The sequence below is a fragment of the Anastrepha ludens genome, chromosome 5, assembly GCF_028408465.1.
Source record: "Anastrepha ludens isolate Willacy chromosome 5, idAnaLude1.1, whole genome shotgun sequence".
In the NCBI taxonomy this organism is placed as follows: Eukaryota; Metazoa; Arthropoda; class Insecta; order Diptera; family Tephritidae; genus Anastrepha; species Anastrepha ludens.
Genome location: NC_071501.1, coordinates 54,508,591 through 54,574,536, shown reverse-complemented (window position 1 = coordinate 54,574,536; position 65,946 = coordinate 54,508,591). Strand labels below are relative to the sequence as shown.

Here is a 65,946-nt window from a genome sequence, read left to right as displayed (position 1 = left end):
AAAATTTTTAACTTTTTTTTTTATTTTTGTTTGAATAGATTACTTTAAATATTTTGTAATCAATATTTAAAATTATCATCGACCCAACTCAAAATTTTTAACTTTTTTTTTTATTTTTGTTTGAATAGATTACTTTAAATATTTTGTAATCAATATTTAAAATTATCATCGACCCAACTCAAAATTTTTAACTTTTTTTTTTATTTTTGTTTGAATAGATTACTTTAAATATTTTGTAATCAATATTTAAAATTATCATCGACCCAACTCAAAATTTTTAACTTTTTTTTTTATTTTTGTTTGAATAGATTACTTTAAATATTTTGTAATCAATATTTAAAATTATCATCGACCCAACTCAAAATTTTTAACTTTTTTTTTTATTTTTGTTTGAATAGATTACTTTAAATATTTTGTAATCAATATTTAAAATTATCATCGACCCAACTCAAAATTTTTAACTTTTTTTTTTATTTTTGTTTGAATAGATTACTTTAAATATTTTGTAATCAATATTTAAAATTATCATCGACCCAACTCAAAATTTTTAACTTTTTTTTTTATTTTTGTTTGAATAGATTACTTTAAATATTTTGTAATCAATATTTAAAATTATCATCGACCCAACTCAAAATTTTTAACTTTTTTTTTTATTTTTGTTTGAATAGATTACTTTAAATATTTTGTAATCAATATTTAAAATTATCATCGACCCAACTCAAAATTTTTAACTTTTTTTTTTATTTTTGTTTGAATAGATTACTTTAAATATTTTGTAATCAATATTTAAAATTATCATCGACCCAACTCAAAATTTTTAACTTTTTTTTTTATTTTTGTTTGAATAGATTACTTTAAATATTTTGTAATCAATATTTAAAATTATCATCGACCCAACTCAAAATTTTTAACTTTTTTTTTTATTTTTGTTTGAATAGATTACTTTAAATATTTTGTAATCAATATTTAAAATTATCATCGACCCAACTCAAAATTTTTAACTTTTTTTTTTATTTTTGTTTGAATAGATTACTTTAAATATTTTGTAATAAATATTTTAACATTTTTTCACTTAATAGACATCGACCCAACACAAAATTTTAACTGTACCAACCTAAATATTGATTACGAGTACTTCAAAAATAGATATCTTTAATATCTTAAAAATATTAACTACGAGTAACTATAATTTAGGGGTGGACTAAATCGACCCAATTCAAAATTTTTAACTTTTTTTTTGAGATAATATAAGCTAAAAAAATGAGTTAAATGTTAAAAAATGTTAAAATTTTGAGTAACTGTAAGTTAAAAAAATGAGTTAAATGGTAAAAATGTTAAATTTTTGAGTTAAAATGATAAAAATATTAAAATTTTAATATTTTTGATATTGTCCTGTAGCCCGGAATATACATACTACTCCTATTTAGAATTTGAGGCTACACTTTCTAACCTAACCAGGAAAACTCCCGGGTCAGACAGCATTTCTTATGCAATGTTAAAAAACTTATATAGTGAGCTAAAACAAAGATTAATCAATCTCTTTAACCAAATATTTTTCACTGGAGTTTCCCTCAAAACTGGAAGGACAAAGTAGTCGTTCCGATTCCAAACTCCAACAATCCATCAGCAGAGGCCACAGAATTTAGACCTATTTCGCTTATATGCTGCATGAGCAAGTTATTAAAAAAAAAAAAAAACATTTCAAAACGTATAATGTGGTACATTTCGAAAAATCATTTTATAAGTCCACATCAAGTGGCATATAAAGAAAGTCAAGGAACTTCAGATGCACTTTTATTTTTTGAAAACTTTGCCTCATGTGGTTTATCTAACCGCAATCATATCTCCTGTCTAAGCTTGGATTTTGAGAAAGCGTTCGATCGAGTCAGCGTGCATATTGTTTTGCGCCAACTAGAGAAATGGAGCTTTGGCAACAGGATATATTATTTTGTCAAGGCATTTCTTTCGAATAGGAAATTTAAAACGGAAGTAAATAACGTTTTTTCTAATTTGCACGTTCTCCAGAATGGGATACCGCAAGATTCTCCACTTTCGGTTACTTTGTTTACAATTACCTTTGATGAAATTAGCCATATCATTTCCAAATACAAAAACATTTTGCACATTATTTATGCCGATGATGTATTATTAGTTTCTAAAATAAGCAACTTAAACTTAGTCAATAAGAAATTTTCACATATTCTGACCGACATCTCAAGATAGTCCATATGCTCAGGCGCGAACCTCTCCCTTAATAAATGTAAATCTTTTCATATATGTAGAAAGCATAAATGTAATAACTTAAATGTTACTTATTTACTTAGGTGGCCATAACAATCCGTTACCGAGGTCCGGCCGACCTCACTAGCTCTCTCCAGGCGCCTCTGCTCCGCCAATTCTGTACACCAAGCCAGCATAGGGTTTCCTCCACCTGGTCTTTGCACCGGAACAATGGTCTCCCTCTGCGTCGGCTCCCTTGGACTTCGCTCTCGAACACCTTCTTTGCTGGAGCTTCTTCATCCATACGCACGACATGCCCTAGCCAACGCAGGCGTTGGATGGCGATGCGTTAAACTACGTCAACGTCGACGTAGAGCTCATACAGCTCGTGGTTCATTCTTGAACGGTAGTCTTCGCCAACACGCACAGGACCGCTTTGTGCCCGACCAGTGTGTTGGCAAACGGCTTAAGTCTTCCACATAGGACACTAGACAGGACCTTGTAAGCGATGGTTAGAAGACTGATGTCCCGGTAGTTGGTGCAGATCGTCGGGTCACCCTTCCTCAGTACAGGACAAAGAACACTGAGATTTCAATCGTCGGACATGCTTTCTGCTAGCCATATTTTGCAGATGAGCTGATGCATGATCAATTCAGCGGGTAAGCCGTCAGCGCCAGCCGCTTTGTTATTCTTGAGCCGCTGAATGGCAACTCTGACTTCGGCATGACTAGGTAGTGTAACGTTCAAATTATCGTCGATTGGCGGTATCGGGTCGTCTTCTACTGAGGCGGAATTGTGTGCGTCATCGCCAGCAAGTAAATTGCAGAAGTGTTCCCTCCATATGCCCAGTGTGGACTGTGTATCCATAACCAGATTTCCGTTTTTATCTCTGCAGTCTGATGCTCCGGTCTTGAAACCTTGTGTCAGACGCTTGACTTGTTGATAGAATTTTCGAGCATCATTCCTGCCCCTGTACTCCTCTAGCAGCTCACGCTCACGCTTCTGCTGTTCTGGTCTCTTGCGTCTGAAGACTTAAATGTAGTCTATAATAATATAAATGTTGTAAATGCTCACAGTATACGATTTATTGGAATTATCTTTGAAAAGCGTCTTACTTTTAAGGAACAGTGTTTAGATTTAAAAAAGAACTTAGGTGCCTGGTTGAATATTATAAAGTATCTGTCATCTAAACATAGTCTTATACATACCACAAATCTGATAAATATTACTAGGGCTCTCATCTTGTCGAAAATCGACTAAGGTTTGCCACTATACGAACACTGCGCCAAAAGTAATCTAAAGCTAATTTTCCCAACATACCACGCGGCCGTACGCAGAAGCAATCGAGCCTTTCCAAAATCTCCGATGCAGTACATATTGGTGGAAGCAGGGCTACCCAACATTCCGGAGAGAACAGAATACACCACAATGAGTCTCATCCCAAAACTTCTCTATTGCAACAATAGAATTCTACATGAGGCCATCTCATCACTATTTGCTGCAAGTAAAGTGCAAAATCGCAAGTCAACTATACTAAGAGCACTAGAATATGCTAACAAACTGGGAATAACCTCACGGCCAAAATTAAGGTCACCAGTTAGCTCACCGCCTTGGTATTTTAGAAAGTCTTCAGTCCTTTTTGGTATAGCAACATTCCCTAAATCCAACACCAGTTCATTAGAATACCAGCGTAGGTTTGAAGAATACAACGCACCATTTAGACCTGAATGGAAAATGATCTTCGCTGATGGTTCAAAAACCCTGGACCACACCACGTTTGCAGTAGTGAATGCTGATGGTGAAACAATAATGAAGGATCAACTACCTTACTACTGTTCTGTGTACACAAGAGCTATAGCAATATATAATCCCCTAATTGTTGCATATAAAACTAATGAAAACACCATCATTTGTTCGGATAGCAAGTCTACAATATCAGGTATCATGAACATAAGAAACAAATCACCCTTATATCAAGCATACGGAGCACATTCATTGAGCATCAAAATAAAGTCAACATAATGTGGGTTCCTGGTCATGTTGCTATTAAAGGGAACGAGCTTGCTGACCAAAGAGCTAAGGCTGCAGCAATGGAACCGTTGCACACATTTGATTGTATGCTGAAGAAGGATATCTACGGACTAATTATTATTATAAATATTTTGAAGCAAAAAGAACTGAGGCATGGAGAACAGTGCAACACCATTATGCAAGCTTAAATACAATTGGCACTAAACCCAACTATCAAGCCATATGCTGCACCAAGGACATCACTGCCTTCATCCGACTTCGCATTGGATACACAATCGGTACACACTCCCACATTTTAAATGGTGAGAGGCCACCTCCCTGCCCCTACTGCACCCTGTCAACAATAAGAGTTAAACTCCTTTTGGACGACTGCACGCATTTTATGAATCTCAGAAACACAAGTTTCAACAACCCTCTTCCATCGGAAATACTAAAGACTCCTTCTCAGGAAAACCTTGAAAAAATGACAGATTACTTAATTAGAGCGGATCTGAGAAAATTGATCTAAACCATAAGCCTCTTTACTTAAATATCTATGTAAATATTCTTCCGTATATCCTATGAATTTACCTCCCACATAACTTAATTTCTTTATTTCTTTTTCCTTTTATTAGAGCAGTGAGCCGTAAGCCCCGGCAGCCAGTTCTCCTTTTTTGGAAAATAATAATTTATTGTTGTTCTCCATATATTAAATGAAATAAATAAATAAATATTTTGTTCGTTTAGTCATGGGCTCTAACGTCACAGTAAATTTGAAAGACTCAACCTAGTATTCTATCATCCTTAATATCTTAGTATTTGCCATTTGCCCTGTATGACGACGATTGCAGAATACGTTTAGTGTAATGAGAAGTTTCATGGGAATTGTGAATTGTCAAACATAAATTCGAACGACGAAACAACGGATCGAATCATTACATCAGCGAACGTACCACTCGTCACAAACTGCATATGTACTATCACATGTGTGAACGAGTGGTGAATGTACTCGCCGAATTGAATTGCCATTCGAACACCAACAGCCGCCTGTAAACGATCGAATTTAACCAAAGATGTCAGTAAATTGTAAAAATATATAATTATGGTACATATGGTGTTTGTAATAAATTTATTATAGGACGAATTTTAATAAACTCAACTCCATCTAAAAAGATGTCATGGTGGAGTATAAGGCCAACAAAGATTGCAATCAGATGCCGTACGCGAGAGCTTAGGGAAATAAGTATAGGGTTTTTCAGTAAGAGCGCTTCAACTTTTGAACGTTTTTGAATAAAACACAAACGGTTTGACTTTTTTAACTAATTTTTTTTTTATTATCGAGTTTGAACATATACATTTAAGTATGAAATTCGATTTCTTTTGCATGACCACCGCGTGCACGTTTTACGAAGTCCAATCGTTGAACCCAATTTTCGACCACTCTTTTGCATAAATCGGCCGAAATTTCAGCAATTTCGCGTTCAATATTGGCTCTGAGCTCACAAATCGTCGCCGACTTGTTACTGTAGACCAATGACTTCACATAACCCCAAAACGGGACGGCTTGTTAAATGGACCGTAAAATGGCCGTAATGCTCTTAAAGTAGCAGCAACAGAACGATTATTTTCATAAAAAATTTGCACGATTTGCAATCGTTGCTCAAGTGTGTAGCGTTCCATGATGAAATGTACACTAATGAAGTTTACAAATGACAAGCGAAAAATAAAAAATATTGCGTCGTTCGCCCTCCCTATCGGAAAAAAGTTGAAGCGCACCTATTGAACAACCCTATACCTGCAATTTTGAAATTTAGTTTTAAGTATTCAGTGGAGAATTTTTGATTTCGTAATTGTTTTGGATTTTTTTATTAACTTTTGTGTTCTTTTATTTAAGTGTATTTATAACTGATGGAACATATTTATGTGATAAATGGAACAAGTGACCATTACTGAACTATGTAATAGAAATAAATAAAAAATTAATTTGCATGAGTATTATCTTCTTATTCACTTTAAGTATGGTACAAAGGCTTACCATTTGATTTAAAAACTATTTACAAGATTACATGTGTACATATGTTTTCAATGTCCTTTGGTATTTTATTATTTTGACGTGTCAGGAATCTGCAAAAGAAGGTTTGTAAATGAGCTAGAGTAACTCTTGCTCTTTTCTGCTACCTAAGCCAAATTTTTCCACCTTTATGCCTTTCATTACAACTCATATATAAAAACGAAGGCCCATGGTTATATTTTAGTTGTAATTATTAAATTGGGCAACAGTTTTGACAGTTCCACTTCATTGTGACCTAAAAATACGATCCAAAACATTGTGGAACTTGAAAACTATTGTGAATTGAAAATAAATTACGATCCGTTTGAACTCGTGGCGTGATTGCGATTCAGCTTATACGATTGACGTATTTCGTAATTTTCTTTTGTATGGTCGTTGATCGTTGCAGGGATGTGATGATTTGATCCCAGGCCACTACTCGCAGGGCGAAATTGAGAGCCGTTAGTTAACAGAATTGAGTGCAATTAATTCTTAATAAACATTTTTTTTGGCTTCTAAATATAACCCCCTCGGGGGAGACTGCAACCCCTAGAGGGCGCGTCCCCAGGTGGCGGATAGGGGAATACTTCCCAGATGTGGGTGGAAGGAGGGAAATGAAATACCTCTCGCGGACCAACTGTCAACAGCGTCTGACCCATATTGGGCGGCTGTCTGATCTCCAGGAGGAGCGGTTGAATAAATAAGAAGGAGAACGACGTACTGCATGCCGTTGCCGAAATAATGTAGGAACTTCGATTCAGCGAACAGGCAAGGCGAAGATGCGAACAGAAAGAAAACGTCTAAGTCAACAAACACGAAAGTGTAGGCAGCTGACGATACCAGACCCAGAAACTTACCTTTCTATGGTATGGACAGGGACATGACGGGTGGGGAGTACTGATACGAAAGGTGTGGTAATAGTGGACAGTAACGGACGTTGAGTCTAGTGCTCCCACTAGACACACTGACAGGTGTCAGGTTTTCGATGTTTTCCTCCAGTGATCGAGTTCAGAGAGTTTTTGTAAGAGATTTAATGAATTTTATCGTAAAAGAATTCGTAACGTATGTACTACTAGTTAGACAGTAATACCATGGTATGTTCTAGTTAGCTGACCATCCTTGCACATCGGACCTTTTAACTTCTAGGCAAAAATATTTGTTTTTAATTGAAACACTGATGCAACCGTATAATAAATATTAGTTGCATTTTATTCATAACCTTTTTTTAAGTAGTTTAATTCACATTTATCCTTTTTATCTATGGTTATTTCTGAGTTACGAGTCCGGTTTCCAGTCTCTGAAGAATTAAACACGCGTATCCATAGATTTCCTAAAATAGAACATAAAGAGTTAAGTACACTTTATTAGTTTGCATACATTAGGCATAGGAATAAGTTGGTTGAATTTGGCAGTTTTATAATTTGTAATTACAAGACCTTTACTTTGTAATGCGATGCGAATAAAATATTGATCGCTGTCGTAAAAAAGGCAAACTCTTTAATTAAACGGACAAAAACGAAATTTTCCCTTTTTCATTCGTAGCACTCTGTTATTTGAATGTACATATGTATGTAGCTGTCAAACGGCTGCGACATTTGCATTTTCCTGGCTACGATTGAAAAGTAAACGCAACAAATAAAAATGTAACTAAAATAAATAATATTAATTACAAATGCTTATTAATCCCTTTTTATTTAAAAAATTATAGGTAAAGTACTACAAGTAATGGGGATGAGGATGGTTCCATTTCTAGAAGTCCACGCAAGTGGTGAAAGTCTCTGATTACCAAGTATCCTCTGGAGAGCTTTCGAACATCCGTTTGAGAGTGAGCGTTAAAGTGATCAACATAACCCTTATCTGTGCCCATGCCCCAGAGGAAGAGAAGGATGGCGCGGTTTAGAACGACTTCTAGGCGCTCCTCGAACAAACATATAAGCTTCTACGATGTAAAAATTGTACTAGGTGATTTCAATTCTAAGGTGAATCGACTGCGATCATTATCTTGTCGCAGCGTACCTTAGCTGCGGTTGTGTGCGACAAAAAGCTTGCGGAACACAGTACCGAGAAAGCCTGAAGTCGAAAAGTTGCAATCAAAACGGATAGCCGAAACCTTCACCACTCGATTCTCACTTCTCATAAATCCCGGACTCCGATTTTCATTGTAAGTGTGAACGGACGTGTTTTTTAAATCGCTGTGCGAAATGATATCTAAACTTAATAACTAGTGCGCACACTTGATCTGAGGTGGTGACTCGAAACATCAAAAGCGCCAACTGACTCGTTAAGCTTTGCTTTACGATTGTGTAGTTTTAATATATAAAAATCAAAACAATAATAAACATAAGCATAAAAAAGCATTATTGCTTGAACTCAGCATATGAGTGTCCTTCACTTACCCCCGTGCGAGCGTAGAAGCTCGCACAGTGAACCCGATATAATATCAACAATACCAACAATTAATAGTTCTCTCTCAAACCAATCCTCGCGCGCGAACAAAGGGACAAAAGCAAAAAAAATAAACAGTATAATTCTTATGCTCTGACTGCAGTTTTCAACAGTCACAACAAACACCAGCACCACAATGGCAGCATTAAGTTTAACAACAACAACAACATCAACAGTATCAAACTCAATTTGCACAGTGTCAACGACACTAAACATACGCACTAATGCAATAGACAGCAACGCGCAAAAAGAAATGCAAACTACGCCCAAACGCACTCGCAGCTCACCTGAAAAACCCCTAAAAATTCAAATTAAAGAGCGAAACAACATCCCACCAAACAGCAACAACTAAGTTACTGGTTGAGCCGCCCACCAACTGAGAATAGATTCGACATACTTGCTCAAGAAAGCGATTTGGAAGAATCTACCAACAAAAGCCGCTACCATCGAAGGTGGTCGACCAAAAGAAAATACCAAAACCACCACCAATATATGTACAAAATGTGCAATACTTAAGCACATTAATCAATGCTTTGAATGATAGCATTCAAAATAACTATGAGCTTAAGGTACTTAACAACAACGAAATAAAAATACAGACAAAAGAATCAACACACTACACAACAACCATAAAACTAATATATTAAAAGAATGAAACACAAAACATTATACATTTCGTCCAAAGGAAGAAAAAGGATTTAAGGTTATACTACGAAATATGTAGAGTGATACAGATAAGGATGACATTATATCTGAGCTCGCTGAATACGGACATATAGTTACTAACATACACAATATTTTTAAAAATAGTACAAAACAACCTCTTTCTATCTTCTCTGTGGAGCTTAAACCTAATGAAAATAACAAAGATATATGTATACTATATAACTTGACGTGCTTACTTCACTATAAAATAAAATTTGAACCTCCGCATCAGAAAAGGACTTTGCCTCAGTGCTTCAATTGCCAGAAATATGGGCATACAAAAAATTATTGCACAAGAAGTCCAGTCTATGTTAAATGTGCAGGCCCACACAAAACTGCGAATTGTACTCTTAATATAAATGATGATAACATTAAATGTGTCCTATGTAAGGAGAAGCACACCGCAAACTACAAAGGGTGCATGGTCTACAAATCTTTAAGAGTACAACGTTTTCCAGCTCTGCGGAAAAAGGAAATGCCTGCTCCACAGACAAGCCCAAACCATCAAAACAACACAAGCGAACCCACGAGAAAAATCTCAGGGACTTATGCACAAGTAGTAACACAGACTACAAATAACAAAGTAGCAAATAAAATAAATACTATGCCCCAAAACGATGATATACAAGAATTGAGAACAATGATAAGTTAGCTAATCAATCAAATGTCGAACATGTCACAACACTTCTCGTCACCAAAATGGATGATCAAAGAAAATAACTTGACAATAGCCTTATGGAATGCAAACGGACTAAGCCAACATATACTGGAAACTCAAAACTTCATCAGACAAAATAGCATTGACATACTAATGGTATCGGAAACAAATTTTAGTGATAAATCCTTTGTAAGAATTCCAGGATATAAACGCCATCAGAGAATTAAACTGTGACTTTATAAGTGGGTTACTTACTGGCCAACTTGTGTTAGCAAGATACCCGACTTGCTGGACTTCTTCATAACAAAATCTATAAATTTAAAAATGCTGACAATTACATCCTGCCTTGAACTTTAGTCTGACCATTCATTAATAATCCTGACAATTCAAAAACGCCTACAACTAACACTTAGTCGGATACCTTAAAACCATCGAACAGACCATTAAAACTACCCGCGATATTGAAACTGCAATAGCTTTTTTTAATGACACGACTATTATGTCACTAAGCCGGTCCACACCAACTATTCAACCTTAAACTACAAAATATAACATTCCTGACCCAATAAAAAAGAAACCAAAAGAGAAAACTAAGAAAAAATGGCAGACTACAAGATATCCGGATGACAAAAAACAACTTAACAAATTAGCTAAAGAAATTAAAGAACTATTGAAACAAGAAGAAGGCAAAAAACTAAACAATTACCTTAAGGGGTTATACGCATTTATGACTTTCAAAAAAATCGATTTTTTTATTGCATTTTTGTAATGTACATATATTCAAAAGTATACGCACGAAATTTGAAGTAGATCTAAGCAATACTTTCGGAGTTATACCTAAATATGTAGAGATGCATCGGCACGTTTTAAGGTAGGTATTGAAACTTTAAACGTGTTTTTTTCAAAACGGCATTTTTCAAGTCGGTGTACACGATATCTCGAAAACGGCTTGTTTGATCGGTCAACCGTTTTAAATCAATCTTTAAAGATACATTTTCTAGTAATTAATCGTTCCTTTTGTAAATCTGATACTTATTTTCCATTTTATAATCAATTTACGGCCAAATTTTAACGTAAAAATCGAAATCATTTCTTTTAAAAGCTGCCATTTTGTGAATATTCACTATTTTGATTAGCCGAACGATTAATTACTAGATAATCTAATATATTAACAAAATTTGTTTGGTTTTTGATTTCAGATAATCCAATCCTGAGTTACGATGTACACCGTAAATCGTCTTTTTTTTAAAGGAGGTTCCAGAAATCGCCTGCAGCGCGCTCTATAATCAACAGTTTCATAAATAAAAAATTTTGTTACGTTCTTGAAGGATGCTTTTATAACCGCCAAAAATTTTCAAATTAAAATATTCTGAAGTTTCTTCAGGATAAATCCTTGACAACCCGTCTTTTATTTGCTTCATAACTGCGTATAACCCCTTAAAAATATTGACGCAACAAAATCTACAAACTATTCATTGTGGAAGGCGACAAAAAAGATGGTCGGAGCTACAATACACCTCCCACCAATAAGAACCACAAATGGACAATGGGCACGAACATCATCAGAAAAAGTGACTATTTTAGCTCAACATTTTAAAAATATATTTAAAAATGAAAATAACGACTTCGATTTGACTCATACAACGAACAATAAAGACGAGCAAATCATCAAAAAACTTCACTAAAAGAGATAAAACAATTAATTCCGACTTTAAAAAACAACAAATCTCCTGGATATGACCTCATCTCAGGGAAAATTGTAAAGCATATACCCGACAGTGCAATAATTTACCTTAGGAACGTTTTCAACGCTGCTATAAAACTCAAATACTTCCCAAAGACATGGAAAATTGCCGAAATCATTGCGATCCCAAAGCCCAATAAAGACGTCACTTTTGCATTGTCGTACCGACCAATAAGTCTGCTGCCGACAATATCAAAAATATTTGAGAAGCTACTCTTTGATCGCATAGAGCCCATTATAACAAAAATAAATATAATTCCCCAACATCAGTTCGGATTTAGGCGAAAACATTCGACAATCCAGCAAGTGCACAGAGTCACTCACAAAATTAATAAAGACTTCAACAATAAACAAGTATGCGTGGCTGTATATCTCGACGTAGCTAAAGCCTTTGACAAAGTATGGCACCCTGCATTACTGCACAAACTCCAATCTTGGTTGCCATATGACTACTTTCTAATGCTAAAAATTTACATCCAAGATAGAAAATTTTATATTAAATATAACGACGCTTGTTCATACATTGAACCTATGAACGCAGGAATTTCCCCAAGGCAGTGTATTAGGACTTACTCTGTATCTTATCTACACCGCAGATTTACCGGAACCTTATTCCGGAAATAGCATGATTGGGACTTTTACAGATGATACCGGAATCTCAAAGAGACCCGAAAATAGCACAAAAAATTACAAAATGACCTCAACAAAACACTGGACTGGTTCAAAAAATGGAATATAGAAATTAATGGCGACAAAACAATTCAAGCCAATTACACGAACAGAAAGGTAACCCTAGACTCATTAAAGACTGAAAACTCTGATGCGAAAACTGATACGAAAGCTAAATACTTAGGCATTACAATTGACTCAAAATTAAACTGGAAGAACCATATAATAAAAAAAGAAATGAAATTAAAAATAATTTTCACAACTGTACTGGCTGCTAGGACCTCAGTCAAAGCTCTCGCTGCAAAACAACTTTAATTTACAAAACAACAAATGCACCAATTTGGAAGTATGGTATAGAAGTTTGGTGGACAGCTTCTAAATCCAATTTGACAATACTGCAACGTGCCAAGTCAACGATACTTAGGACAATAACAAATGCACCACGGTATATACCAAATGCTGATAATCACCGCGACTTAAACATCGACACAGTTGACGAAGCCATACAAACTGCAAGCAGAAGGCACATAAGCAGACTTCTGACGCACACACAAATTCGACGATGCGGAAGCTTCCTGCTGAAGAAAAATTCAAAAAGAAGAGACTTAAACGAAAAATACCAACTGATTTTTTGTAATATAATAATAACAATTACATTTATGTATATACTTATCTAAATTATCATAGTAAATATTTTACAAACGAATTATATATTCCTAAATGATCCTGAAGAGCAATGGCTTTACAGTATCACGTATATATCCAAATATCTTTAAAACAAATTACTTATTGTTAATATAGACAGGTGTAATATTTTTTGGAAGCAATGTAAAAAAAAAAAAAAAAAAAAAAACAAAGAGGGGGACCTATGTTACATGCACGCAGGGGAACCACACATCTCTCGCTCTATACGGACGGCTGCCAAAGAAGTGCTTGGCTGCCTGCGCCATCGAAGAAACCAGTGGAACAACCAGGAGTGTCGCGACGATATATATAATTCGCGCGTACACACTTTTTGGGTGTTTGGCCGAGTTCCTCCTCATATTTGTGGTGTGCGTCTTGATGTTGTTCCACAAATGGAGGGACCTACAGTTTTAAGCCAAACGACACATATTTTTCTGAGGAGCTTTTTCATTGCCTGCCGAGGGGCGACCGTTATTAGAAAAAATCTTTTCTTTCTTTTGGTGTTTCACGTAGATTCGAACGTACATTCTCTCCGAATTGCGAAGGGTAGTCACGCACCAACCAACTGGACGCGACGATACTGGAGCGAAAAACGCTGCATGGAGAGCTACCCTAGAGTCAGTTGCTACGCGAGCTGCTAAGGAGTGGTATAAAGGGACGGCTTCTCAAACGCAAGAAGCGCGAAAATTCTTCGAAAGAATAAGACGCCTCACGAAGAGTTCCACTTCTCAAAACTACTAAATGGTAATGACGCGAACACCCCCACCAAGAAGTTGATCCAAGTAGTGCAGTTTCTGATCACGGTGTCGACATTCCACCGCCCGTCTATGACGAGGTCTTGAGAGCTATTGGCCGGCTTAAGAACAACAAAGCTGCGAAGCTTATCAAGCGTTCTTTGTGAAAGGCTGAAACGCCTCGTCAGCAAACTGATTGGTGTGGTTTTGGGCTTAGTAAATCTACTATCGACCAGATTTTCACATTACACCATCTCTTGCGAAGCTTCACGACCTTTTCGTTGATTACAAAGCCGCATTCGACAGTACGATAGGAGATCACCTGTATGTCGGCATGCCTGAATTTGGTTTCCTGCAAAGCTGGATGACCACCAGAGCACTGAGAATTGGCAAAGATCTTTCGGAGCCATTTGAAACGAAGCAGGGTTTCCAACAAGGCTATCCCTTACCATGAGATTTTTTCAATTCTATGATGGAGAAAATTATTTCTATAAAAGTGTCATGTTACGCTGATGATATCGATATTGTTGGCATTAGTCAGCGGACAGTTAGTGCAACTTTCTCCAGTCTTAAAAAAGAATCCCGTCGAGTGAGTCTCGCGGTAAACAAGCGCAAGACAAAGTACCTGGTGTTTTGATTTTGATTTGCGTGAATGATGCATATCGAGTACGATGGAATCGCGAGCTGTACGCCAACATCGCCGTAGTAAAGAGCATTAAAATTTAGCGGCTGCGCTGGCTAAGTAACGTGAGCGAATGGACATTAACGCTCCAACAAAGAAGGTGATTTTTTCGAAATGCCCTGGTGGAACACTCAAAAAAGGACGTCCTCTTCTACGTTGGAAAAACCAAGTCGACGACGACCTGACCGCCCTTGGTGTTTCTAACTGGCGTCAACGCCCGCAATGCAGGCGCGTTTGGAGCAACATTTTGGTAGCGGCTAAGACCGACCATCGGTTATAGTTGCCAGCTAAGTAAGTAAGTACAAGTAAACAAACCAGAAAGTTTCGAAATTTAGTGGATTTCATGACAATGCACCCGGAGTTATTTTATCAAATAAAAAAATAAATAAATAAATTTGGCCTACCAATGCGTGAAGTTATCGGTAGGAAGAATGCAAGTATCAGGTCAGTCCATAAGTTCGGGCGTATTTTACTTTTGTACGATTTTTACAAAAAATTATTCGCGGAATATAACGGAACTATATTTATTTTCTTTGATATATTGTGCATTCAACAAGTGATTTTAATCGCGGATAGAAGCACGTGTTGTTAAAAAATAAAATGGAATCTTCGAACGCGTATAAGAGACCTATTTTGTATTTTTTTTATAAAAGTGGTAAAAATGCCACAACTGCTGCTGCAAAAATAAAGACTGTTCACGGAGAGGATACCGTGAGTGTAAGGACTGTGCAAAGGTGGTTTTCAAAATTCCGAAGTGGTAACTGCGACGTGGAGGATGCCCCGCGCGCTGGTCGTCCTGAAGTCTTTAACTCCGACGCCTTGCTCGAACCTGATTCAGTTTGGAAAGGTTTCAAAGCTGGGAAAATTGGTTCCGCATAGACTTTCCGTCGCCAACCTTCAGCAGAGAGTGAATGTATGTTCTCAGCTGCTGCAACCTTGAAAATTAAAGTTTTTTAACCGTATCGTTATTGGTGATGAAAAATGGGTCTTTTTAATCCTGTTTGCAAACGCCAATGGTTAGATAAAGATGAAACACCAGAACCGACCCCAAGAGATGGCCTTCACCCCAAGAAGATTCTCCTGTCTATTTGGTGGGATATGGCCGGTATTGTTTATTATGAACTTCTGGAACCAAACCAGACTATAAGTTGTCCTCATCAGCTATCAAACCGGAATGAGGCACTTAAAAAAATCGACCATCTTTGGTGAATAGACGCAAAGTTTTGTTTCGTCACGACAACGCAAGACCTCATACCGCAAGGCAAAATTAGGCAAGCTGAACGAGCTTGGATGGGAGCTAATGCCGCATCCACCATACTCTCCGGATATTGCACCTTGTGATTATCACCTTTTCATTGGACTCAAATCCCATATGAGGAACAAGAACTACTCCTCAAAAGAAGCTATAAAAAGGGATATCGAAGCGTACTTTGGCTGCAAGGACAAACAATTTTTTGAGCAAGGAATTAAAAATTTGCCTAAACGTTGGGAAGACATTGTAAATAATGAAGGAAAATATATAAATACTTCAAACATCTTTTTTATTAATTTTAAAACCACCTTTAAAAAACGTACGAACTTATGGACTGACCTGATATTTGCCTTAGATTTTTCTGACAATCTATTAAGCCCTCTGGTATATTTGACGTCTGAGACACGTCATGTACTTGTTTGCCCTAGGAGCGGATAAGGTGATTGGTTTTTATTAATTTATGTTTGTTTTGCAATTCTCATTACTTGAAGTCATTTTAATACTAAAGGGTTTTGCAATAACAGGTGTTATAGGTGAATGGATTGCGCTATCGAGAGATTTTTTTTTATGGCCGTAATTGGATGGTATTGATCTGGACAATGTTTATTTTCAACAAAACGGCGCTACGTGCCACACAAGCAACGAAATCATTGATCTTTTACGGGAAAAGTTTCCGGATCGTGTTATCTCTCGAAGAGGTGAGATCTTGTGATTGAACACCTTATAACTTTTTTCTTTGGGGCCAAGTGAAAGAGAAGGTCTACGCCAACAGCCCAGGATCCATTCAAGACCTCAAAGATGGAATTCGAGAGGCTATCGAGGACATAGGGCAGCCACTTTACATTTCGGTTATGGAAAATTTAATGAACAGGATATTGTCCTGTAAGGGTGGTCGTGGTGGTTCTTATTTTCCACTATTAACGGCATACCTTCCTCTTTATAATTAAATAAACATCCGATCATTTATATTAAAAAATATCATTTTTCTTTGAATATCTAAATAACACCTCTTATTGGAAAACCCTTGACATATGTCACTAATATTTTAGAAATATATGAATTCTTGCGTATTATACATAAAATATACTGCTTTTACACACTATTCCAACAACAAAAATTAAATCCGTTCCACATGTAAGTTTTTTCTCAAATCTGTACCCAAGGGGTTAGCTTTATTTTAGCTTTGTGCTGATAACAAGACGAACTTAAATGCAGAAGTGTATCACACCAAACACCACCAACTAATGGTCCTTCAAGTTACTGCTGCCTTTCATAACTAGAACAGAGCGTCAGTTGTTGTTGTTGTACCAGCATAAACATCCCCTATATATGTATGGGGAACGCTGATCATGGCCGGATATAAATCTGGGTCGTTCCGCTTAAGTAGAACCGAGTGTCATGTCAGTTCCTGCCCTTTTTTCTTGCTCTTCATCTTCTATATCTCGAAGCTTACTCAACGCAGAGAGAGTTTTATTGATCTCCTACACTGATAAAGATAATTCTGGATGTCTATAACATCATTAACTTATTGTTTAACTCGTTAAAAAAGCGATATCCGAAACAAACTTTAGAAGCTACCGAAAATGTGCTCAAAATAACCAATTGCCAATCGACTCACTCCTGGGGAAAAATATGCGGTCAATGTGCAGGTTAATCAGTGGTTGGAGCAGGGAATAGTTAGTCAAACCATATCTGCTTTGGTGAACAGCATAGTTAGAGCAAAAATAATGATGGTTCCTACCGTGTTTGAATTGGTTTTAGAAAATTAAACCAGATGATACTTTTTTCCGTTGCCCATAATAGGCCAAAACCTGGAAAAACTGCAAAAAGCTTAATATTTTCGTGTGATTGACATAGAGAATGGTTTCGTCCCATGTGTCGATCAGAGAAAAGTATAGTATAACTAAAGGCGCTTATGAATTTAATTACGCTCCTTTCGGGTTTGCAATTCATTCCAGCTTTCATACGGTATGTAAATCAAATTTTTCAAAAACTTGTTAATGGTTGCGTAGTGGAACTATGAACTATATAGTACTATTTGGTGTTACGGTTCCAAATTATGTGTTTACACAAATAAAAATTAATTTCTTACAAAAAACTTCAAAATTAAAGGAGACTTTTTGTACGAAACCTTGGACGTTAACGACTTGTTTGGTGTCCCATCATGAGAGGCAGGCATTTTACAGAGTATAAACTCTATATGCAATAGAACAAAATTATTTTATACCATATTTGAAAAATAAACTTAGCCGCTGTTTAGTCGGCAAAAAAGTATGTTTGAATTGCATTAATCAATCTCTCCATGAAGCCGGATTAATATAATATAAACAATATAAAAGCAACTACGATACCGACAAGGGGCACACTTACACAGTCAACGATATTGTGGCCATCAATCGAACGCAGTTTCTTGCGTGAAAAATGGCGAGGGATTTTCTTAGCCCTTATATGGAAGTTAAACTTAACGACCGATAGGATGTAAAAAAAAAAGGGGGAAAAAATTGATGGTATGGTATTTTGTTCGTAATTCTGAAGAATTGTTGTTATCACCTGGGTCAGATAACGAGGAGCAGGATGACCGAATATAAACAGCTGTCACTAATTAATCGCAGTAGTCGGGCATTGATAACTTTTAACCTATGTTCTTAAATTGTGTATTATATTCGTTTTGGTCGTCCTAATTGTCGAATTTTCTCATATGTTTTCAGCTCATCGACGCTGTCAGTTAAACTGGCCTTCAGTAGTTGTTCGAGCGTGGCAGTTAGCTGCAGTTCGTTAGAAAATCAAGTTGCCGGTCGTGTCAATCATATTTTTGTACACTATTGCTGTATACCGATATTTACTTTCATATACCGATATAAAAAAATTAAAAAAAAAAAAATTAAATAAATATTAACTTTCCATAATTGTAATTGATTTAATTATGAGTTCAATAAAATATAAACTTTCATCCGACATACATAATCAGCATTATTTGGGGTTCAATAACATTCGAGTTGGCACTATCAGCCAATCAATCACTGGATGGGGTTTGAAATCACTTATAAATTTCTAAGTGAATAGAGACACCCAATGTATTTAAACAACGTAAAAACCGAAGGCCGCCGTAGCCGAATGGGAATTCCAGAGAGAACGTTGGTTCGAATCTCGGTGAAACGCCAAAATTAAGAAAAACATTTTTGTAATAGCGGTCGCACCTCGGCAGGCAATGGCAAACCTCCGAGTGTATTTCTGCCATGAAAAAAATAAAAATATCTGCCGTTCGGAGTCGGCTTGAAACTGTAGGTCCCTCCATTTGTGGAACACCATAAAGACGCACACCACAAATAGGAGCTCGGCCAAACACCCAAAACGGGTGTACGCGCCAATTATATATATATATAATATATATAACAGGTGATTTTTTAGCTATTATCTTTTAAAACAGTTGGTTTAAACAGCTGATGCACGTTTCGCGTGTTGTTTCACTGTCAAATATCTTCAGTTTGGTCTATAATTTAAGCATGAATCGTCTTACAAACGAACAACGCTTGCTAATCATTGAATTTTATTATAAAAATGCGTGTTCTGTTAAGAAAGTTTATCGCGCGCTTCTTCCATTTTATGGTCAGTTTAATCGACCCAATGAAGAGGCTATTCGAGCGATTGTGACTAAATTTAGAACCAAATTTACATTATTGGACATCCAACCACCAACACGCTTACGTACGGCCAGTGTTAATGATGACCATCAATTATCGGTTCGTCGCCGTTCGCAGCAATTGGGCCTCTGTTACTCAACAACGTGGAAAATTTTGCGAAAGGATTTAGGTGTGAAGCCTTTCAAAATACAGCTGGTGCAAGAATTGAAGCCGAACGACCTACCGCAACGCAGAATTTTTGGTGAATGGGCTCTTGGAAAGTTGGCCGAAGATCCACTTTTTTATCGAAAAGTTGTATTCAATTCAGCGATGAAAATCATTTTTGGATCGATGGGTACGTAAATAAGCAGAATTGTCGATTTTGGAGTGAAGATCAGGCAGAAGAATTGGAAGAGCTACCAATGTATCCAGAAAAGGTCACAGTCTGGTGCGCTTTATGGGGTGGAGGTATCATTGGACTGTACTTCTTCAAAGATGCTGCGAATCGTAACGTAACTGTGAATGGGGAGCGCTACCGTGAAATGACAGCCAACTTTTGTTTGCCCAAAATGCAAGAGCTTGACTTCATGTGGTTTCAGCAAGACGGTGAACATTTTATGTCACGTTCGGGACCTGTCAATTGGCCACCCAGATCGTGCGATATAACGCCTTTAGATTATTTTTTGTAGGGCTATGTTAAAGCTCATGTCTATTCAGACAAGCTTGCTTCAATTAACGCATTTGAAGACAACATTAAAGCATTTATATATAAGACTAGCTTATACCCGTGGGTTTCACCCCACATTTCTATCAAAAAGTATGCAATGTAAATAAAACAACTTTAACTTTTTTAAGTCAATTTAGGTATTATTTAAAACGATCGGATATATAATATGACATTTTTTGTTATATTATTTTGAGTATAAATAAAAAGGTTTTTCGGTGCGCCAACTCTGGAGCAGGCTTCATATAATTGGCCATGGGTAAAACATGAGTTGGTTAGATTGACTCCTGCTACAGCTAATGATTGTTCCTGAGCTTCATTTATGGCATTGCGAAAGCCAGTCTAATAGGAAATTGGAGGCGTTTAAAATTGAAAGGTATATCCGTCGGTATCATTGGAATTCTTGGTATGAAAACTTTGTGGTTTTCAAAATTTCCTGATAAACCATAGCTTCTATAACATTCGGTAAAAGTTTCGAGATGATTAGCCTTGTGCCATTGCATAAACGTGGAGGATCCAAATTACGCAGCATAATTATCATGGCCCCCTTTTTAAGCATCAGTCGATGAGGAGGAATTCCTGATGGGTCCAAGGAGTTAAGAAACTCAATGAACTGCCTGGAATTCTTCGACGACTGTGTCAATGGAATGATAAGTTGTGACAGTTCCTGGTGGTATTTCTTGAATTTTAGAATTAATGACATTTACATCGTCATTCTTAGGTGCGAAAATGGCCCTTTCTCGAAGCCATCTATAGTTTGTGTGATTGGCTGAAATATTTGGAAATACCCTTTCTATCAAAGCATCGACTGATAACATAAGTTGACAAAAACCTGGAGGAAAAGAAATTAAATTTGGTGGTAAAGAAATTGGTATTTTTCCATTGCCTATTCTAAGTAATTGTTCAGAAAAAACTTCTTCTGAAGCATCTCCTCCCAAATGTGCTCTCATATTTGTAGAAAGAGTCAATTTTTCAAGATTACGTTCAGTCCCATAGGTATGACGATTTTAAGCAGGCATTCACTTCATCTGCGGCGGTTCCTTTCCGAATAACTGGAAGAATTTGTCGAAAATCCCCTGCCAGTAAGAGTAAGGCACCACCCATGGATTGATCATTACCTCTCAAGTCTCTCAGAGATCGGTCTAAAGCTTCTAGCGACTTTTTATGGGCACTCATCCCACACGATTAGCTTACATGTCTTTAGAACCCTACCTTGACCTGAGTTTTTGCTTATATTGCACATCGGTGTGTCAGATATTTGCATAGACAGTGGTAACTTAAAAGCTGAGTGAGCTATTCGTCTGCCACACAAAAGGGTAGCCGCTATTCCTGAAGAAGCAACTGCCACAGCGACTTCTTTCTTTTCTCTTACATTAGCCAATATCAAATTAAGCAGAAATGTTTTGCCGGTTCCTCCAGGCGCATCCAAAAAAATCAATCCTCCCTTATTTTCAATAATCATTCCTTGAATAGTTTCGTATGCGACTTTTTGATCCGTAACCAATAGAGGCTTGCTTTTGCTTATAAAAGTATGAAGAGCCTCGATATCGTAATTCATTTTCCGGGAGATATCTTTGTAGGCCAAATCGATCCTGTCTCGAATGGGAGAAGGTAATCCCAAATGCTCCAAGGATTTGCTATTAATTGAAATACATATATTTTCTATGTCGATTAGCGCTTGGTTGTAAATTTGCAAAGAGCAGTTCAGGTTTGTATTATCGTTTGCAGCTCGTGCTGCTCTCATGTAGTCTTCACTAAGGTTATCTTTGTGATTTTCCCATAGTGCTTTTGGATCTGATGGCGAGCAGGTTGTCAATATTATTGCCAATAAGCTGTGAAGCTGCCAAGGAAGGCATGACAGTCCAGCTTCAGATAATGTAATTTCCCAGTGATTATCGTTTTCCAGTAGACCTAAATGTTGGCAAGCAATTTTTGGTATTCTACCATAAATGCGTCCAGTGATATGCAGTATGAAAAATCCCATTTGTATAGGAGGTGTCACGCCCCATTTCTAGCTATCACCAGTTTTCATGCAGGTGTTAGGTATTAACCTTATATAATCTCTTACCAAATTTCAGTTGTCTAGCCCAAATAGTTCCGGAGATATGGACAATGAAAAATTGCATTTATAAGGGAGGTGCCAAGACCCTATTTTCGTTTCTCTCAGTTTTCTTGGAGGTGTTAGGGATTAACCTCATATAACCCCTTCCTAAATTTCATTGGTCTAGCCTAAATACTTCCAGAGATATGGACTATAAAAAATTCCATTTGTATGGGAGGAGAAACGCCCCCTTTTTCGTTATACACAGTTTTTCTGGATGTGGTAAGGATTAATGTCATGTAACCCCTTACCAAATTTCAGTAGTCTAACGTAAATACTTCCAGAAATACGGACTGTTAAAAATTCCATTTGTATGGGAGGTGCCACGCCCCTTCTTAGTTATACGTAGTTTTTGTGGATGTGGTAAGGATTAATGTCATATAACCCCTTACCAAATTTCAGTAGTCTAACGTAAATACTTCCAGAAATACGGACTGTTAAAAATTCCAGTTGTATGGGAGGAGCCACGCCCCCTTTTTCGTTATACGCAGTTTTTCTGGATGTGGTAAAGATTAATGTCATATAACCTCTTACCAAATTTCAGTAGTCTAACGTAAATACTTCCAGAAATACGGACTGTTAAAAATTCCATTTGTATGGGAGGTGACACGCCCCCTTTTTCGTTATACGCAGATTTTCTGTATGTGGTAAGGATTAATGTCATATAACCCCTTACCAAATTTCAGTAGTCTAACGTAAATACTTCCAGAAATACGGACTGTTAAAAATTCCATTTGTATGGGAGGTGCCACGCCCCCGATATATATCAAAATATTTTTTAGACTATGACCATCCCGGTAAGGTATCCAGTTCGTGTTTCAAATTTGGTTACAATCGGTTTATGCGTTTAGGACGCAAGTCGATCTATAGATAGATACATAATTTGAATTTTATATATGTATGTATATAGATACCGGCCGAAGCGCAGTCGCGGTCAACATTTGCATGAAATAATCTTCAAACATTATTTCTGTTGTACTATCGATTGAAAAACTTTCCTATAGCTCTTAAAAAACCACCCTTTATAAACCGAAGGTGCAAGGTGTTTGAGAAGTCTGCGAGACCTTAAAAAATAAGGGATTGAATAGAAATAAAGAAGAAATACCTAATATAGTCTCCTGTGATCACATTAAGGAGGATGGTTCCATGTGTAGAAGTCCACGCAAGTGGGGAAAGTTACTGATCGCCATTCACTTGGGAATGGCCAGGACGATTCTTCTGCATATGGTTCAAGCAGCTCACAACGGCCGGGATTAGCCCACGTATCCTCTGGGTAGCTTCCGAACACCCGTTCGGGAGTGAGCTAACGTGAGAAGGCGAAACATTCCAGGATAGCTGGTTGTGCGTTGGGTTTGGGACCCGCCACTTAAAAATCCCCCCCCAATGAAAAGTTTGAAAAAGCCTCGGATGAGACCTCCCTATGCTGATGACGACCCCTGCAAACGAAATAAGGAATATGATTTGAGGGCATGCACCTGGAATGTCCGGTCCCTTAATGGGGAAGGTGCCTCTGCCCGGCTGGTTGATGTCCTCGTGAGAGTAAAGGCTGACATCACTGCCATCCAAGAGATGCGATGGACGGGGCAAGGTAAGAAAACCATAGGACCTTGCGACGTCTACTACAGCTGCCATGTAAAGGAGCGCAAATTCGGTGTCGGATTTGTTGTGGGAGAGAGACTTCGTCGCCAAGTACTGTCGTTCACTCCGGTGGACGAGCGTCTCGCAACAATCCGCATCAAAGCCCGTTTTTTTAACATATCGCTAATTTGCGCCCACGCCCCGACGGAAGAGAAGGACGATGCGACCAAAGATTCTTTCTATGAGCGCCTGGAACGCTCCTATGAGCGCTGCCCCCGCCACGACATAAAAATCGTGCTTGGCGACTTCAACGCCAGGGTGGGCAAGGAGGGAATTTTTGGTCCCACAGTCGGAAAATTCAGCCTGCACAACGAAACATCCGGTAACGGACAGAGGCTGATCGACTTCGCCGGGGCCCGAAACATGGTAGTCTGCAGCACCAGATTCCAGCATAAGAAGATTCACCAAGCCACCTGGCTGTCTCCTGATCGAAAAACACGAAACCAGATCGATCATGTTGTGATAGATGGAAGACACGCTTCTAGTGTATTAGATGTACGTACGATCCGAGGACCCAACATCGACTCGGATCACTACCTTGTTGCAGCCAAACTGCGCACACACCTCTGTGCAGCAAAAAACGTGCATCTACCTACGCAAAGAATGTTCGACATCGAAAAGCTGCAATCACAACAGACAGCCAGAAGATTCGCCACTCGACTCTCACTCCTGCTCTCAGAGAGTACTGCCCAACAAACCGGCATCCACGAACAATGGAGCAACATTTCTCGTTCTCTACGTACCGCCGCCGAAGAAGAAATCGGATTCCGGCGAGCCCGAAAAAACAATTGGTACGACGAGGAATGTCATGCTGCCGCAGAAAGAAAGGATGCCGCCTATAGAGCCACGCTGCGATCGGGCGCAACGCGAGCCATGTGGGATCGCTACAGAGAGCTGAAAAAGGAAGAGAGACGTATTATCCGAAAGAAGAAACGAGAGGCCGAAATACGTGAGTGCGAAGAGCTTGAGATGCTGGCCAACAGGAACAACGCCCGAAAATTCTACCAGAAAGTTCGGCGGCTTACAGAAGGTTTTAAGACCGGGGCGTTTTCCTGTAAGAACAAAGACGGCGAACTGGTGACTGACGTACAGAGCAATCTTAAATTATGGAGGGAACACTTCTCGAACTTATTAAACAGTGACAGCTGCGCATGTCACCGAGAAAGTGAAGATCCCGATACCCCAATCGTTGACGACGGAATTGTCGTTCCGCTGCCCGATCATGACGAGGTGAGAATAGCGATAACGCGGCTAAAGAACAACAAAGCCGCGGGCGCCGACGGACTGCCGGGTGAGCTATTCAAACATGGCGGCGAGGAGCTGGTAAGGTGCATGCATCAGCTTCTATGCAAAATATGGTCGGATGAAAGCATGCCTGCCGATTGGAATTTAAGTGTGCTCTGCCCAATCCATAAGAAGGGCGATCCTGCAATTTGTGCCAATTACCGCGGGATTAGTCTTCTAAATATCGCCTATAAGGTTCTAGCGAGCGTATTGTGTGAAAGGCTGAAGCCCACCGTCAACCAACTGATTGGGCCTTATCAGTGTGGCTTTAGACCTGGAAGGTCTACCATCGACCAAATATTCTCAATACGCCAAATCTTGGAAAAGACCCATGAAAGGAGAATCGACACACACCATCTTTTCGTCGACTTCAAAGCTGCATTCGACAGTACGGAAAGGAGTTACCTGTATGCCGCGATGTCTGAATTTGGTATCCCCGCAAAACTAATACGGCTATGTAAGATGACGTTGCTCAACACCAGCAGCGCCGTCAGAATTGGGAAGGACCTCTCCGAGCCGTTTGATACCAAACGAGGTTTCAGACAGGGTGACTCGCTGTCGTGTGACTTCTTTAACCTGATGTTGGAGAGCATCGTACGAGCCGCAGAACTTAATCGCTCAGGCACAATTTTTTATAAGAGCGTACAATTGTTGGCGTATGCCGATGATATTGACATCATCGGCCTTAACAACCGCGCTGTTAGTTCTGCCTTCTCCAAACTGGACAAAGAGGCAAAGCGAATGGGTCTGGTGGTGAACGAGGACAAAACGAAGTACCTCCTGTCTTCAAACAAACAGTCGGCGCACTCGCGTATCGGCACCCACGTCACTGTAGACAGTTATAATTTCGAGGTTGTAAAAGACTTCGTCTATTTTGGAACCAGCATTAACACCGATAACAATGTCAGCCTTGAAATTCAACGTAGAATCTCTCTTGCCAACAAGTGCTACTTTGGACTAAGTAGGCAACTGAGCAGTAAAGTCCTCTCTCGACGAACAAAACTAACACTCTACAAGACTCTCATCATGCCCGTCCTAACGTATGGCGCAGAAGCGTGGACGATGACAACATCCGATGAAGCGACGCTTGGAGTGTTCGAGAGAAAGATTCTGCGTAAGATTTTTGGACCTTTGCACGTTGGCAATGGCGAATATCGCAGACGATGGAACGATGAGCTGTATGAGCTTTACGACGACATAGACATAGCGCAGCGAATAAAGATCCAGCGGCTACGTTGGCTGGGTCATGTCGTTCGAATGGATACAAACGCTCCGGCTTTGAAAGTATTCGATGCGGTACCAGCTGGTGGTAGCAGAGGAAGGGGGCGGCCTCCTCTGCGTTGGAAAGATCAGGTGGAGAAGGACTTGGCTTCACTTGGTGTGTCCAACTGGCGCCGGTTAGCACGAGAAAGAAACGACTGGCGCGCTTTGCTAAACTCGGCCAAAATCGCGTAAGCGGTTATAGCGCCAATTAAGAAGAGAAGATCACATTAAAGTTTCATAAATGCATGCAAAATCTGAGCGTCGAAGGAGAGGATGAAACCGATAAGGCAGAAGGCTGTCTAAATGAAACTGTAGCGAGGATACTGGTTTTTATTTTCATTGAAATTGAATTGCGCTTTATCGAACTAGCAAGGAGGAGCTTTGACAGAACTAAAACAACAAGTCTGCAGTGACAAGCCGAAGTAAAGGGGTTTCTCTATAAGCAAGCCTGTCATAATTTTCACCTGGATGATAGTGATGAAATCTTCCTTACGGATGTTCAAAGAAGGCTTACTGCACCTCAGCTCATTCGTCACAGTAGAAGACTTGAGTAAATTTTTAAAGTCAGCAAGGAGTTAATTTGTTCATACCTCGTATTCTGGTTCAATTGTGTTGTTTTTGACAATGCCGCTAGCCAAGTTTTCCAATTTTTCTGCTTGAACTTTGTCAACAATCCACTTACTACTCTTTGAAAGCTCAGAGAGTGCATAAAAAGCTGTTTCCAGATTAGTATCATATTTAACAAATCGCATAGGTAAACATTGCACCAATTTCATAATCGCTTGCTTTTCGACGAGTTCATCTGAGAAATAGAAGAAATTTTAATTACAACGTGAGACGGAATATGTAATTATTGTAACATATTATTGTTTTTCATAAAAAATATTGGTAATGCTAGTGAACAAATTCAAACCGAATTGTTAGGTTTTCTTCAATGGGTTTCAGTATTCAACAACTGCAAACAATTGATTACGATTAAAAGACCAATGTAAATAATTAAAAAAAATATGCGGAAGCCATATCACACAAAACTATTACTAACTCTACTATATGCTCAGTGATACCACGTCGTGAATTTAAAAAATTCAACATTCAAAAAGACGATTCAAACATTTCACGCAAATTCTCAGACATTTCCAAACTTATTAGTTTAGCGAATAAATATTTTCTAAGATGTTTGGCGGAGCTCGTTCTCCTAATTTTTGGTGCGCGTCTTGATGTTGCTCTATTTATAGTTTTATTCCGACTCCGAACGGCAGGTTTGCAGGATAAGGATCACCCCTCATTTATATATCATTCGATATTTTATGCTCACAATAGGTTTCGAACCCGGACGCTACCAGATGATGGTAGTCACGCAGAAACTCATTCGAATGATACATATGTATTAGTTGCAAAGGGAAAAACTACCTATTTTTAAATTTCCCAAACAAAACCTTAAAACTTTTACAGTTACCATGAAGTTATACGATATAAAAATCGTGCTTGGCGACTTAAATGCCAGGGTGGGCCAGGAGGGAATTTTTTGGTCCAACAGTGGGTAAATTCAGCCTGCACAATGAAACATCCGGTAACAGACAGAGGCTGATCGACTTCTCCGGGGATCGATTCCAGATTCCAGCACAAAACAATACACCAAGCTACGTGACTGTCGCCTAATCGAAAAACGCGAAACTAAATCGATAGATGGAAGACAAACTTCTAGTGTTTTAGATGTCGAGGACCCAACATCGACTCGAATCATTACTTTGTAGCAGCCAAAATACGCACAAGCCTACTTCTAACTACGCAAATAATGTTCGATATTAGAAAGCTACAATCGCAACAGACAGCCAGAAGATTCGCAACGATGATAGAATATATGGCTGCGCCATTCTAATTCGCTGTGTTGACAGAGCCCATGAATAAACGAACAAAACAAAGGCGCATAAAAACGCGAAAAACTGCGTTTGGAGGCGTTATATTAAATTTTTACAATTTAACACGCGACACTTCGTTTTAATTGGTTTGATTAGTTTAAATCTCACAAATCACAATATTGCCAATCCATTCACTGAATTTTCAAAAACATGTAATTTCTCCTCTTTTTTTTTGTTTTGTTCATTTTTTTTGTATTGGGAAGGGACCTGACATCAGACTTAATCGCGAAAAATAAAATAACTGTTTTGGGAAAACGCCCCCATCTGTACTCAATTCGTCTTGAAAGATTCGCTACTTGATTCTCATTCCTGGAGCAAGATTTCTCGTTCTTTGCGTACCGTCGCCGAAGAAGAAATCGGATTTTGGCGAGCCCGAAAAAACAATTGCAAGAAATGAGGTATCGCTACCGGGAGCTAAAAAAGGAAGAGAGGCGTATCATCAGAAGAAAGAAACGAGAGTGATGCTGCCCAATAAGAAAAACGCTCGAAAGTTCGGTGGCTTACAGAAAATTTTAAGACCGGGGCATTTGACTAACATCCAGAGCATGCTTAAATTATGGAGGGAACACTTCTCGAACTTGAAAAATAGCTGCGCATGTCATAGATAATGTGATATCTCAATCTTTGGCGACGGGACCGTCCACTCAAGGTGATTAAAAGATTGAATAACGTGGTGTATCGTATACTTATACAGCAATGCCAAACTGGACTGGGAAAAGTCAAAGTAGTGCATCTGGAAAGATTGACTCCATTTGGATCGAAGGATTTGGTTTCTAATCGAAACGAACAGACTTCAGCGGAGGGCAGTGTTGTAAACGATGAAGTTTCGCGAACGGACTGGCAACAAAATTCCTCTTTATTTTGACCTTCACTCGTTCCACTACTTGTCTTTTTGTATACTGCAGCTGTCTATTTCACAAATGCCATTTACGAAAATTAAAAATCTTCCGATATGGTGATTAATTTTGCGCAACTTTGAGTACGCATATGTATGAAAAAGTAAACAATTAAACAGCATTTAATATGTAAGCGTATAAGTTAACATATTTATTTTTATTTTTTATTTATATAAGCTTATACAATGTAAATTTACATATGTACAACCTAAAAACATGCAGCGCTAGCATCAGAGGTTATCAGCTGACCGATGAATGAATGATTTGTGTTAAATTCTTCTCAATACGTCGCAATCTTTTAGAAAGTGATATATGGTTTTTATGTTTTCCTCAGTTGGGCTGGAAAGGAGGGAAATAGGATCCGTATTAGAGTAACATTCTCTTTTATCTCGAATCATTGGGCAAAATTCTAATAGATGGAGGACAGTTGCTGTGTCGTTGCAAAATGGACAGTTATTGGTTCTTATGCCACCAAGGAGGTGAGCATGCGTAGCTATTGTGTGTCCTATCCGGAGACGTATGTATGGAGTGAGAAAGTTAGCTGGAATTGTTGCAGGATATACTGGTTTGATCCTTGCTGAGTTGACTATTGTATAATGATGATTATAAGAAATCCAATCGATGAAGAGTTTCGAGTGCCTCTTTTCATTGATGAGACGATATATATCAGATTTTGTAAAGAAGTTGAGTGTTAATGTGGGCGCGTTAGATGCATCTTTTGCTAATTCGTCTGCGTAAAAATTTCCTGTTATACCAGTATGGCTAGGAACCCACATTAGCTTAATTTTCTTTTGATATAAAATAAGATATTCTCTAATTGAATTGATGACAGTAGTTTGGTTATAGCAATTTTTTATAGCTTGAAAACATGATAAGCTGTCGGTACATATTACATACTTTCCAGAGTTTTTAGAAGCATGTAGAACAGCGTGGAAAATTGCGGTGGCCTCAGCAATAAATATAGAACAGAAAGGGAAAAGCAGCCCATAGGATATCGGCTTACCTTTCTCGCTAACGACAGCAAAATACGCATTTGAGTTTTTAGAGCCGTCCGTGTAAAGAAATCTCCAACTATTATGTTTCAATTCGCTCGCGACTACTCGAAATTCAGCGATATAAATCGCATTAGGAGTGATGTTCTTAGGTAGGCGGACTAGATTGTCTAAAAAAGATTCTTTAGGAATCAACCATGGTGGATGACAAAGTTTACGTAATTTAGGTGGTTTTAATGGCAAGTTATTTGTTTTAGCGAAAATCGCGCAAATGTATATAGCTGATTCAATTTTTGGCAATCGGATCCGTGATGACGATGAAAACAAAACTTTTCGTAGCATGTTGTTGGAAATGCACGAAGCGATCTTCTTATAGCTGAATGATAGGGTGCAGCAAGCATTTTGAGATGGTTATTTGAGTGATGTCCATAAATTTCAATAGCGTAGTTTATTACTGAGAGTATTAAAGCGTTGACGACTTGAATTAATAGAGCTGGGCCAATGAGCGAGCGCTTACATGATAGGTACTTAACAATATTTGAGTTTTTAATAATTCTATTTCTTATATACTGACAGTGATCTTTAAATACATACTTACTATCTAGAACTAATCCAAGAAACTTAAGTGTAGGAGAACATGTAATATTAACATTATTAAATGAAATGGTTGGAAAATTACAATTTTGTTTTCTACAAATGTGGAATGATTTAGATTTAGAGTACGATATTGAAGCGCCTGACGAAAGGGAGCAAGATGATAGCTGGGAAAGGGAATCTACAAAGGAAGATGATATGGAATTCAGGTCGGAAGATTTGGAAAATAGGAGAAGGTCATCAGCATATAGCTGGTGACATATATTAGGAAAATTTGATAGAATAGAACTAATTTCGTCAAATGCTATGGAGAACAAAATAACTGATAACGGAGATCCCTGAGGAGTTCCGTTATCTAAGGGAAGTGTGGAAGAAGATGTATCAGAAATAAGAACTTTGATTTTACGTTTATAAAGGAAAGATTTTACGAAATTAAAAACACGGGGTCCTACCTTCCATTTAATTAATTGTCTTAGAACTACGTGTATGCCAACACGGTCAAAAGCCTTTTCAAAATCAAGCGAGAGAAGGGAAACGTGGTTTTTGTTAGATAGAGCATCACAAATGAAGTGGTCAAGGTACAAAAGAGCATCGATTGTGCTTTGGCCTTTTTTAAAAGCAACCTGATTAGAGTGAATAAGCTTATTAAATTGGAGGAACCAGGAAAGCCTTGTAGCAACAATTTTTTCTAAGAGTTTACCTAGGCAAGGAAGAAGAGAAATAGGACGATAGCTGGTAACTTCGCAGGGAGATTTGCCCGGTTTTAAAATTGGAATGATGGCGCTGGTTTTCCAGACTTGAGGGATGATGGAGGTTTGAAAAATATTGTTGTAATGTTTAAGGAGTCTATTGAGGAGAAGAGGGGGTAGGTGTTTGATGATGGGATAGGAAATTTTATCTAAGCCAGAAGTTTTACCTTTCACAGAAGACAGGGCAAGATGGAGTTCAATTGAAGACAAATCAGAGTCGAGATATTTGGCTGAGTGTGATAAGGGAGGAGGTAAGTAACTATGGGAGAGAATAGATTTCTTGTTAGAAGAGTATACAGGTGAGAAATTAGAGTCAGAGGAGATGTTAGAAAAATAAGTGGCGAACTCTAAGGCTATATCCTGAGGATATAGTAGAGTGCCTTGGGAGGAGTTGAGGGAGGGGATAGGAGAGGAAGTCAGGTTACCAGATAGTCTTTTTATGTTTCTCCAGATCATTTTGGGATCAGAAGAGGAGTTTATGCTGGAGGTGAGAGTCTGAAAAGATTTAATTTTTGCCAACTTAGCTTTTCTTCTAAAAATTGCATTCGCTTTTTTATATGCTACAAGATTTGTTGGCGAGCGATTATATTTGAAATGATGCCAAGTTTGTTGTTTGTGAAGTCTAAGCGAGGAAAGTTCGTTATCCCACCAAGGAGGGTTTTTATTGCGGGGCTTAGGAGAGGTTTGTGGAATGGATTGGTTGGCTGCAGATCTTATAATTTTTTGAATCCTGGAAGTTTCTTGATTAATATTATTAGACGGAAGTAGTTTATCTGAGTATTTCAAACAAAATCCTTCAAACTTAGGCCAGTCAGCTGAAGAGGTTTTGAAGAATATTCTAGGTTTAGTAAAAGTTGAATTATGGTGGGAAATGTTAGCTTTGATAGGAAAATGATCGCTTCCATGAAGATGATCAATACGATGCCAATCAACTTTGGGGGAGAGTGAAGTAGAACAGAATGTAAGGTCGATATGAGTAAAAGTGGAATGAGTGGAAAAATGGGTAGGGGAACCATCGTTAAGTACAAAACAGTCGGAGCTAAGTAGAGCGTCTTCAATTGCGCGGCCTTTGGTATTAATTAAGGGAGAACCCCAAAGCGGACCCCAGGCATTGAAATCACCAGCAAGTAAGAAAGGAGAGGAGGAGGGGGGGAGAAGGTTAAGGAAATCGGCTGAAGTAAATGTTTGCAGAGGCGGGGAATAGGCACAAATTAGAATAATTTTAAAAGGGGAGGAAATTTCAAGGGAAATGGACGAGATGTTAGAATGAGGTGTAGGGAGAATGTTATAAGGGATGTTTCTTCTAATCAGGTTTGCGATACCTTGCTTGCTTGATGGGTTAGACGGAAGGTTATAGAAGTGACCAATGTACGGTTTTGGAGTATAAGCTGTTAAATTGTTTGCTATATGTGTTTCATTTAGTAATATAACAGAGGGGTTGTGTTCTTTAATTAATATTTCAAGTTCAAAGTAGTTATTTATGTAACCGTTAATGTTCCATTGAAGGACAGTTAACATCATGAAGAGAAAAGAAAAATAGTGCAAGGATTTATGTTTCCATGAGCGAGGGGATCTGTGAGGAGGGAACGGTAGATGGAGAAGGCGCAGAGGCGGGAGGCAAATTAATGTCAGGAGATGAAGATAGGGAGAGAGGAGAGAAGGGAGGGGAAGGAGAGTTATTTAAGGAAGATACTGAGGGAGATGGAGTATAAGAGCAGTCTGCAGAGATTGTACGGATGTTGGTATTAGATAAGGTGTTATGGCTTGAAGTTTTAACTATAATATTGAGGTTGGAGTCATTTGAGGTTAGCTTGTTTTGATTTTTGGTGAAATTTGTATTTAAAGAATCGATGTTGCTGGTAGCAGTTACGTTTGCGTAAGAAAATGGTGAAGGAGTAGTAGGAGTTTGAGACTTATATAGACTGATGGCTTCTCTCATGGAGCATTTGTGAATAGTTTTAATTTTTAGTAATTCTTTAGATTGGACAAATTTTGGACAGTCATTAGAAGAAGAAGGATGTTCACCACCGCAATTAGCACATTTAACTCTAGTACAATCAGAGGGGGAGGAATGGTTAGAGGGAAGATTGCAGATCACGCAAGATGGGTTGTTGTTGCAGCGTTTGGTCGTGTGACCTAGCAACTGGCAATTTCTGCAGCGCATGGGATTAGGATAATAAGGACGGATATCTAGTGTTCGCCAGGCCACTTCAATACGACTAGGCAAAGTGTATTTATCGAATGTCAGTAATAAAGCGCCAGTAGGTGCCCGCGAGCCATTGTTTAATTTGGTGAATTTGTGAACTGCAGTAACGCTTTGATCTTTAAGACCATCAATTATTTCCTCATCGGCAAGTTGGCAAATGAATGGAGCATATATCGTCCCCTTTACTGAGTTAAGAGAGTCATGGAGTGAAAATACAACAGCACCAGCGCCAGGAAGATATGTAGTTGACAAAAATTTTTCGGCAATTTTGTGGCTTTTTACAAGTATTAGTAGACTACCATCTCGAAGAGCTGTGATTTTGTTAACGTCTTTACTAATAGTTTGTATACCTTTGTAGACAGCAAAACAAGATGTGGATGAGATCGGCTTAGTGTCGTCCTGAGACTTTAAAACGAGATACTTAGGATCATCCTTCTTGGTTATAGGTAATTCCGGGAACACATCCAGAGTTGAGGTTATCGGTTTTTTCCTTTTGCTTTTGGGAGATGAGGATAAAGGTGCAAACCTATTATCCCCCAGTTTGTTGGCCCGGGGGGCATTTTGATGGAATATTACGTTTTTTTCAAAATAATTTGTAAGTTTAAAGCTTTAAATGAAATACAAAAAAAGCACGTGAAAAAAATTTTAAAAAGCAAACTTAGGTTAAGTAGCGCAGAACAGAAAGAAGCAAGTATAGAGCACAAACGAATTAAATGCGACCGTACGGTTTGACAGCTCGGTAGCGAAATGAAAGTTAACATATATTTAATTTTGTCTAAACACCTAAAGCGTACTTTGTAAATTTATTGTAGTAGAATTTTCGTTTGAACAAGCATTTTATGTGTGCCCCCTTGATTCAATTATTAAATGTTTGCTCACTTTTGGCATTCGAATTCTGACACTCACTTACAAAAGGTCGCATTTAAGAAGGGCGAAGAAAATGGATAAATTAAATACCTTTTTGGTAAAAACGGTAGCAAAAAATGTTTTGTTTTTACTTAAATTATAAATGATACAAACGAAATTTGCTTGGAATGATATTAAAAAAATGGGAATTAATTTTTAAATTCAAAACTAATCACGAAGTTGGGAAGTTTCGCCAATATGACGCTATTATGTTACCTAAACATTACGACCCTAATGAATTCTTTCATAGAAGCAGATTCCTCATAAATTTAGTTGACTAAAAACATTTCATGAACATACCCACGCCTTACTTTACTATGCTTTGCCCACGTAAGTTTAGAGTTTTGGCCCAAGTCCTTCCGCAACCTATATTTGAAAGGCATTGGGCTCAAATTGTCAAAATTTCCATCTTCCACACGCATTTCAACAACAAGATTGTCTGTAATACCCTGGTTTAAGCCGCATATCAGGATGCACTCCATATTGTTTTGTTCCTGGACATACCGGACATACTGGAAACTCCACAAAAACTAGCAGCTCTCGCAGCCGCTATCAGGTCGCAAAAACCAACTATCTCCATAGCGTGGTGCCAATTTAAGATCCAAATAATAAAGGCTCACGTCATTTTTTTTATTTTTATTATACATTGTGTAAAATAAGTACCCGGAATTTAAAAAAAAACCCATTTTTTCATATTATTCATCATTATTTGTTGGATCGCCTTCAAAATAGGCTCCTTTTGAGCCGATACAAATATTCCAACGAACAACCCAGTCATCCATGGCCCGCTGGTAGGCCGGCGCCGCGATGGCCTTCAGCTCCTTTAGCGAATTTTTTTTAATGTCTTCAATCGACTCAAAACGCCTTCCCCGAAGTGGCAATTTTAGTTTTGGGAAGAGAAAAAAGTCACAGGGTGCGAGATCTGGCGAATACGGTGGCTGTTCGATAGTATTTATTAAGTTTTTGGTCTTGTACTCGCGTACAATCAAGGCTCGGTGCGATGGCGCGTTGTCGTCGTGCAGAATCCACGAATTGTCCTTCCACAATTCGGGCCGTTTACGGCGAATGGCTTCACGTAAACGCCTTAAAACGGATAAATAATATTCCTTATTAACCGTTTGGCCCTCTGGAAGGAACTCAGAGTGCACCACGCCTTGGTAATCAAAGAAAACCGTGAGCATAACCTTCACTTTTGACCGGCTTTGGCGTGGTTTTTTTGGATACGGCTCGTTCTCGAAGCGCCATTCAGACGATTGCTGACTGGTTTGCATATCGTACTCGTAGACCCATGTCTCATCACCAGTTATTATGCGTTTCATGAACGTAGGGTCCGTATTAGCTCGGGAAACCATGTCTTCAGAGACCTCCTTCCGATGCTCTTTTTGCAAAAAATTGAGTAAAATTCGCCAAGTAAACAAAAGATCAACTCACTTTGACTGCAGAATAAAACACACTAAGTAATAGATCCCGTTCTAATAAGGCTTATGCATTCAAGGACATGTGTACCAACATGAAAAAACCAAATTTGAAGTGTCAGGTATTCCCGGGAGAGTTTAAATTATAAATTCCGGGTACTTATTTTACACAATGTATACAAAACAACTCAAAAGCTAAAGGAAAAGAGAATTTCACAAACAAATCTAACACTACAGCTGTTTTACGTTGCTTAAAAGCAGCTGACAATCGAAAACAGTGTTGTAAAACGTAAATTTACTTTACACATTACTCTCTGTGTGGAGGAGACAGACTGATTGAGGCACTGAAAAGGATCTTCATAGCCTGTCTTGCACTTGGTTATATACCATCCCAATACCGACGCGCAAGAATAGTATTTATTCCGAAACCAGGAAAAGACGACTTTTCCCTAGCAAAAAGTTTTAGATCAATCAGTTTGACATCGTTTGTGTTGAAATGTCTAGAACGAGTGGTGGAGAGACATATTCGACTGGGGGTATTGCTGGGAAGTCCACTTAGTAGAAATCAACACGCTTACCAGAGTGGAAAATCAAGTGAATCAGCCTTACACGATCTTGTTAGCAAGATTGAAGCCGGGCTGGAAGCTGACGAATACACATTGGGAGTGCTCGTGGACATTGAGAGGCTTTTGATAATGCCACTTTCGGCTCAATATGTTCTTCTGCCGAACGACACGGAGTTAATCAAACCATTGTAAAATGGACTCTGAGAGGCTGTTAACCGCTGGTGAGAACAGCAACCCAAGCAAGGATGTTCCCAAGGGGGTGTTCTTTCTCCGCTGCTGTAGTGCTTGGTCGTAGACTCTCTACTAGCGGAGATGCAGAAACTCGGTTTTCATGTCCAAGCATATGCGGACGATGTTTGTGCGCTAACATCGGATAAATCCCTAAGGAGGCTTTGCACGAAAGTGCAGAGGATTCTGGACAAAATCGATGGCTGGTGCATGAGAAAAGGTCTTTCCGTTAATCCGTCTTTCCGATGAAGTTGAATATCTAGGAGTATTGAGGATGTTTCAGCAATGCCGCAGAGCCTATACAGGCTGCAAAGAAGTGTATGTTTATGCATCACGGGTGCATCACTGGCACGAAGATGGAACTGCGGGACACAGAGAAATTTTTAAGATGCTATCTGAGCAGTATCCACTGTTTTTGGCACCTAAAGACGACCTGATACCCACAGTTTCATTTGGAAGGAAATTCGATGTCAGATTGCGTGAGCAATGGAGCAATCCAGAATGCATTCAGAGAGGTTTGACGAATATTTTCTTTACCGATGGGTCCAAGAATGAAATAGAGTCTGGAGCCGGATGGTACTTAAACGATAGTAATAAATAGCACTATGCTATGGGGGAAATGACAACTGTTTTCCAAACAGAAGTTTTTGCCATCCTGAAAGTAGCCGAATGGATAATCGAGAGGAGATGGAGCGAGAAACAGATTGGAGTTTTCAGTGACAGTCAGGCTACCCTGAAGGCCCTGGAGAACGCGAAGCAAACCTCAAAGATTGTTCAAGAATGTAAGAAGAAGCTTAATTCTGTCGCAAAACAAAACAGGCTTGTACTTATATGGGTTCCATTACACTCCGGTGTTCAAAGAAACGAAATTGCCGATGAATTGGCCAACCGTGGATCAGCGGTTCCCCCACAAAGGCCAGAGGCAAAAATCGGAATCAGTTCAGTAGGAATCATGAATTGGATCAGCGATTATGTATGCAATCTACATAAAGAGCGATGGTCCGGTCTAGAACGCTGCAGAACTGCAAAGTGTTTTGTGACAAGTCCGAACAGAAAACTGTCAAACTTTTTTCTAAAACTTGGAAGGAAAGACGTTCGGTTGATGGTCGGTATCATTGCAGGACACAACCCATGGGGTCAGCATATGACCACCATTGGAATCATTGAGGACCCAATGTGCCTGTCATGCTTGGAGGAGGCGGATAGCACTGAGCACTTTCTATGTGAGTGTCCTGCCTTCGCTAGCTACAGCACGGCTACGAGTTTTGCGTTCCGATGTCATGAGAATGAGTAATATTCGCTCTCTAAAACTGAAGGGTATTTATAGATTTGCCAAAGAATCTGGAAAATTCTCACAGGACTAACTATCTCTATCTCTGTCTCTATTCTTTCCTATCTCTTTCTCTAATACTTTTTCCCTTCCCTGATACACTATCTACCCTCTTTTCAGAGCTTTAAATACTAATGTTACTAATGTTAAGCACAAATAACTCTTTTATTTTTTGACAAATTTATTTTTCTCTTTTTGTAGGTTATAATTGAATTGTTGGAAATTTATTATGGAACCCTACAGTAGAACACAACCCATTAAAATAGTTAACGATAAATTGTTTTACCGCAGCGTAAATAATGTTTTGATGTCGGATGAAGCACATTTCCATTTAAATGGTTATGTCAACAAATAAAACTGTAGATTGTGGGGCTCTGAAAATCCAAGGGCAATACACCAACATCAGTTGCACCCATCTAAATGTACTATTTGGTGCGGTGTTATGGCCACTAGAGTTATCGGTCGAAATGAGGATGAAACGCCGAAATCGAAAAGTTATTTGTGTTCAACATTAGTAGGTCTTATTTGGCCCACCCTGTACCATTTGCGTTTTAGCCTGAGTGTTTTAGGAGCCACCAAATCTCCTGGTGCTCCTAGGCTCGACCTTTTCAAATTTCAATTTTAAATTTCCATGCATACAAATTAAAAAAGAATGTAACTTCAATATAGTCCTGAAAGGTATTCATTCTTCAACACCCACAGACGACATTCGTGATGCAATTGAAAACCTCGGCCACCAGGTGGTAAATATTTTCAATATGCGACAATGGCAAACAAAAAACCTATGTTCTACATTAGCCTCAAAGCAGGCAGCAAAAATAAAGAGTTATATGCTTTACACAAAAATTAAACTTGAAGCTCCAAGAAAACGGCGAAATTCCACAATGCACAAGATGTCAACGTTACGGACATACTATACAGTCTGTGTCAGAAGAAAATAACCGGTTTTTTTCTTGTAATTTCAAGATATATTTCGCTCTGCTTTTTGCTGCGTAATAGTCCTACTAAATGGCTACGACTCCAGTGCTAGCTCAAGTTAGTGTCGTTCGAAACTTTCCCGTAAACGCAACCAAACAGAAATGAGTGAGAAGTACACGAAGCGTTTCGAAGCGGTATTTTTATGCACGCATTCGAAATTAAAGAATCAAAAAAGTGTGTTGTGATGTGGAATCAGCGGTATAAAGTGTACAAAAATGTTGATGACTTTTTCGAGTGCGGCTTGAAGCGAGTGACGACAAAAAAGAAGGATAAAGTGATCGTCCGACTTTTTAAGTGGGACCCTTCTTTGGGACTACGCCAAGCACGCACAATTCTTGCTAAAAGGGGAATAGATGTGAGTATCAACACCATCGAACGACGACTGAAGGAGGCGAACATATCCTACCGTCCCACATCGTCAAATCCAACCCCATTGTAAATGGGTGGGGAATTATGAAAACGTATCTTGTCGAAAAGATAGCCCACGATTTAAAGCAACTCGTGCGTCAATTTCGCAAAATCTGGTTCTCTTTGTCGACGAGCTACGCAGAAAAGCTTCAAAGCATGAAGAAGATGCCAGGCTATACTCGACAACGGCTTATTGAGTAATTGCGACTCGAAGTTTTGTACATACTTTTATGTAAACATTTTTTTAAATATTTATCTTTTATGCTTCATGAATACTCGCGGGTCGTGTTTTCTGGCACAGACTGCACAAAGCACTTTTGCAATCGTAGTCCAAGATGCATTAAATGCGTAGGTAATCACTTAACCGTTGACTGTCCAAAAAAGGATATTTCAAAGGAAGTGCGTGCTATGTGATGGTAGCCATCCTGCCAATTACAAGGGTTGTACTATTTACAAAGGCCTGCAACGAAAAGCCTACCCAACGCTGCGAAAAAAAGAACTGCCAAATGTTGCGCCTAACTCCAAAATCTCACATCCATCAATAACAAAAAACCCGCTGTCCCGCGGAAGCTCTAAAAATTAATAATCGAGTACAAGAAAAACCACAACACCACAACCAACTATTGAAAAAGGTACTGTATATAAAGAAAACAATAATGAAATAGAAGAACTGAAAAGAATGGTCCGCACTCTAGTTGAACAGACGGGTACTGTACTTAATCTTCTTACAGCCATGCTCCCGAATGTTTCAAAATGAATAGGCCGCTGCTGCTTGCAATTTGGAATGGCAATGGGCTCACCTGGCATAGTTATAAAGTGGAAGTATTTCTAGCAGATAAAAATGTTGACGTAATTTTAGTATCGGAAACACATTTGACAGATAAATGTTACATAAAAATATGATTTTATACCACACAAATCATACTGCTGCTACAGCACGAGGAGGCGTGGCCATCTTAATCAAAAATAATATTGCGCATAGGGTTCATGGAAACACTAAAGATTACAATCTACAATCTACTGCTATGACAGTTACAGATGGAAAGAGCTTTCTTTTGATTGCTCTTGTGTACTGTACTCCAAATCAACTAATAAAAAGTGGCGAATACAAAATGTATTTCAAATCGTTGGGACCTAGATTTATAGCAGCTGGCGACTACAATGAGAAATATCCGCAATGGGGCTCATGCTTAATAACTCCAAGGGGGCGCGAACTTCTCAGAGCAATGCAGGCCAATAAATTGTTCCACGTCTCGACAGGACACCATACTTACTGGCCTAAAACACCGAATCTTATAAATTTTACACAATAAAATGACAAAATGAGGACTACTTTAAAGAACTGGTGAAGGATTTCCTGTTCCTAAATATTCCACTAAAATCCAACTGCATTTCAACAACTGCATTCAAAGGGCTGCATGGACCGCTACGCCGGAAACTACTACACTCACGCTGACGCACACATTAATGTTCGCGTAAAAATATTAATATTAGAGAAACGCAAGCTTCCGCGAATTTGGCAAAGCACCAGAAACAAGAACGACAAAAAAAGCTAAATAAGCTCACAAAACAATTAAGAAATACTATACGTGACGCAAAAAACTCTGAACTGCATGAATATTCATCTAAATTGTCACCTACGGAAGCTACTGACTACTCACTGTGGAAGGCAACGAAAAAGATGTCACAACCAACGCGTTACAACGCAACGATAAAAACGTGTAATGGAGATTGGGCAAAAAGCAATAGAGTTTGCAGTAGAGTGCGGAGGTAGACTCAGAAGTTAACGAAGTTCTCTCAGCTCCGTTTAAAATGGATTTTCCGACTGTACGATTTACCTGGAAAGAAGTAAAATACGCAACACGATGATCAGATAAGAGTATTTCCCAACTAAGTGGAAAGTTGCTGAAATTATCCTTATAAAAAAGCCAGGGAAGACCTCGAGCGCGGTCTTCAATTACAGGACAAGAAGGCCTGTTACCTCTAAACTTTTCGAAAAGTTGATTTTCAAAAGGATCAATGCAATAATTGCGCAAAGGAATCTCATTCCAGAACATCAATTTGGATTTCGTAACTATCACTCCAACATTGAGCAAGTTAATTGTATGTATGATTTCGCTAGTCAAGTGACTTGTACACATGTGAATATGTGTGAAAATATCGTGCGAATTTCGGCTGGCAATAAAAGTGTGTTAGTGATGTATGAAAAACATCAACACAGTCTCTCTCATGTTGCTTCCTTGCTATCTGAACAACGACTGATTGGAGGAGCATGTGAATACATGTGGAATGATCGTGCAGAATTCCCCTCACAGCCGAAGGCCCCTCCACAATTTACACCAAAATTAAAGAACAAAACTTGTAAATCTATCACCCCTATTAGGCGTAGCAGCCGAAGTTTTTTCGCTCAATTTTGTTTTTCACCACAGCGGAAAGCTAAATCTATTATACTTGCATGGAATGAAGTACTCTGATGGCCATATGTATATCAACTATGTATTTAACACCTTAGTCCTGAGCTTGGTGAAAAAAATTCAAAAGGTGTGGCCAATCGGACCGTTAACCGACTCTCAAGAAATTTTAAATAATCAGCTGATTGGCTGACTAGCCGGTGACATGACAGAGGTTTACGAAAAATCTGAGATTGTGTTGGTGATGACCAAAAAATCAACACAGTCTTCACTAAGATTGATTCGACGAATACGTGAATATGTATAACTTCATCTGCCACTCCACAGGGGATTCGACAGCACGTTCATTTCACATGTATTTACACACTCAGCAACCAGTCGTTTTCCGATAGCAACGAAGTAACATGAGCGGGGACTGTATCGATTTATTTAGTGATGCAAGATGATTCCTTCAAATTTACTGAGAGCCGATTAACGGCCCTATGTTGGCTACACCTTCTGAATTTTTTTCACCATGACCTTTGGGATTCAAGGTGCGGCTCAAATATTTCAACCATTCATTGACGAAACTGCCAGCGGATAACCGGCTGCTTTCCGGATATTATGCTGCTGCCTTGCACATTTAAAGGTATCCTAGACTATAAATTCTCCAAGGAGGTGTATAAATTTCGTAATTTTTTGGGGCCAGTAAATGTTTATAGACTTGTCCATACGCCTCCGGCCGCTGCTAGGCAAGGCCAGACATAATTGGGCGACCGAAACAACTAACGCATTCTAGTCATTAAAAGCACAACTTGCCTAAGCGCTTAGTGCATATCAAGTTAAGATGTTGTTTCTTAACATGGTCGACTAATAGATAATATAGCTGAAACGATAACGGCAGAACTTCTCAAAAAGTGAATAAGTTGATCCGGCGTACCGAAGTTCATCACCACTGATGAGGGCACAAAATTTGAAAGCAGCCTTTTCAAACAGCTGGCCAAGGTACTAGACGCCAAGCATATCCACATCTCAACTTACCACAGTCAGGCAAACGGATGCTTGTCACACAGCCAGGCAAACGCATGACACTTAAAGCACCATACTTGGTCATTAGCAGATATCCGAAAACATATACTATCCTATTAGAATCGAGACCTGTCACCGTACCCGTTGATACATTGAAAGTGGCGTATTTTTTCATAGACGCAAAGTGATATGGATTCATAAATTTTTTGGCATACCTTTTTGGAGTACACCATGTATAATATAAAATAGGAATCATAACTGTTAAAACAAGATACAAATGTCCAAAATCAATGTTATGTAAATTTAATTATTTAACATACTATTTGTATAATAAAAATTACTCACCTCGCAAGTCTTCATGCTCTCCTAATTTTCCAATTAAAGAACAAACTTTTAGAAATAATTTCGAATCATTTTTATCTAAACAGGATAACAGAGTGTTTATTCCATCTAAGTTTAAGAACTCCGTTAGACCTGGTTCAAAATTTTGTATTAAAGATGATATCGCATGTGAACCACTGTTTGCGATCTCTGCAGGTCCATTCAAGAATTTTATTAAGATTGGGATCGTTTTCGAATCAACAAAGTGCTTTTGGCAAAATTCATTATTTTGTGACATTTCCGCAATAATATATGCAGACAATCCTTTTATTTTATAATCTGTGTTGGTTAAACATTTAATTAAGTACACGGAGCCTCCAGCTTTCACGAAACTATTTGCAAAATCCATGTCGTCAATGCTCTCTCTGATTGTAGTTAAAGCATTAATTTTATCAGTATCTTCCGATGTATGATCATCTAAAATTAAAATTGCATTTTGAAACTCCTTCATTACATCCGTAGTCATACAGTTTAAAGCAGATTCCAGAAATTGTTTTTTCTGAAAGAACGAAGTAGAAAATGGTTAATCATCTGCATTCGACTTTACAGTCAGGCTTGGCACTGTGATTTAATAGTACGAAACTGGGGCGAAACGAAACAGTCTTTCCGACCATTATCTCAAAGGTTTGATGCTAATAAAAAAATATTTCACTTTTAGGCAATTTTTATAGAAATTCCTTATAAATAATTTCTTAAATAATGTAAACGAAATACAACAAAGCACACAAAGAATATGGCGTGAACTGTGAGTCCAAGCAATTGAAGCACTCAATTTGCTACAAAAAGGTTGACGGTAAGATTTTCAACATGCGAAAGAAGAACGATTTCAAGGATAGCAACAATTATGTAAAAATCTTTGAATTAAAAAAAGGTAATTTCAACGGTCCATCTAATGCTGTCAAAGTTTAATATATGTATAATATTTGGTAGCGATGAAATAGCAAAAGTTTTGAGAAACTAAAAAATGCTGCACTTAATCCGAAGAATTTAGTATCAAACTTGGTGGGGGCAACGTAATGGTTTGGGAAGTAGTTACGGAATCTGAAGTTGGAAGAATAGAATGAAATGGAACATAATTTGAAACTTTCGGTGGATAATTTGGAGATTAGTGTAGGTTACATCTTTCAACAAGATAACGATCCAAAATAAACGGCACGTGTTGTTAAGGATTGGCGGCTTTCCTAAGGACTAAGACAATTAAACACACTACCACAAAGCCTAGATTTAAATAAATTTTATTGAACATGCATGGGAAATTTGTTTAACTCAAGAGTGGAAAAATCCATCCTCCTGTTATACTCAAAGAGCGCATAATAGGAGCTTGAAACTGTATAACATCTGCAGAACTGACAAATTTAGTTGCATCAATGCAACGTCGGCTTCATGCTTAGATATTATATTATAATTGGTGCGAACACCCTTTTTGGGTGTTTGGCCGAGCTCCTCATCCTATTTGTGGTGTGCGTCTTGATATTGTTCCACAAATGAAGTGACCTACAGTTTTAAACCGACTCCACGGCAGGAGGAGGTTTGACAGGGGCGGCCGCTATTAGAAAAAATTTTTCATGTATTTTGGTGTTTCACGCATAGTCCAACCTACGTCTTCTGAATGGTAGTCACTCACCAACCCATTCGGCTAAGGCAGCTGCTACTAATACTAGCAACAATATCTGGGATTAAGTAAAGTTTTCATACTAAAATAAGTTATTTTTATACATAAATGTAGACTTCTGTCAACGCTGTTTTTGCGTTTTTCCCCCATAACTGGGTTATTTTATGTTAAAAGATGGATTCTTTTCAGTTTATTGAGATTAGAAAAAGGTTCCAAATAAAACTGATGAAGATATTTTTCGATAAACTTTGTAGACTTTGAAATCAATGGAAACGGTGCGTGTATGTAAACATCTGCCCGCCAGTGTATATACAGGGTTTGATTGAAAAGTAATGAGCCTTATATTCTTCAAAATAGGACCCTTGAGCGTCAATACATCGCTGGTAGCGGTCCTTCCACTGCAGGAAACATTTTTTAAACTCATCCGCCGGAATCGCGTTCAATTCGGCTGTCACAGTTTTTTGGATCGCTTCGATGGAGTCGAAACGCCTCCCCTTCGACTTGTGTCACCGTTTTACCTGGGCACTGGACAGAGATTGGTCCCCGTAAGCCTCCTTGAGTAGCCCAATGGTTTCGGTACTCGTTTTGTTTAGCTTTACGCAAATTTTGATCGAGTAACGTTGCTCCAACACACTTTTAAAACAGCTTTCACGCACGGAGGGGAAGGTCCAACGATCGTTTTCCTCCTCCAGCCGATTCGGTTGATCGCTTGGCAGACGCTCATTTGGAAGGCTCATTTCTTTTCAATCAAACCCTGTATGCGCTTTCAATCATAACCGGTTATATCAACTCAAGTATATTTTGTTTTTGCTTTCGGTTAATTCGCTAAATTGTCTAGTATTATTTAGCAGATGCAAAATACTGCACCTAAATAAGCACCAGGTAAAGCTACTTCGATTTTGGACAATGTTATAATTTCATTGCGTCATAAACCTCAAATGTGTGGCAAACAATGTAAATGAAATTCTTACCTCTGCATCCATTTCCTGACATGTTGACTCCTTAGCGTCTTCACTTTTTGTATGGTGCAATAAAAACCGCAATAGACCCTGTGAATAATAATAAAAAATAATAAATCAGAAAATTTTCTAATACACATATATACTAATGTAACCTATATACTAATGTCTAATCTTTGCTGTAAAAGGAATTTGCTGACCTGATTCTGGGGAATCAACAAAACATTGTCTTCACATCGATACGATCTAAAATGCTAGATTGGCCTAAAAAACGTGTTTCTGTAAGCATTAATCAGGGAAATGTGGAACAATGAGAGTAATCATGCGCCGATCGACTGAGGCAAGACTGAGAAAAACAAAATATTTAGACTTTTAAACATTGAAAATAATAATTTATTTAAATGAAGGAAGAGCTGGGCTATGTTAAGAAACCACTTCTGTAATTAGTTCTTCTTTTTAATTTGCGCGATTTTGGTCGAATTTAACAAAGCGTGCCAGTCGTTTCTTTCTCGTGTTAACCGGCGCCAGTTGGATACAAGTGAAGCCAAGTCCTTCTTCACCTGATATCTCCAGCGCAGAGGAGGCTTTCCTCTTCCTCTGCTATCACCAGCTGATACCACATCGAATTGGATTTCAAGAATGGCATTGTTATCGGTGTTAATGCTGGTTCCTTAATATACAAAGGCTTTTACAACCTCGAAATCATAGCTGTCAACAGTGACGTGGGTGTCGATACGCGAGTGCGTCGACTGTTTGTTTGATGTCAGGAGGTACTTCGTTTTGTCCTCGTTCACCACCAGACCCATTCGCTTTGCTTCTTTATCCAGTTTGGAAAAGGCTGAACTAACAGCGCGGTTGTTAAGGCCGATGATGTCAATAGCAGTAAATTGTATGCCATTCATGCACGCATATGTACATAGCCATACACATAAATATACAAAGATCAACAATAGGCCTCTTCTTTTCACCAAGCGTTAGCAAGTGGCGAATAAATGAACCAACTGGTATAAATGAACATAATTTGGCAACGCTGAGATAGAGCTGTCTTAAACTACATACATGTGTTTGTAAGATAGTGAGTTATAACAGTTTAATTATTTTTAACATAAAGTGTAACTATGAGCGTTTAATTCGGTTATAGAAACCTTTTCAATCGAGTATTCGTACTGAAATAGAATGACGTCAAATCGAATATTTCAACCGAAAACTTCATCGATAATGGTTACAGAAACGGGCTACAGGCGTAAAAGTACATACATATAAATTAATATCAATTTGAGCTCTGAATGGGTCTGAAGCTCAAGGCTAAACTGACTTTTGGACACATAACTTAAAAATACTTAAGATGACACGACAGTTTATTTCATAATTGTGGAGGCATAATACATATATATAGGGTGATTTTTTAAGAGCTATGGAAAGAGTATGCCATAATTGGACTAAGCGGATGGACCATTTGAAGCGCAGTCGCGGTCAACATTTGCATGAAATAATCTTCAAACATTAAATTATATGGACTACTATCGATTTAAATAAAAATTTCATGCATTTTTCTGAATTTTACGTGTGTTTTTTTGAAAAACTTTCCTACAGCTCTTAAAAAATCACCGTTTAGTATAATGTGCCAAACTATAGTGAAGCTCCCGTGGACACTTTGAAGGCAAAAAATTAAAAAAAATATATTTCCGAAATAATTGAGAGTTATAAAGACCGTTCCTGAATCACTCCCTAACATCTCCACCTGGTTGGCTTTCCATTTCTACCATGTAAAATTGTTTATAATGTTTAAGTGCGTGGACCGAATTTAAAAATTATAACACGCAAATGTAGTCACTTTATCAGCCTTCTGATTTATAGTACGTTTTATAAATTACAATTAAGAATTAAAGCAATATTTAACGTTAACTTCTTTTACTTCTTTTCTGCCCTATTCCAGACGATTATTTTACTTAAATACAAACACAGAAAAGTAACAATAAAACTATTTTTACTAAATAATACTCCAAATTTTATTATTACAAATGTTCTTCTAAATTCTTGTATTATTATTTTTATTATTTATAGGGGCGCTTGTTTGATTTCGAATACACATAGGTACATATTACAAAAAAAAATATTTTGACAAATACTGAAAATTTGGAATAATTCGGCGATTTTTAGATTTCAATGCGGCGATTTTTTGATTTCGAATATACATACATATTACAAAAAAAAATATTTTTACAAATATTAAAAATTTGGAATAAAAATTGCTTGATTTTTAGTCCAAATTTTCGCCTGCGGCGCTTCTTAGTTTTCAAATATACATGCATGTTACAAAAAAAAGTTTTTGCAAATCGCGCGATTTTTAGTAGAAATCTTCGCCTGCGGCGCTTTTTTGTTTTTAACTATGCCTGTTACAAACATTTTTTTTTATAAATAGTGAAATAGTGCAAAATCAGGCAATTTTCGCCAGCGGCATTTATAAATTTTATGATAAAACATTTTCATAAGTGCTATGAATTATAAAACCTAAATTAAATGCTTGCTCGGTTGACGACTGCTGTATACCCTTCTCTTCAACTGTATTTCAGTACAAACTGCAAATGAAAAAACCTCATTTTTAGACTTCTCCTGGGGGTTCCATAGGGACCCTAGGAGGTTGAGACTCTCACAGTTACAATGGTGTTACCTTGCTCTTTCTAATGAGCGTGGTGGGTGGGGTCACGAGTGGCATTACTAAGGCTGCAAACAGTAAGCGACGTGAACGCAATCCCCTGTCATCTGTTACGATCAAACTAATGAGAACCCCATGTAAATAAAAAATTACTTCCCTTCCCTATCGTAGTAACGTAGATTTTATTGCAGGATTTTTGAAAATTCCCGTAGAACCCTGTCAGCTGATTGCTCTCTCACCACACAGTGTTGCCAATCAGTGCATTTCGAAATCATTTACAAACTAAACTTTAAAAATTTTTAATTTTTGTTAAAATAACTTAAAAACAATGTTGAATAATGTTAATTATAGATAAATGAACTATTTGCATTTGTTGATTTTTGGCTTTGGTTTATGAAGCAATGAAAAATTGTAACTGATGTGTGAAAATGTGTGTAAGCAAAAATATGAATGGCAACATTGTGTAGATACAACCAAACACATACGCACACAAACCGATGTATTGTGCAAATATGTAACTAAAAGAATGCAGTTGTTTTCTACGGGATGAGTTTTGCACAATTTTGTGCTCCCTAGGGGCTGCGGTAAGGAACTACGTACGTCGGTGACTGTTTCCAGCATAAGCATCTTTTACTTCATTTGTCGTTCCCATACAAACATTGTAAACATTTTGATTAACAATATATTTAAATTAATGTTAATATTTACCGAGTATTTATAGAAGAGAGTTTATTACGTTGTGTATAGAGAATGATAAGTTTGACCCCTATTTAGTGATTGAAAAGAGCAGCAATATAAAAGCGTTTATTGTTAATAACTTTTGAACGGAGAGAAAATACTTTTGCTCCTTCAGATTATTAGTACTGAGGGCTGTGCTTTCCTTTTCTACCACGATATATTTGCTTATAATGTCTAAGTGCGTGGACCGAATTTAAAAATTATAACACGCAAATGTAGTCACTGTATCAGCCTTTTGATTTATATTACTTTTTATAAATTAAAATTAAGAATTAATAGCAATATTTAACGTTAAAAATGCATCTATTTGTCATAAGCTTGAAAAAATGCCCTTTTACAGACGCTTATTTCACTTAAAAACAAACACAGAAAAGTAACAAAATCACTTATAAACATTCTTTATTGCATTAACATTCGATTTAAAGCTATTTTTACTAAATAATAGTCCAAATTCTATTAAAATTCTATTATTACAACTGTTCTTCTAACCGTTTGTAATACCGTGCAGAATAAATTTGAGGAGCGAACTGTCAAACGAACGATGAGAGAGAGAAAAACAAAGCGAAATAAGAAAAACCCAGTCAACCAAAAGGGAACAATTCTTTTATTATTTTTTTTATTATTTATAGGGGCCCTTTTTTGATTTCAAATATACATATATATTACAAAAACAAATATTTTTACAAATATTAAAAATTTGGAATAAAAATTGCTTGATTTTTAGTCCAAATGGGGAAATCCCCATTTGTTCTCCCGCCCCTTTTAAAAAAAGGGGTATAAGGGGGGGTAGAGGGGTGTATCCCCATCTTAAAACTGAAAACAGAACCTACCGGAGGCTTATAGTTTTTAAGTTATTTGAGTTTAAAAATTGTAAAATTGACCAAGAATCCTCCTATTTTGGTTACTACAACCAGCCGAAGTGCTGCCAGACATCGTATAAATAAACAATTTTAGAAGATAATAAATGAATAGAAATACAAAATTTTACAAATTATTTCTATATTATATACGTCTATTCATATATATATATATATATATATATATAGGTATATTTATGGATATATGTATATATTTATATACATATATATATTAATGCTTGATTTTCAGTAAAGTATGTTTGATTGTATGCATTTTGAATATATGATATATATTATATATATGATATATATATTTTTAATTCCAAATTTTCACTATATTATGAATATATGATATATATATATACATATATATATTTAAAAAAAAAGAAAAAAAAGCGCCGCAGGCGAAAATTTGGAATAAAAAATCGCGCGATTTTTAATTCCAAATTTTCACTATATTATACATATATATATTTAAAAAAAAAAAAAAAAAAGCGCCGCAGGCGAAAAGTTGGAATAAAAAATCGCGCGATTTTTAATTCCAAATTTTCACTATATTATGAATATATGATATATATATATACATATATATATTTAAAAAAAAAAAAAAAAAAAGCGCCGCAGGCGAAAATTTGGAATAAAAAATCGCGCGATTTTTTATTCTAAATTTTCACTATATTATGAATATATGGTATATATATATACATATATATATTTAAAAAAAAAAGAAAAAACAGCGCCGCAGCCGAAAATTTGGAACAAAAAATCGTCTATGCTGTCCACAGTATTTTTGCGTAAAACTTTCTTCTGCGTAGGCGGCCTTCGGCCGCACTTCAAAAAAATAACCCTCATCAGTCCAACTCCGGCTACGCAATCCACAGTATTTTTGCGTAGAACTCTTTTTCGCGTGGGCGGCCTTCGGCCGCGCTTCAAAAAAATAACCCTCATCAGTCCAACTCCGGCCAGGCAATCCACAGTATTTTTGCGTAGTACTCCTTTTCGCGTGGGCGGCCTTCGGCCGCGCTTCAAAAAAATAACCCTCATCAGTCCAACTCCGGCTACGCAATCCACAGTATTTTTGCGTAGTACTCCTTTTCGCGTAGGAATTTTACGTGAAGCTGAACTGTATTTCGAAAATCACATCGATATTGTATTTATATATATTTATGAACTCGATATATACACCTTAGAGGTTGTAAACCCCCATTCCCTCATTATTCTAACAAAAAAGAGTGTGTGGAAATTATGTTCCTATGTTGCTTCGTTTTCAATGGCATTCTATTATTTTTTTTATTTTTTGCTTCTGGCAGCACTCCATTCAGCCATGCTTTTCAGTTATTGTAAATTTAGCTGGCATATTTGGAGTTAGCAACTTAAAAATGCAATATAAATGGTTAATTTGTGGTATAAATAAATAAAAAGAGTTAAAAACGTATGTGTATGTTAATATAGTTTCAATATTTATTAAAATAAATGTGATAAATGCACTTATTCTATCAAAATTTGGTGAAGATAAAAGACAAACTTTATCAACAAATAACTTAAAAACTATTATTAACAGAATAGTGTTGGTGCTAGTTTTAGCAAAATAAGCACGAAGTGAACATCTCCTGTGAATTTCATTGAAAAATTCGTAATATTTCTCTCAAAAGAAGTGATGGGAGAACACATGGGGTCGGAGCCGTCCAAATTTTCGCCTGCGGCGCTTTTTTGATTTCGAATATACATATATATTACAAAAACAAATATTTTTACCAATACTGAAAATTTGGAATAAAAATCGCGCAATTTTTTTATAAATAGTGAAATAATGCAAAATCGAACAATTTTTGACCAAAATTTTCGCCATCGGCACTCATAACACGATAAAACAACGTTTTCATAAGTGCTATGAAATATAAAACCTAAGTTAAATGCTTGCTGGGTTGACGACTGCTGTATACTCTTCTCTTCAACTGTATTTCAGTACAAACTGCAAATGCGGTCGGAAAAAACCCCTCTATAGGGACACTACGAGGTTGGGACTTTCACATTTATAATGGTGTAACCTTGCTCTTTCGAATGGGCGTGGTGGGTGATGCCACGCCCCCTCCCTCTCCGCCCCCCATTCAAATATATCGTGGTAGTAAAGGAAAGTTTTGCCGTACTGAGGTCAATACGTAGCGATTGGTACCCCTTTCACTTTTTTGATTAATTTTTCCATGTATTCCATAAAGTACACATATAATTACCAACAATTGGAACTTAATTTCCCGCGTAAAATTGTTTAGCATACCGCACACTTCCCCATATTGTTTTCATTTTTTTTCCATTTAAATTTACACAAAAACGCACAAAATTCATTTATAAACACTTATTCACATTCTAAACAGAAAATGAACGTAAACAAAGCCTTCCGTTATTCCGTTTTACACATATCCTAAATTAGAGTCGAATGGAAGAAGCTTAATCAGCTGTTCTACTCATGCCACATTGCCTTGCTATGATGGTTGTGAACAGAATGGAGAAACCCATACAATTAATTTACCTTTAAGTCTTCTCGATACTCTCTTTCCCCTGACATTCCAACAAAAAAATTTAAAAGAAGAAACAAGACTGCGATTTAAAACCTTAATTGTGAATTGAACGATAGTTGAGCAATGAACAAGGCGAATGTGCTAAAAGAAATGTAGCTACAACGACAATATTTATATTGTATCGACTTTACGATACATAAGAAATCCACCTAAAGCTGTGTTTACACAAGTGTCTACTCAAAGCTTTAATTGAATGCAATAGTTAAATCGTGTATTCGGCAAGCAGCAATCAACCAAGAATGACAGAGAGACAGACTACGCCTTCTGAATTCGCCGTGCCGTAAGAGCGGATGAATAAACAAGCAAAAGGGAGGGCAATTACTTGTTTGTGAAGAAGTAGAGTAGTCGATAGCAATGGAAAACGCCAAACAAGAAATTACACACACACACATACATACATACTTTTCTACCACGGCATCTTCCGCATAAAAACGCAAACAAACCTTATTTTCACAATTCAACATACGGCACTTCGTTTTCAATAGTTTGATTAGTTTAAATCTCATGAACCACAAAACTACCAAGCCATTCACTGAATTTTCACAAACACGTAATTTTTCTTAATCCCAATCAAGCAACGTATGTCTTTAATTACTGCGGACTCGATCTGACTGCAACTTAATAGGAACTCCAAACCGAGCCAACCAGTTCTGCACAAACCCCTCAGCAATTATTTTGGCTTCTTGGTTTGGTAGCGCGTACACTTCTGACCACCTACTGAAGTAGGCCGTTACAACAAGTACATATCGATTGCTGAAGTCGCTTATTGAAACGGACCCGCCACATACATGGCCACTCGCTCAAATTATGAGCCCGTGGTCTACATATTGCTGAAATCTTCTACCATTTCTCCGATTCTTTGAAATATTCTCCTAAACCCGCTGCTTAATCTTCTCCAGCGTTTTAGTGATACTCAGATGACCTTCACCGGCCTATTTTGGAATTCGTCTAACACGGATGTAATTCTGGATTGAGAAAGTATAATTAGATTACCATCTTCACTTTCCCATACACGATGCAAAACACCGTCAATAAATTTAAAACTATTCCACTGCACCCAATATGTCTGAGCTACAAAACTATCTAGCGTTTTAGATGAATAGTTTTTCTCCGTCGTCTTTCGCTCCCATGTTCTTCTCCAGGTCAGCATCATTCAATTAATCTGATATCAACTATCCCCTCAGATCTCGACTTTGCGACAATGCTTACACTCTATATCATAAGGTCGCCAAGATGGTGCAGCAGCATTTTCAAGTTCTTCTCCCTTACGATTTTCGATCTCGAGGTCATAATTTTTTATCTGAAATAGTAAAAATGTTGGTCAATTTTATAATCTTTGCAGTGTGGTAACTTTAAAACTATGAGTTTTAAAATGGTAGAGGTTTTACGTTTAGAAATCCGTTTCATTTTATATATAAGATATTTTTCAATACGAGGGGTATTAATATTAGATAAAATTTTACCGGGGCGACTTCATTGGGAAAAACTTTGCATGAATACTTCTATTCATCTTACTATATATCGAACGACAAACATCGAATAGATTGAAGTTATCGATATGCTGTCAGTATTTCTAAGCTCAGTAAGCAGATGTGTTGATGTTATTAAGCGAAGGACTCAGTTCGAATGGTATTAATATGTTATATATAAATATTTACAACTAATAAATTTATAATTTTTATAGCTACCCCTAACGCTATTAAAAACGGCTCAAAGCCATCCAATGGTATGCAATTTAAATATTAGAGGTATTTTACTAAGCACTTTCTTTTGAAGCTAGTCGAACTCAAAAATGGTGAAACCTATAATGGGCATTTGGTGAGCTGTGATTCATGGATGAACATAAATCTTAGAGATGTTATTTGTACTTCTAAGGTGAGCTTGTTCTAAATGCCAGTATCTTATAAAACCTCTATTTTTTTTAGGACGGAGACAGATTTTGGCGAATGCCCGAATGTTATATACGGGGCAGTACAATCAAATACTTACGAATTCCGGATGAAGTTATTGATATGGTTAAGGACGATGCACATGCTAAATCAAGAAATCGTTCCGAAATTGGTAAAGGTCGACCAGGCACAGGAATCCAGAACCAAAATTTGAGGGGCCAAATTCGACCGCGATATAAGAATGCCCAGCCCAATGGCGCGAAAAGTGTTCTGCGTGGGCAAATTAGTCATCCTAGTTCTAATAAAAATAGGAAATAATTTTCACATATGCTTCACCGAATAATAAAGATTGACTTTGTCATTACAGTTATGCTCATAATTCAGTGTTTGTCGAGTTTCCAAATCCTTGGTTTAGCCGGTTTCACTTCATAGAAAAGAATTTATTAAGCCTGTAGACTATATTGCAAGCAGAAGAAAGTTTGACCAAGATGCCATCGTTCCTACGACAGTCGGTTCTACGTTACCGGAACTACCCGGATTTATATCTGGCTAAGGATTGTCACTTCAGCAGCATTCCCCATATATGTATGTATGGGGAATGTTTATGCTGCTACAACAACAACAACTAAGACACCATTTGGCAAATTGTCGATTCAATAATTTCATGTTTGATATATTTTTGTTCCTTACTGTAAATAATGATTGTGTCTGTTGCAATTCGTCAAGTCGGTTCTCATCGTCTACCTGATCTAAAGGTTAGCCCAAGAAACATGCTGTTTCAACGGTTGCGTCGAAAGAGAGCGTAATTGTGCCAGGATAACACGGGCGCGACGAGGTTGCTGAATCTCTTCGTTTGCGATGGGTGGCTGCTGGAGTTTAGGAAAGTGGTAAGAGACTCGCGATTAATGCCGTTTAATACATGTCTATATACTGTATAGTCCATTAGATGTGTTCAGTCTTGGATCTCATCGTTATAATTAAAGAGATGTCTCCTCACTCGCCTGGTAGGTGGCTCTGCTGCTAGGTAGCGTTTGCAGGTGTAATTCTCGCGGTAACAACCCAGCAGGATCTTCAACTTTCTCCACTGCGAATCCATAGTACCAGGCGTTCAATTGAGCGCTGCGTAATTCAGAACGTATTTGAGAAACTATCAAAGGTGACCCCCAATAATTTAGAGTCTTTTACAGTCGGTATTAATGTCTCGTCGACTTTAATTTATAGCTGCAATTTTACCTCCGTCGCCTTAGATTTAGTGGGGTAAGTTGGAGATTCCACACAATGGAAAAACCATAAAAACTGCCGCCCCAGTAAACTAGCAATGTCTAGTCTCTTCTTCACTAGAACAGCCTATGCGGCAAGGCCGCTTGCAATACTTTTTCTTAGGGCAGGCATTCAGCCTAACTCATTTATTTTGCGTTTGTCAAAGACGGCCCCTTGGAGGTCACTTGCGCGACATTACTCCCTTCTTTCTTTCATATTCTTCTAAATATTGTAGCAAGTTAACCTCCTACCTACCGAGAATGGGTCCCTACATACCTACATACATATATACATATGTTATTTAGAAAACATTTTTTGTTTTGAGATTCGTGAAATTATGAACATTTCATGTAAAAAATGTATTAGTGAATCGTGCTATTTGAAAATCATGTATGTAAAGACCGTGTAAAAAGTGAATTCGGTGTATTTTTGCACAAATCTGTTTATTTAAAAAAAATAAAAGAAAAAAAAACGCAAAATAAATAACAATTCAATATCTATATCTATAAAAATCGAAATTTATCACATTTTGACTCTGAAATAACGCACTTTTATCGATCTGCAACAAAAACAGAAATCAGTTATTTCAAATTGTTTAAATTTGTTGGTTAATTTCTTACGTCATTAGTCTTTTGTTGAGTATCCATTATTTTTGAAAACTGCTTCACTTTTGGTATCTCTCCAAGCCAATAGAGTTTCACGCTTCTTGTACTCCTTGCCATAGTTCATTGGCATTCTGAAATTTTTTTTGCTCAACCTTACCTAAAATATCGTTCCACAGATTTTTAATGGTGTTAAGGTCGGAGCTTTGTGCTGGCCAATCCAGAATCGAAATTTTTTCGTCGGAAAGCCAATTTGTTAGTACTTTTGCTGTATGCTTGGGGTCCTTATCATTCATTGTTATGTAGCGGGGATTGAACCCTTGGTTTTTTTACGATGAGGAAAAGTCTTGCAATCAGCATCAATCATATTAATTTTAGTTTCGTCCGTAAAATGTAGTTTTTTTCCAGAATTTCTCGTCTTTGCTTCTATGGGGATTTGCGAAAGACAAATGTCAATACCTTGATTTTGGAAAACCGCACCATACAAATTGGAGAAAAGTCAAAACATTTTTGGACCCTCGAGCCGGATAGCTCGCAACGCATTCAAGTCCAAGTATAAGTATATTTGTATTAAATTTTTTTTTCTGGGACGACACCCGTGAAGAGGAAACTCTCATGAGTACTGCTATACCGGCATAGCAGTATGGACGACTTGTAGCCTCACAGCTGCACTTACGTACTAAACACCTCTCCACTATCTACCAATCTCCCCGCGGAACTGTCCAAAAAGAAATTACCTCACGGGGCTGGTTAGCACATATGCTCCTAGTTATTTCGTCTACGAACTTCCGCGCGTTTGTTTGTTTGTTAACAGTAATAGTAGCCTCGCCAGTGTCGGGCATATCACCGGTCATCTTCGTCTAGCTCATCTAAAGGTAGGCCCAGGAAACATGCTGTTTCGACGGGTTGGGTCCAGAGGGAGAGGGGTGTTAGATGAGTCGGTTTTAGGGGGCATGCGAAAAGGTGGTTAGTGTCGTGCGGGGTGCCTTCACATGCCGGACATATGTTTGGTATGTCGGGGTCGATTCTGGATAAGTAGGAGTTTAACCTGCTACAATATCCCGAACGTAATTGTGCCTCCGCGCGTCTTAGATCATCACCCGATTTTAGCATAAAATCTATAATATTTTCTCCGTTTAATATACCACAGGTTTCGGGAGCATAGTGTGGGCATTGGAACAAGACGTGATCGGCCTCTTCTTCCCTCTCCGTGCAGATTGGGCCGTTTGGGTAACTGTCATGGCCTAATCTATGGAGTATTTTCGAAATACTCCGAGTCCTGAAAGGAATTGGAAGTTTGTTTCCCCATGGTTCCTTTCTAACCACGTCGTAAGAATGCGTATTATTAGCCCATGCTTCAATCTACCTTTCGGTGATCTGTTCCACCGGTCTTGTCATCGAACGACGCTTTTGTTCTTCTGCAATAGTTTTACGACTTGCTCTACCGTCGTGTTCAGATAGCCTTACATTCACTCTCTGCATTTCTTTCGTCAAAATGTCTACGGGGACTAGTCCTGCTATAGCGAAGGAAGCATCGTCCGAAATTGCAGCGAAGCCGGATAATCCGCAAAGCGCTTAGCCGCTAGACGGCTGTCAGATTTTAAGTGTAGCTATTTAAGTTCAGTGCATGAGCCCAGATCGGTGTGGCATACAAAAGAGCCGAGCTTACTACCCTGCTATAAAGTATTCTAGCAGTGGCTAGGTCCGCCATTGTTTGGCATTATTCGCAACAGACATAATTGCACATTCGATGCCTTGTTAACAGCGTATTCCAGGTGCGTTTTGATGTTTAAACGACTGTCAGCCATCCTCCTAGGTATTTAGTAGCGGGGTTTGAACTAGTAGTTACAGTCCCAACATTTAAATTTATAGTTTCTACTATTTTTCTGCTGATGATTAGGACTACATCGGTCTTGGGTTCTCCATATTTTCGATATTGATTCAGCGAAATTCTTGAGTTTTTCGTCGCTTTTCACTTTCTTTTCAGTTATTATGGCGTCGGGTCTTACTCTTCCCGTACTTTTATTAATAGTTTGTTTGGCCTTTTTGGGTTTTGCTTATTTACCAGTGTCCACTTATTTGTTGATTCGGCTGGACTAGGTGAGAAGAAGCTGATACATGAACCTTTCCCACCGGTTGCATTTCTTCCACTGCTTCTACTTTCTACGGCAGCCCGGTGGTAGTGGAATTTTTTGCTAAATATAATGTTCCTCATAGGTTTTGTATGGTACGGCGCTTTCCTTTGTTTTCGTTTAGCGTGTTCACAAGGGCTCTTACTTGTTATCCCAGCTTGTTAAACGAGCTTTTCGTTTCCAGATCTTGTTTATGCGCTGATGTGTTAGTGTGTGAGCCAGCATCCGTAATGCTCTGTCAGAACTCAGAGGAGTTATTGTAAGATATATTATTTATTTGAATTTTAACGTACGAAAATTCGTAACCCTATTAAAAGATACATGACAACAAGTAAAGACGATGCATTTACCATGGATATTGACAATGTATCAAAGTACTTTCTACTGGAAGAGCAGTAAAGTCGCTTCAACACTGCTCAAAATAGGGTCCTTGCAGAGGCGAGACTCCACGGTTTGTTTTATCAAATTGTTCAGACAAGTGCCTTGCCATAAATGTATTTATTTTTCCGAGAACCACCAGAGAACTGCCAGTATATTCGTTAAATGTTCTTGAGTAGGTATTCCCACATTCGCGGGTATTCCCAGTTGATCAGCGCTTTACGGAGTCTGGTCGCATAGATGTAATGGTTGGAATCGATGTTATTGACAGGCGGCCGCCGTAGCCGAATGGGTTGGTGCGTGATTAGCGTTCGGAATTCACAGAGAGGTCGTTGGTTCGAATCTCGGTGAAAGCAAAATTAATAAAAAAAAAAAAAACATTTTTCTAATAGCTGTCGCCCCTCGGCAGGCAATGGCAAACCTCCGAGTGTATTTCTGCCATGAAAAAGCTCCTTATAAAAATATCTGCCGTTCGGAGTCGGCTTGAAACTGTAGGTCCCTCCATTTGTGGAACAACATCAAGACGCACACCACAAATAGGAGGAAGAGCTCGGCCAAACACCTAACAGAAGTGTACGCGCCAATTATTATTATTATATATCTATACCGAACTTCGGAAAGGTCCACCTGACTCACCTATGATGGAGAGAGCAGTTTTTAGCTGAACTTAGTTTGGAAGTGTTGAAGTTCTGCTCTCTCCATGCACAAATCACAATCGCTGCACTGCGACGCTCAACTGGATGAAGTGCTTACAAGGTAATGGCAGTTCGAATAATTGCTGCGGAATCTCGCTCTTCGATTCTGCTACGAATCGAACGAAGGCTGACAATGACTTACTGTCACGTCACTTTACAATGGCTTCATACAAGAACTCTTCGAAATTAGTCATATGGAGGCTGTATCTGAATCCACGAAAGACGCTTATTATATGCCCCATCATCCAGTAATAAAGGGGTCCAGCGTTACGACGTTACGAAGCTGAGGGTAGTTTTCAACGCATTTGACCTCTACAGGGAACTCCTTCAACGACGACGAATTTACACTCAATATTAGGCGTCTTTGATTCGCCACTATTTCTGAGCTCTGCTCACTTGACGAAAAATTTGCATGCGAGTGCAACAACAAAGTTATCGAATAAGATTCACCGCTACCTCATGAGGTATTCCACCTCACTATTTTCAAAGCAGCCAACTCTCTTTCAAGATAGTTACTTTCCGAACTCTTCTTGATGTTCCCGCCGCGCTCACATACCTTGCATTTGGCAGTTTTTAGTCTACAGTCAATAACAACATTGAAAATAGCGAGAGCACAAAGGTTGTATATATATATACGCCTTGGTATTCGCCCAAGATTTTTTCTGCTTCCGCAGTTAGCCGGGATGCGAGGATTCGAGAAAAGATTTTATATGTGGAATTTAGGAGAGTGATTCCACGGTAGTTTTCACAGTTTAATTTGTCTCTTAGAAAAATCTCAATAACGTAAAGTAAAACTTTTTTTTTTTTTTTTTGGAATTTGAGATGTGTTTGGCGGGATTTTACATCCACAAAAAGCCAGGGTGTTCAACGTTTGGTATTGAAAAATACCTATTTTCGGTATGTAAAACTAAGTGCTCTGGTGCATCAAAGTTTTGAGAGTGATATTATTTAAAAGGAAAGGTTGGCAGCACTAAGAAATGAAATAAAAGACTTAAAGACTTCATTGTTTTTAAATATGGAAACGAGGTCCGTGTATGAATCAAAAAAGCTGTAATTTTTTCTGATGTGATTAAGGAGTGGACAGTTAAAGATTCTGTGAACGTACGAGTTAATTTCACCGCACATACAAAGATCAGTGTTATTGGCCCCTATTTTGTGCAAATATACGCTGTCACAAGTACATCCTACTAGTATTCTATTTACCATTTTGATAACTTTGACATCAAAGGAAGCTTTATGAAACCAAGGTTTTGTCGGTAAGCAATCATGCAGTTTGGCAAAAAGGTTTGGTTTTTCTTCTGAGAATGAACGAAAGCCGTCATACCAATCCCTGAATATTAAATTTCTTATAATTCTGAGTGCCTCTTCAAAAGTGAATTCTACGCTCAATATTGAGCCGTAGCAAACATCTTTTTTGCAATAGCATCGGCTCTTTCATTTATTGGAATACCAACATGTCCAGGCGTCCAAACCACCCGAACACTGTCAAAACCGTATTCATTTACGTTTTGTTTAAAAAGTGTAACACAGCAGTTGTTGGAGCTCGCTTTCTTGAGCAGCAGACATAAACTCAGACTATCGGTAAAAATACAGATCTCACTCATTTTGCATTCTTTCGCAATATCTAAGGCCTTAAGCAAGGCCCACAATTCACCAAAAGTGGAGGAGGTTCGCATTTCTATTTTAAACAAATGCTCCGTGTTGTTTGTAACATTAAAAATGCCACACCCAACGGCATTAAGCTCAACAGACGCATCAGTTGCCAGAAGATCGACACCATCACGCTTGAGTTCATCGATTTTTTCAGCAAAAATAGCTTTAATTTCATGATTGGAAAATTTGCTTTTCGCTCTAGACAAGGAGTCATCTATCACCACCAAGTTTTCACAGTTTACAGTCATTAAATTTACATTGGTATTCACAAAAATCTCTTCAAATTTTTTTAAAACAAAGCTATAACTGGATTTAACCTCTGCAGAGTTTTCAATCATTTTGTAAATGCTAGAGTTTGTTTGTTTTAATTTCACGATTTCTTTGGCAGTAAGCCAAAGAGATCTTTCAGTGGGTGGTAACTCATGGGCAACAGCATACAGCAAGGGAACTGGTGTAGCTGGAGGAACCCCTAAACTTCTCCTAAGGAAGCAATTTTGAAAGGTAGTAATCTTTCTGATCACAGTCTTATTTGCATGACCGCTGGTGGTCCTACAATACTCAATTTTTTATCTTATAAAGCTTCTATAGAACTTCATAGCAGTCTGAGGGTGTAACCCAGCCCTGACAGAAGTCAGCATCTTGAAAAAATTTAAATTGAAGGCCGATTCCTTGATTATCTGATCATAGTGCGTTCCTAGGGTCAGTGATGAGCTTATTACAAGACCAAGGAACTTAATACTTTTTGTCTGTTTAATCATCACACTGCCAAAATTATTGTTCAGAGTTTTACGGTTTCCCTTTGCAACATACATCAGGTTGCATTTCTCAAGGTTGAATGACAGATTTAACGTATTTGCCACAAGATTAAACTCTCGAACTTTACTGTGGAGATTGGCCTCAGCCAAATCAAAATCTCTATGATATGAGGCAATAATAAAATCATCCGCAAATTGATAGATGGAGGTACAATTATCCTGAATATCGTGCAACTTAGCCGTATAGACATTAAAAAGTATAGGCGATAAACAGCTACCTTGGGGTAAGCCGTCATTTACAACAACCGACTCCGTACCAATTTTTAGGATTCTATTGGATAGGAAATTCGCAATCCAGGACGTATAATGACTCTCTATGCCTTTTTTTCTGAGTATATCAACTAACAGATTACCCCTTACACAGTTATAGGCATTTTCTATATCCAAAGTAAGGAGTATAACCTTAAGACCTCTATTTTTCCATATAGCAATTTTATGTTGTAATTGATTGATGCACATAGCAGCCGATCTATCCTTCCTGTACGCAAAAGAGTTTCTGGGGAGGGCGCGACTCCCATCAAAGGCATCGGTTATTCTTATCTTGAGCATTTGGTTAATTAACTTTAACATGACTGAAATCAAGGAAATAGGTCTAAAATTTGTGAAGTCTTTATCTTTTTTTGGAATGGGAACAATCTTAATATATCTCCACGATTCTCTAATATTATTTGCAAGAAAAGCATCATTTAGCGCTGTTAAAAGGTTACATAAGCTTTTGTCAGAGAGAGCGCGAATCATGTCGTATGTTATTCCATCACAGCCTCCTGCTGAGCGCCGTTTTTTGGCATTAAGCACCGTGACCACTTCATCATACTGAAAGGCTAGCCTGGATACAGGAGTTGTATTGGGTAGTTCCTGCCAGACAGCAGAGTTGGGTGGTACCTGTGATTTCAAATGCTTAACCCTACAGTAGTCGCGCCCCGAAACTGACGTAATTGGTCGCGCGGTCTACATATGTAATCCATTTTAAAATTAAAAATACAAAAGATAAATATTTAATTCTTCCATTGCTTTTGTTTTAAATGTTCTTGTTATTGTTTAATTTATTAATATTAATCAAAAATAACATAAATAAACTTTCTGTTCTTACATAAAATAAATAAAAACCTAAACTTCATTTTTTAACAAAAAATTAAGATACTTCACAAAAGTATAAAATATATATAAAATAACCAGAAGATAATTGAGATGTTTTAATTGTTTTCGAAACATGACGAACATACAGTCTTGGAATGATCAGAACAAATGCGTTTATTGCAAGCGTTACACACTTTACGGGTGCTTTTATTACGGGCCCTTCCACAATCGTAGCAACGACCGACGTAGTTATTCTGCGTTGGACCTTGATGAGTTACAACTTGTGAAAGATGCAGGAAGTCTTTTATTTTAAATGTCAGTGTTCTAGATAGCGTGGTAAGTGTTAATCTTTGGTGAGCTAGTGACAGTTGACAGATTCATAGTTACTGTTTGCAGTGTAAATGCATAATGCGTTGAGAGCACTGAGGTTTACAAGATTATAGAACTCAGTCAGCGGCCACCTTCTCGGACTCCCAGATACGTCATAAAGAGAACACATCTTGTCAACCAGATCAACGCCATTTTTAGTGCCATTATAGTATGTTATTTTTTCCGCCTTTCGTTGATCTCCGATGTCAGGATCAATCGTTGTATCCATGTACATTGTAGACATAGCTATTACCACTTTGTTGGCTTTTGTTGCATAAGAAACCAGAGTATATGGAGAGTGAAATCCAAATTTTGAGGAGCATATTGGATTGCCTCTAGCTATTCTAAATTCCCTGGGAACTTCTCTTTTATCTTTTCGAACGGTAGCAACCATTGTAATTCCATTATCAAATCATTGCTTTGCAATTTTCAGAGAGGAAAACCAAATGTCCATAGTAATATTGATATGTTTATCCAAAATTGGTTGCACCATTCTCATCACGATATCAAATCTCTCGTTGCTTAATCGAACTGGACCTTCGGGTTGTTGGCCGGCGTAAATTTCTAACTTAAAGGTGTATGGGTAATGAACATCTACAAGTCCAAAAACTTTCAGTCCATACTTAGCAGGTTTATTTATTTTAATATACTGCCGAAAAGAACAACGCCCTCTGAAGGACAAGAGTTGTTCGTCCAAAGTAATTTCAGCAGAGTAGCATACATATGTAAATATTATCAGAAAAGTTCCACAAAATTTTAAAATGATAAAGTATGCCAAAAGTCCACTTTTTTTTATAAAGTATAACTAGCTATTAGCATAAAACCTAATTTAAAATACTTACGTCATCGGTCGCGCGGCATACATACGTAGACCATGAATTTCATGAACCTCTAGCGACACAACTGCACGCGACAATTTACAGCGGAACACTGAGAGTGACTCTCTATTTGTTTGTTACAAGTAGCAAAAATCTCCGATGAAATCGATTCACGATTTTCAAGAAAATTAAAATTTAACAATGGTGGATTACATATGTAGACCGCGCGACTACTGCAGGGTTAAGGTACACATCATTATTGTCTGAGTTCCACTTAGAGTCTGCAGAATATCCATTTACTCCTCTAAGGCATTTAACAAAATTCCACGCCTCTCTCGAATTTGAATTACAATTCAGCTCCGCTATTTTTTCCTCAAAATTTTCTTTTTTGGCCTCTTTCACTTCAGCTTGCCACACCTTCTTGCGTTGCAAAGCTACTTCCAAATTTTCCGGAGATGGGTAGTGTTTAGCTTTTTTGTAAGCAGCAACAAGTAGACGATAGGACTTGGCTAGTCCCTCATTCCACTACGCCTTTGGTTTGCATTTCTCAGACCAACGGAAGGTGGCAGCAGATATTTCTTCTTGAAGTTTATTTTCAATCATTTCAAATGATGGATCAAAGGAAATATCCCCTAAGGCATTTAGAAGCTTCTTTTTGGCCAGAAATTTGGGATTGTTAATACTAACTTTGGAGAACTCTATTAGAATTGGGAAATGGTGGCTACCACCAAGCTGAAAAGGCAGAAGATTCCAAGTACAGTTGGTAGGAGCATTTGTGAAGGTTAGATCCAAAACCGACCCATTGGTCCTGTTTAGATCTCTTTTAAAAGTAAAACAAGAATTGTTCGGACACCAGAAATCGGATGAATTTACAAGTTCAACCAATTTCTTACCTCTGGGTGAATTTAAACTGTCACCCCATACAGTCGATCTGGCATTGAAATCCCCACAAATTAACACATTTCTAAAACCGTTTAGAAACTGAAACAACCTTTTGACTTCGGTCGCAAATTCATTTAAGTGTAGACTTGGAGGGAAGTAGACCGCACAAATTACAAAGTTTGGGTTTAAATTAACCGTCTTTGCAACAATTATATCCAGATTAGAAGCGAACGTTATGCTCCTGAATTGAATCTGTTTTTTCAGGGCTATGGCAACACCCCCATAGCCATCTGGTCTGTTTTTTCTAATCATATTAAAATTGATAAATTTTCTACATTTATTTTCATTATACTCAAATATTTCACTAAGACAAACCACATCAACACGATTATTATTAATATAATAATCAATATTGTCTATATTTGTCTTCAAGGATTGGCAATTATATTGCAGACATTTCATCTAATGAATCTGCTGATGCCGAACCGCACTTAAAAAGTGCTACGTC

General features: G+C 37.9%; 2 protein-coding genes across 4 annotated transcripts; one reads left to right on the top strand and one right to left on the bottom strand.

The window, feature by feature from the left end:
• Positions 1-7,461: 7,461 nt before the first annotated feature.
• Positions 7,462-52,984, bottom strand: LOC128862921 (uncharacterized). Of its 3 annotated transcripts, none has more exons than XM_054101750.1 (5): positions 52,820-52,984; positions 46,054-46,131; positions 43,435-43,969; positions 27,074-27,285; positions 7,462-7,610 (listed from the first exon to the last, which is right to left on the bottom strand). In XM_054101750.1, the coding sequence occupies exons 1-5, from the start codon at positions 52,853-52,855 to the stop codon at positions 7,545-7,547; spliced, it is 927 nt and encodes a 308-aa protein (XP_053957725.1). In that variant the 5' UTR covers positions 52,856-52,984; the 3' UTR covers positions 7,462-7,544. The 3 variants fall into 3 exon arrangements, with proteins under 3 accessions (XP_053957725.1, XP_053957724.1, XP_053957726.1); XM_054101749.1 differs by lacking the exon at positions 52,820-52,984 and adding an exon at positions 52,524-52,764; XM_054101751.1 differs by lacking the exons at positions 27,074-27,285; positions 52,820-52,984 and adding an exon at positions 52,524-52,778.
• Positions 52,985-54,427: 1,443 nt separating this feature from the next.
• LOC128863493 (uncharacterized) lies at positions 54,428-55,136 on the top strand. The gene is made up of 4 exons (XM_054102687.1): positions 54,428-54,497; positions 54,553-54,594; positions 54,645-54,743; positions 54,794-55,136. Exons 1-4 carry the CDS (start codon positions 54,495-54,497, stop codon positions 55,073-55,075), a joined length of 426 nt encoding a protein of 141 aa, XP_053958662.1. The 5' UTR covers positions 54,428-54,494; the 3' UTR covers positions 55,076-55,136.
• Positions 55,137-65,946: the final 10,810 nt, after the last annotated feature.

Excerpts from the sequence above, each read along its gene's own strand:
- LOC128863493 (XM_054102687.1), top strand. Across the intron at positions 54,595-54,644 it reads CGGCTCAAAGCCATCCAATG|CTAGTCGAACTCAAAAATGG; the intron begins GTATGCAATTTA and ends TTTCTTTTGAAG. Across the intron at positions 54,744-54,793 it reads ATGTTATTTGTACTTCTAAG|GACGGAGACAGATTTTGGCG; the intron begins GTGAGCTTGTTC and ends TATTTTTTTTAG.
- LOC128862921 (XM_054101749.1), bottom strand. The coding sequence starts at position 52,565 with ATGCTAAACAATTTTACGCGGGAAATTAAGTTCCAATTGTTG. Across the intron at positions 46,132-52,523 it reads AAATTAAGTTCCAATTGTTG|GGTCTATTGCGGTTTTTATT; the intron begins GTAATTATATGT and ends TATTATTCACAG. Across the intron at positions 43,970-46,053 it reads GTCAGGAAATGGATGCAGAG|AAAAAACAATTTCTGGAATC; the intron begins GTAAGAATTTCA and ends TCGTTCTTTCAG.